General features: G+C 37.3%; 4 protein-coding genes and 1 long non-coding RNA gene across 5 annotated transcripts; 2 read left to right on the top strand and 3 right to left on the bottom strand.

The window, feature by feature from the left end:
* The first annotated feature begins 429 nt into the window (after window positions 1-429).
* On the top strand, window positions 430-954 carry LOC129442172 (epidermal differentiation-specific protein-like). Its single transcript, XM_055202107.2, has one exon. The coding sequence runs from the start codon at window positions 430-432 to the stop codon at window positions 952-954; it is 525 nt and encodes a 174-aa protein (XP_055058082.2).
* A 15,884-nt stretch (window positions 955-16,838) lies between these two features.
* LOC129419758 (E3 ubiquitin-protein ligase TRIM39) lies at window positions 16,839-28,424 on the bottom strand. The gene is made up of 7 exons (XM_073859811.1): window positions 28,131-28,424; window positions 26,211-27,066; window positions 26,012-26,107; window positions 25,683-25,916; window positions 18,064-18,241; window positions 17,525-17,551; window positions 16,839-17,395 (listed from the first exon to the last, which is right to left on the bottom strand). Exons 2-7 carry the CDS (start codon window positions 26,841-26,843, stop codon window positions 16,848-16,850), a joined length of 1,716 nt encoding a protein of 571 aa, XP_073715912.1. The 5' UTR covers window positions 26,844-27,066; window positions 28,131-28,424; the 3' UTR covers window positions 16,839-16,847.
* A 2,772-nt stretch (window positions 28,425-31,196) lies between these two features.
* On the bottom strand, window positions 31,197-38,755 carry LOC141353127 (E3 ubiquitin-protein ligase TRIM39-like). The gene is made up of 8 exons (XM_073859612.1): window positions 38,649-38,755; window positions 38,169-38,252; window positions 37,532-38,055; window positions 37,342-37,437; window positions 37,013-37,246; window positions 36,053-36,194; window positions 35,469-35,495; window positions 31,197-35,335 (listed from the first exon to the last, which is right to left on the bottom strand). Exons 2-8 carry the CDS (start codon window positions 38,230-38,232, stop codon window positions 34,785-34,787), a joined length of 1,638 nt encoding a protein of 545 aa, XP_073715713.1. The 5' UTR covers window positions 38,233-38,252; window positions 38,649-38,755; the 3' UTR covers window positions 31,197-34,784.
* Window positions 38,756-46,900: 8,145 nt separating this feature from the next.
* LOC129436537 (uncharacterized) lies at window positions 46,901-50,822 on the top strand. Its single transcript, XR_012360418.1, has 4 exons — window positions 46,901-47,263; window positions 48,001-48,040; window positions 48,170-48,315; window positions 49,951-50,822. It is a non-coding gene; the product is annotated as an uncharacterized lncRNA (long non-coding RNA).
* A 2,386-nt stretch (window positions 50,823-53,208) lies between these two features.
* LOC129419032 (E3 ubiquitin-protein ligase TRIM39-like) lies at window positions 53,209-57,932 on the bottom strand. The gene is made up of 7 exons (XM_073859902.1): window positions 57,869-57,932; window positions 57,177-57,730; window positions 56,978-57,073; window positions 56,655-56,888; window positions 56,444-56,585; window positions 53,945-53,971; window positions 53,209-53,811 (listed from the first exon to the last, which is right to left on the bottom strand). Exons 1-7 carry the CDS (start codon window positions 57,930-57,932, stop codon window positions 53,264-53,266), a joined length of 1,665 nt encoding a protein of 554 aa, XP_073716003.1. The 3' UTR covers window positions 53,209-53,263.
* Between the last annotated feature and the right edge of the window lie 2,862 nt (window positions 57,933-60,794).

The following is a 60,794-nucleotide window of genomic DNA, read 5'->3' as shown; positions in this document are numbered from 1 at the left end:
AAATGCTTGCACCACCCTGTCACCCATTGAGAGCAGTTTGCTAGCTGGAGCCACCCACCTCCAGTCTTTGTGCCAAGCCAAGCCAGCGGGGGGCTGCGTCAGACAGAATTACAGCATGCACGGAGATGAGAAGGTATGTATGGACTTATCTAACTCTGGGGGATACGGTGAATAAGCTAAATTCCCAAAATGTGGGCATGTTCCTTTAAGGCTTCTAAAGCCGATTGAGCCATAAATCAAATTACAAACGATTTATTTGGTTGCATGCAAATGTATTAAACTTACAAAGTGCACACGCTAACATTTTGCCTATAGGACAAAAAATTGTTAGGGCTGGCTCTTTTGGATGCTTTAAAAAGGCAAGTCTGCACACCAACGAACAACCACAGTTTGCAGCTGAATCAAGCCTTGAAATCGTAAACAGAAACAATGAGTGCGAACAAGATCCTTGTTTATACAGGCGAAGGATTTACTGGAGTATGCGGTGAATTCAGTCAAGATGTCGCGGTTTTAAAAGATCATGGCTTAGACAAAGTCATCTCATCTTTGAAAGTCATCGGTGCTCCATGGGTCGGATGTTACTTGCCTAATTTTGAGGGAAAAACACGGTTGTTTGAGGAAGGAGAGTACCCTACCCTTGAAGACAAAAAGCAATTTTCTTCCCTCAGAAAGATCACACAAAACCTTGAGAATCCTGAAATCCAGCTGTTCGAGGATACATATTGGCAAGGAAGAAGCGTGACTCTAAAGGAGGAAACAAATCTTCAGAATATTGATTTTAATGACACGGCCTCCTCCCACAAAGTCAAAAGCGGTGTCTGGGTGCTGTACCAGCATTGTGATCGTGGTGGAAACCAGATGGTTTGCTTCCCTGGAGAACAAATTGATGATTACATCGTCCATGGCTTCAATGACGTCATGAGCCATGCACGCCCCTTGCTACCAAAGAAATAAAAGGTCTCATTCAAAATGCTCTTGCAATGGCTTAATATGAACCTGAACCCTTTTGGAAAGCTTTAGACTGGTGGTGGGGAATGACATGGTAACAAATAAAGGAAAAAGCAATTAACATGTCTGCCAAAACTGCAATCAGACTGCCATTAAAGAATATCTGTCTAAAACATACAAATTGTCGGCCATCGCCCAAAGGTGTGCCCTTCCTGTGGCCCGAAATGCCATATAGACAACCCAACACCCTGCAGAGGATAAGCATGTTTGAAGATTCAATGGATGGATGGACATATATCTTAATTTTGCAAATGTTATATGAAATTTTGTTTTGATGGCAGCAGTCATTTTTCCAGTTTTCACAGATATGTACACACTCAAGGGATCATGTTATTTCCTTTACTCGTCTTTGTATTCAAAGGGTTTTGGGCATTATATTATGCTTTGTGCTAAAGACAAACTTAAAAAGTAAAACATACAGTATGTGAAAACGCATTGTCTCTATTATTGTCATTAATATTACTCTGGCATTTTTTGTGCCCGAATCTTGGTCTTGTTTTACAGAAATCACTCTGAAGGATGTGAAAATAATAATTTAAAAATTGTTATTAAGGCAAAGTGCACAATATATGCAAAACGCTTTGGAAAAGAGAGCCGGGCCGATTACCAAAACACACTTGTAGCCGATCAGCAGTAAGGGGAGTGTCTACTAACCGATATCATTGCCTGGGTTGCGTATGTGTGGGGCGGGTCTATTAAAAGAAGGTCTATTAAGGGGAAGGGGCGTGTTTGTTTAGATGATTTTAAATATCAACATTGGCTTTGAGAGATCATGGACCCTGCCTTTAACATTTATTTTAATAAATAAAAATAATGCAATGAAGTATAAATTGTATACATATAATAAAAAAATTTGGTTTGTGTCACACATTTAGTGGTTTTACCAACAACAAACACTAGGTGTTGAAGGTTTGCTGCATACTTTTGTCACAAATTAATAACTCAAATTAATTACTCTTACTCTATTATTATTATAACAATCTGGAGAGTCGAGACTTTTCCCGGTGGGCCGGTAGCGTTTTGAGGCTGCGAGGGCCGGTCTGATATTTATACATTGTGAGTTATACTGTAGCAACCCCGTCTGGCGGCCTGATGTGCGGCCGCTTCCTACCTCCCGCTTGTCAAACTGTGCAGCCTCTCTGCTCAACACAGTATATAAAAGTGTGTTCGGCAGGTCCAACCATGTCTAGGTTTTTTAAAAATATAGGGGGATCAAATGGAATCGGCCTTTGATGTAAATAGTCGCCGAATGCCTGTTTATTACAGAACGTATCCGTTCGGATCCGTCACACAAATAGACTATTCGATAGACTGGTAAGTGTGGATTAAGGATGTTTAAAATCTCTAGCCTAGTGGTCAGGACATGAAGGGATCAAATCAGAATATTTGCAAAGGTTTTTTTTATCTCTACATAGGCTATTTCATAAATAAAAATTAGGTAGGGTAACTTTGCAGTATCACATTATATATTTCTTAATATGTGATTTCCATATCAGAGTTTTCAATGGCAATATGGCAATAAATAGACAACATTATTATTTCTCAAAACTTTGACAAAAATGAGTTTCATAGGAACTGTATTCTTACAGTTATTCAAAGATGCACACATTATTCCGCATATGATTTGAATATAAGAGTATTCATATAATGGCAATGAACATCTCATATAGCAATAAATATCCACACATAACTTAACATAACAGCATAACGAAATTAATAAACAGAGAAGGAAGCAGGATTGACATGTAAATTGTATTATTATTACTGGAAAAACAGCAATATTACTGAAATAAACTCTGAGGTAAATGCGTCAAACACGCTGTTAACCATACTAACAAGGCTAAATAGGCAATAACAGTGGAAAACATTATTATCTTTCAAAACTTAATCACAAAAATTATATTTAAAGGAAATATTCTTACAGTTATTCAAAGATGCACAAATTATTCCATATATTATTTCATCTCTGGCCTCGCTCTGTTATGTAATAGCTGATTGACAGGTGCACATCCTCGTCTTTCAAATAGGTCTAATTTTTTATAGTTACTCATTTAGGAAAATTAGCCAAAATTTTATGATTTTATTATTATTATGAAAAGTTTTTTTTTGGCAGATTGATTACGGTATGTATTACCCTAGTTTTACTACAAATACGAGACCTTAGTATTTTTTTATTTTTTTGACCACGGAGGGCCAGTGGTCTACGAAATTTACCGGTAGATTTTTTTTGGTCCCACTCCGCCCCTGATAACTGCTACCCTTACGAAAATGAACCATGGTTTTACTACAGATAAAAGCATGTAGTAAAAGCATGGTAACCACAAAATAACCATGGTTTTGACAAAAAAAAGTTAAACCATGGTTATGTAGGGAAAAATAAAATGTATCCATCCGTTTGGCCCAATGGCGGAAACCAATCGGCATGGCAGAAGGATTCTCACACGGTCAGTCTTTTCTGGTGCATAGAGATGACGTTTTAGTGTTATGCAATTTAGGTATTTTTTTCTGACTCCAAAAGATAACATGTAAAAAATATGTTATTCGTAATTATGAATCAAATTGGTGTAGTAGTGGAATTTGGATAAATGTTTTATCATTCTATTTAATCATGTTTATATTGAACTCATTCATTCGATAACCAATGTCGTATCAGTCCAAACCAGCCGTTGTGTGGATTCTGAAACATAAACTCGACCACACCAGAGGTCTGGCAACATCGGCCACTGTAATCATCTATACACAACTTGATACAAAGACCATACAATGATCAGAGGTCCAAACCAGCGCTGTTTAGCGCTATACCGAATCAAATACTATACAACAACTTGATTATAGTAGGGACGATGACCAGAGGTCCTGGCTTATCACCTTATAGCCCACATATAGTAATCACGATTACATACGACTTAGACTAATTATTTAACTCTAACTATCTGTGTAACCAGAGGAAATGGTTGAAGCAACTGCCCCATTCTGACGTGACCTTATTAAAAATACTTACACATCCCCAGCCAACTACCTATATACAACTTAATACAGAACTCAAACTATAACCAGAGGTCCAAGTTGGCGCCATCCAACCCGATATAGGAAACCATAAGACTATATAATAACGAAATTATAGTAGAAATAATGATCAGAGGTCCTGACTTATCACCTCATAGTCCACTTATAGTAATGTAATTGCTGGACATCTTAGTTCAGCGGTATAGACAATTAGCATGAATTTATATCCCAGTCGTAGATTTATGGTGACATATCGTAATACTTTATAGTAATTTAAAAGAGTCAATAATACAGAGCAAATTAGAATGAATCCAAACGTAACAATTTATTAACCAGGTAGGAAAAACATAGTTCAGAAGCCAATTTACAATTCAAATCAAATTCGAAACAATCAAACAAAGAACCATTGCATACCTGGTAAGAACGAAGATCTGGTTACAGATTCCTCAAAAAGAAATAAAGATACATGATGCTGTGCCAGGACAGCATCATGGGGGTTCCTTTCTGCATATAGAAAATCCCACCTGAATCTTTTACAATTTTCCTTAAATATCCAGAGAACAAAGCATTGTGATAATGGTATACTGATTGGTTCCTGTGAGTTCAGGGGTGTTGCGTAATATACATACAGTGGGTGATTGGTCAACATGTCTAAGGTAGGAGGTGTCTCCCAACATTGGGAGAAGTTTGCTTACTTTAATGTTACACTTTAACATTGATTTCTGTTGTCATATTAATAAACCCATTGAAACATTTTATATGATATCAAACAAGACCAGATTTAGATTCTTTGTGCATGTAGAATGTAGTATTCCATTTACAGTTTGCACTGAGAGAATGTGAAAAGGGGGAGATGGGCAGGAAGTGAGGTAGGGTGTGACCTCACACCATGGAGTGGTTTTCTCGGGTGTAGATGTGAATTCTTACAGAGGGTCTTCAGATGTTAATTCAACAGGAATTAGAAAACAGTTCCCTGTGGATTCAGCCATTTGGTGCTGGTCTTACAAATATCTTTTGTCAGGGTTTGGTACACCTTACAGTTAAGCCCTTTTCACACAGACATTCCGGAAAATACACAGAAAATGCATCCTGGATTTTTCCGGGATTGTCTGATTTTTTTGTTCATTCACACTGCCATGGTTTGCCGGCATCTGCAAGTTCCCGGAAAGACACATGACCTGTTGAAAGTCCTGCCCTATCTTTTACGCAGCGTCTTAAATTTGCATATGATTTATTATTTCTCTCTCCGCGTGACGCGCCGTTCTATGCTGGTGAATGATCTCAGCTTCTGAATGGATATTTGACGAGCTCCCTGATCTCTGCTTTAATACAGTTTTCAGACATTTCTCATCGTGATTGTTAATATGCAGTTAAAATTCCCGTTTTGAGGAGCTGAACGATATATCTTGTTGGGATGAGCGCGGGCATTTTTGTTTATTATAGCTCAAATGAGCACGTGACGCGATATTCTTTAATGCTGCTGAATGATGTCCGCTTCTGCCCAGTAAGTGACGAGCTAACTTACCTGATATCTGCTTCAGTCCAGTTTGCTGACATTTCTCGTCGTGAATGTTGTATTGCATTTTTCATGCGGTTCGGCCGTTCGTCCACACAAAACCGCAGTATCAGGGCACTGAAACCGAGCCTATTTGAAAACCCCGGCCAGGGTGAGCTTTTTAAGAAACCCGGTTACAGTGGTGTCGTGTAGAGAGTAAAACCGGGGGGTTTACCTTGCGACTTCAGAGTGTGCGCCGTTATCCACTGTGTTTGACGTCAAGATTGTGCGCTGCGACTGCTTTGTTGATGATTCTGTGCAATGGCGGACGTATCTTGCTAATAATAACTGTGCTAACAGGGCTTCTAACATGTATACAGATAGATGCTCAGTTATCTCACTATATTGCAGAACACGATTTGGGTTATATCCCCGCCTGCTTGTGTGACATGCTCTTGGCAGCGTGCTTTATCGTGTGGATGGATATTTAATTTAAACCGAGCATGTGTGGACGGGATTTTTTTTTAGGGAAAACTCCGGTTATAAATACACTTACGAAAATTAACCATGGTTTTACTACAGTTAAAACCAAAAAACCATGGTTACTTAGTGTAGTAAAACCTTGGTTTTGCTGATAGTAATCAATTCACCAAAAACCATGGATACTACACTTTTACCACAATAAAACCATGGTTCATTTTTGTAAGGGTATACCCGTGTCCGTGTGGACTAGGCCTCAGTGCTCATGCAGCAATGGACACCACTTAAAAATATCATCATTTTCTTAATCGTCAACAGATTTTTACAATCCAGGGGCCTCATTTATCAAGCGTGCGTACGCACAGAAGTGTGCGTAAAGTGTGCGTAGGAACAGTTTTACGCAAAGTGTGGAATTTATCAAATTGCACTTATTCTTAGAAATGTGTGTAAATATACGCACACCTCTGAGTATGCGTACGCAGAGCATCTAGTGGTAGAATAGCGATACTACACAGGACCCTGTTCCAGTGAGTATAAAGAAGTGTCTATTTATTATCCACAAGCAGGTGTTAAAAATGATTAATGTCAGTATGGTAACAGCAAATAAGTATAATTGTAGCAGCCCCTTGGCATCGACAAACGAGACAGAGAGTTTCGACGGGTGCTTAATCCTTTTTATTTTCGCTCGCTTTGAGCGCCATTAACCGTGCCTTCGAGAAACGTTGCGTTGTTGCACCGTGAAACTAAATAAAGACACAATATACTCATAAATACAAAACTTATGTACAAATGACACATTATTTAAACAAATACACATTTACAGATACCCAAAAAGCAATTACATTATAACATACATGAGAAATTAACCAAAGGAGCTTGACAAATAACACGTGACATACGAAATTATATATTACTTTAAAATACAACATGCAAAACACACAATAAAGACACATACCTCGCTCCGCTTGCCAAAGGGTACTAAATGAACCAAAACATAAAGTGCATCCACCTTTTCAATATATATTTCCAAACTTTAATAAACAGCATGTGGGAACCACCATGTGCTCCTCGTCTGCGCCTTTCTCTTCTACCTGCGTTACAGCTTGCGCTACGTAGAGAGCGTGCGTGCGCGCACACAACTCATTTAAAGTGACACACACACATACATATTTGCGGTCATTTACAATAATGATTTATTTGTGATATGTATCTGTATCTGTGAAAGCACATGTGATTTGTATTAATGAAGTCAAAGAATCCATTCCGCCGGTAGCGCGTTTTCAAAGATCGCGCCAATGATGCTGGTTATATATGCTGCTGTCCAAGGTGGAAAGTTGTCTGTCCTCCTCCAGTTGCACTCGTTTCACGTCGGTGTGCTGTGACGCGTTTTTTTTTTGGCTGATAATTTAATGTCAAACGACTTTTTTATAACGGGAGGTGTTGTCACCATATATGGTTCATTGGAGGCGTTTCAAAATGCAAATGACTATGAACGTGCACGAGCATGGTGCTTAAGAACAAGTGGGATTTATCATCAAGGATTACTTACTGATGTGCGTATGAACCACGTGCGCACGTTTGATAAATCCCGATTTTTTTTGTACTTAGGCACATTCTAAATTTCATTCGTAGGTACAAATATAGAAAATTTTCTACGCAATGTTGATAAATGAGGCCCCAGGTATCTTTGTAAATGGAAATGTCTGCTCTGTCTAGTCATGAGACAAATTTTGTCATCATAGTTTGTAGGCTTTTGTAGATCTGTTTCTTACGAATTAATGAAAATAAATAAATGAATGAATCCATATATTAAATACATGACAACAATCTATTACATACTCATAGTAACACAAAACAATAAAGATTTTGTATTCTGGATTTTTTTCCTGTCTCCCTTCACAGTGGGCAATGTCGAGGAGGACGCCTCGCCTAAACAGTTTTACACCAGGCTCCACAGGCTGCATGCTGCGACAATAAAATACAGCCGAGGAGAGAAGTAGATAACCACATGACAAATGGCGCATTTGTCATGTGGTTATCAACATCTCTCCTCTGCGTTGGTCCATTGGTTATCGCCTCTCTCCCAGGATAAACCCTGTGGTTTTCCTTCGCTCCCGGGCATAGCTCTGTGGTTTATTTTCAATTATAAAACGGGCAGTTCTGGTTCTTCATTCTGATTGGTTGAAACGCGTTCTAAGCCGTGATAAAATACACCGGTAACCTCACGGTTCAGACCACATTACATAAGTACCACTGAGCCACTGTTGCTGCGTACTGATTTATGAAAATAAACACAACAGTCTTTAATCATATTTTTAATTTGTCTACAATTGCACAATTAATGGCGATATCCAGATAAATGTCAATAAATATTGTTGAGTCATCTCGTCGATAAAGAGAAAACGTTGTCTGAGGATTTTATAACTCAAGTTCATACGTCCGCTATTATCCACTGGGGGGCGATCTTACCCAACTTAAACACTGACGCATTCACTGAAAACACCGTGTAGTACTGTTCATGGATGTGAATTTGATCTCTTACTAAAGTTCTTCACAAAAATGGAATTATCTCCGCTTTTTAAAAAAAATTGAGAGGTGATAAGAGAACAAATTAAGGTAGGATGAAACGTTTTGTTTGTTTGTTTTTGTTTGTTTTTGTTTGAAAGCGGATGGTCTGTTCTTTCATTTGATATTTTATGTTTATATAAAGAAGAACATTTTTCTGCAAGGCATTAAACTAAAACTGGGTGGCAACTTAAAAAAAAAAAACGCTGACGGGGAAAGAGTTCAGCATGCTTCCAAGCATATTTGATCATCACTTCAACAGTTGCATCTAATTTATACATTAATATAAATGTTAATGTATAAATTAGATGAATGGTGATTTATAACATAAACACCACAGTCTTAAATCATATTTTCATTGTGTCTTTGCTGCGTCTGTGTTGGTTGGGAACTGCGCTCTGTTTCAGTCACACTTGATTCTGAGGAACTACTTTGTTTGGCGGAAGAGCAATATTTGTACTAATATAATTACAACTTATTTGTGTTTTATTTTATAAAATCCCGCTAACGTTATGCATATGAAGTAACCGTTTTATAAACGCAATAAACCACTCGAAGCGTTGGGTTACCAGTGCATTTTATAACAGCTAAGGGGGTTTTAGGCACTCCGCTCCGCGTCGTGCCTAACAACGCCCATTAGCTGTTATAAAATGCACTGGTAACCCACTGCTTCTCGGGGTTTATTGCTATATAAAATAATCTGTTACCTGCATCTGAATCACTGACTTTGTCTTTCTTGACAAATAGACTCCAGGGTCAGCAGCTCCGGTGCGTATCTGGTGCAAATCTAACCAGGAGTATATTGATTTTAGGGAACTGATCGCATCTCATTTGAGTTACTCAATTAACAATGAACTCAACTACAGTAAGCAGACAATAAACAGAGTTCAGGTTTAGAAGATTAAGAGACACCTTTAACAATTTCATGAACCTCACAGTCTGGACCTCAAAAGAAGATAGTAAATACTTGCGCATTTCATTGTGTTTTTACACTCTCAGAAAAAAGGTACATGAAGGCAAAAAAGTTTGTCACTTGGGCGGTACCTTTTCAAAAAGTACACTTACCTATTTAAAAGTTACCGTCCCAGTGACAGCATTTGTACCTTTATTTCTGAGAGTGTTGTAAGGGAGCCAACCAGTTGGAGTAGAAAAAAGGAAATGACGTGCTGTACTAAAAAGTTAAATGCAGGATCCAAATGGTGTTTTATTTTAAGGTGCAAAAATATTTACAGTGTATGAGAAAACAAAAATAAATAAAAACTGTACAAAAACGAAAATAAAGAGCAACAATGTGCTATTTTGGCTAAACCGAATGGCCCAAGTTTGCAACACTGCTTAGTTAGTTTCCAAAGAGTTCACAATGAAAAACATAACTGAATGTATTCTAACAAGCAAGCCTATTTATAGGCTGAAGCCCCACCTACAGGGCAAACCATATTGTCATGGAAAATTAAAAAGTTTGTATCAGTCATATTAAATAATATAACAATCAACATAACAAAATTTAATCTTCTAAACAGTTAGTAAAAAAAACTACCATTAACAGAAACAGAGTTAACACCAAATTAAATGTCAAAAACCAAGTGTTTCTAAATTCTCCCCTTCTGGTCACCCAAAATGGTATCTTCCACAGGAAGTGATGTGGCTGTTTGCTTTAAAAAACAGTTTTACCCAGACTATGGGTTTGGTTGTAAGGAGTGTGGTCCGGGAAGTGTAACTGCAATAAGGTTGGTGAAAAATGATTGTAAAAATAAAGGGAAGTAATACATGAATTATTGTGTGTTCTGTCATTTTGTTATATTAGAAAAATAGTGTCAATAAACTATAAGACTTGAAAACTAGAACAAACACTACAGTAACAAACTTAGACTTAACCAAACAAAAACTCCATAACACTTTCCTGATGTGTACACAGATGTTAAGTTGCCGGCAATGCACAGTACAAGTGATATGGTGGTATGTTTTTAAGTCCAGTTTAAACAGTCAACAGGTTAACCTGTGACATTTCTCCCCCCTTCCTCAGACACCTGAGGTGTCCTAGAGAGGTAATCAGCTGTACAATTTTGTGACCCAGTTTTGTATAAGACATCAAAGTCAAATGGCTGGATGGCTAAAAACCATCTGGTTATACGGGCATTTGTGTCCCTCATACGACCCAACCAGGCCAATGCCCGGTGATCAGTCTCAAGTTTAAATTTGCGGCCCACCAAGTAGTATCTCAAAGAGTCCAATGCCCATTTAATTGCCAGACACTCCTTTTCAATTGTGGAATACCTAGATTCCCGTGGAAGGAGCTTTCTGTTGATGTAGGCAATGGCTTGGAGCTGCCCTTGACATTCTTGAAGTAGTACAGCCCCAATACCATGCTCAGAAGCATCAGTCTGTATGGTGAAAGTTTTTTCAAAGTCTAGACTCTGTAAAACAGGCTCTGTGCATAAGGAGTCCTTTAGATCCTGGAAAGCACTCTCACAGTCCTGAGTCGAGTTAACTAAATTTGGCTTGTCTTTTTTAGTTAAATCTGTTAGGGCAAATGCTCGTTCAGAAAAGTTGGGGATAAAACGCCTGTACCACCCTACAAGTCCTAGAAAAGAACGGACCTGTACTTGGTCACTGGTCGTTCTGCATTTTTGAAGGCCTCCACTTTCCCCACCTGTGGATGTATTACTCCATGACCCAGCACATACCCTAGGAACTGTCTCTCAGTCCCAGCTAGGGTGCATTTGTCTGGACGAATGGTTAGACCAGCATTCTTTATTCTTTGTAGTACATCCTTCAGATGATTTAGGTGCTCCTGCCAAGTTTGACTGTAGATGATAATGTCATCCAAGTATGCAGAAGCAAACTTCTCAGTCCCCTGAAGGATCTGGTCCATCATCCTTTGGAAAGTAGCTGGAGCTCCGTGAAGCCCAAAGGGAAGGACACAGAACTGAAAATGGCCAAAGGGTGTCTTAAACGCAGTCATCTCCTTACTCTCTGGACTTAGAGGAACTTGCCAATAACCCTTGCAGAGGTCAAGTGTGGTCAGATACTTTGCTCTTCCAAGACTCTCCACTAATTCATCCACTCTTGGCATGGGATACGGGTCAAATTTGCTCACACTATTGAGTTTGCGGAAATCCAGACAGAATCGGAGACTGCCATCCTTCTTTGGCACTAGAACAATGGGATTGCTCCATTCACTGCTTGAAGGTTCGATCACACCAAGACTCTGCATGGTTTCCAACTCTTCCTTCATAACTGGTAGAAGCCTCTCAGGGACCCGGTATACTTGCTGACGAATAGGTTTAGGGTCTTTGAGAGTGATGTGATGGTAGATCACGCCCGTTCTGCCAGGTGTCTCCATAAAGAGTTGATCTGGGAGGCACTGTAGAAGTTCCTTCATTTGTCCATCTTCCAGATGCTCAAGGTTCAGCTGACTGTTGCCCTGACGGCCAGGTAGGTATTGTTCTTCTGTCTCCTCCTCTTCCTCCACAGATCTCACAAACAAGGCTGTTGCTGTCTCTGCTATTCCCTCAGATGTTGTGTTTGGTAGTGTGGAACGAGCATGCCACTTTTTCAACATGTTGACATGAAAGATCTGCAAGGGCTGGGTCCTGGATGGAATCTCTATCTCATATGTCACAGGACCTACTTTCCGTTTTATTTGGTAGGGCCCCTGCCACTTAGCCAACAGTCTATGGTCACTTGTCGGCAACAACAGTAAAACTTCCTCACCTGGCTCAAATGTACGAGATCTGGCAGTTCGGTCGTACCACTCTTTCTGGCGTGCTTGGGACTGCAGGAGGTTTTCTCGTGCAAGAGCTGTTGTCTTCTGCAAATGTTCTCTCATCTTAAGCACGTAGGAAATAATGTTTTTCTTGCCTGGTTTAGCATTGGCCTCCCAACTCTCCCTCAGAACATCCAGAGGCCCTCTGACTGGATGGGCATACAGCAGTTCAAATGGCGAAAACCCAGTAGATGCCTGGGGCACCTCCCTATATGCAAATAGGAGGAATGGAAGCCACTTGTCCCAGTCTTTGCCCGTGTCGGAAACATACTTCCTCAGCATAGTTTTCAAGGTCTGGTTGAAACGTTCAACCAGGCCATCAGTCTGAGGATGGTAAGGGGTGGTTCGCACTCTCTTTATGCCCAGTAATTGGTATACTTTCTGGAGGGTATGACTCATAAAGTTTGGGCCCTGATCTGTGAGCACTTCCCGGGGTATGCCAACCTGCGAGAAAAATCGTAGCAGTACAGTGGCAATTTGCTTAGCTGTGACCTCTCGTAGTGGATATGCCTCAGGGTACCTGGTAGCATAATCGCAAATAACCAAAATAAATCTGTTCCCTCTCTGACTCTTTTCCACAGGCCCAACTATGTCAACTCCTATTCTGTCAAAAGGAGTGTCAACTACCGGAAGTGGTATAAGGGGTGCAAAGGCAGGGGTACGGCCAGTAGTGAGCTGGCATGCTGGACATGATTTACAGAACTCTTTAACCTCACTGTACATCTTTGGCCAGTAAAATCTTTTGACAATTCGCATTAATGTCTTCATAAAAGCCAAGTGACCTGCCCAGGGGATAGAATGCCCAAGTTCTAATACCTCCTTCCTGTATGCCTTAGGTACTACAAGTTGCATTCCATCTTCTTTACTCTGTCTGTACAAAAAGCCATTTTGCATCAAAAAAGTTTCACCTAACAAAGAGACAGCACCCTCGTTTTTCTCAGCCTGTTTAAAACATTCATTTAGTGTTGAGTCCTCACACTGAAGCTGGGCTAGGTTACCAGGGACAACTCTGTCTGCTTCAGTTAGTTTGGGTTCTTCTATCCCTTCCTCAGTTTGCTCAGAAGTTTCCAACAATTCCTAAACCCACTCCCTACGTCTCTGCAGCCTCTCCTGCTCTGTTGGCCTTGACTCACCTAAACTAGTCTCAGAGTGGAAGGGCATTTCTTGCAGTGTGCCGGGGTTTGTTTCTTGGGGCTGTGGGACCTGAGTAAGCTGCTTTGATTGGGCTCTTGTGACAACACCACACCATACAGTCTCTTGCACCAATTCAGCTAGTGCAGGAAAGTCAGTACCTAACAGAACAGGATAGGGCAACTTGGTGGCAATGCCAACATTCATAAGATACGACTGATTACAGACCTCAATATAAACCTCAGCTGTAGGCAACTCAGTGCTATCTCCATGCACACAACAAACTGTTACTCCATCTCCTTCACTCCAGGAATCTCTGGGTATATATTTGGCCTGTACCAGCGTATGGGAACAACCCGTGTCCACCAAAGCTGAAAGGGGTTTACCATTTAACAGTACAGTGATGACTGGCTCCTGATTGTGCTGTGTTCTTAACTGTTCTGGACGGGGAACATAACAAAGGCCAGTTGTCTTTGACTTTTTAAGTGGGCAAAGGGGCCTAGTATGACCTGGCTCACCACAATTATAACATACAACACTCTCTCCCTTAACTGTTGACTGGGGCATTGTGGAAGATGTTGGGGGTTTAACATTAATTGGCTTAAAAATCTTAGGACCACCTTGAGAGTTTGAACCCACCCCCAACCCTTCAGGCTTACCCTTCGGAGAGTGTAGAATGCCAGCATATCGAGTAGATCCGGGTCCCTTTCGTGCAGCAATGTAGGCCTCAACCAGTTTTGCAGCATCTGCAGCAGTGTCAGGATCCCTTTCCTTGACCCACGTTCTCACCTCCGGGTACAATACTCGTAAGTACTGTTCCAGCACAAGAGTCTCCATAATGTCCCTCTTATTACTTTGCTCATAGTGCACCCATTTGGAGAACAAGTCCCTCAGTCGGATGTAAAGTTCAGTAGGGGTCTCCTCTGCAGGGGTATTAAGGGACCGGAATCTCAACCGGTAGGTCTCTGCGCCGATTTCATATTTTTTTAGAATTGCATCTTTAACTTGGTCATAGTCTCTGGTTTGTGAGGGGTTCATAGCCACAAAAGCACTTCGGGCCTTGCCTGTTAACAAGGGAATAAGGCGGACGGCCCAGTCTTCCTTTGGCCACTGATACACCTCTGCAAGTCTTTCAAAAGTGGTTAGGTAGTGTTCAATATCATCACTCTCCTCCAGCTTGGCTATTCGAGGTTCATGGTCTACTACCCGCATTGCAGCTCTTCCTGCAGCTCCAAGTCTTGCCCGCTCCATATCTAGCTGCATTTGTATGACCTGGTGGCTGAGGACCTTGTAATTTTGCTCGTGACGAGCAGCCTCTTTCTCCTGCCTCTCATCACGGTCCCTTTGATACTGCATGAATGACTGGAACATCTGTGCCAACGCTGTGACAGCAGCTTCTCCCCCAGGGGTTGGGACTTCCATAGGCAAAGATGGTTGCTCGGCATTTGCACCTCCAACAGCACCTTGGTCCACCTCTGCATCTATGCCCTCCACATGCTGACTCCTAGTTTTGGGTGGCATGTCAGCAGGGCAGTAATTGATACAGACACGTCACTCACTGGTGAGAGGATCCCACTTCTGACACCATATGTAAGGGAGCCAACCAGTTGGAGTATAAAAAAGGAAATGACGTGCTGTACTAAAAGTTAATGCAGGATCCAAATGGTGGTTTATTTTAAGGTGCAAAAATATTTACAGTGTATGAGAAAACAAAAATAAATAAAAACTGTACAAAAACGAAAATAAAGAGCAACAATGTGCTATTTTGGCTAAACCGAATGGCCCAAGTTTGCAACACTGCTTAGTTAGTTTCCAAAGAGTTCACAATGAAAAACATAACTGAATGTATTCTAACAAGCAAGCCTATTTATAGGCTGAAGCCCCACCTACAGGGCAAACCATATTGTCATGGAAAATTAAAAAGTTTGTATCAGTCATATTAAATAATATAACAATCAACATAACAAAATTTAATCTTCTAAACAGTTAGTAAAAAAAAACTACCATTAACAGAAACAGAGTTAACACCAAATTAAATGTCAAAAACCAAGTGTTTCTAAATTCTCCCCTTCTGGTCACCCAAAATGGTATCTTCCACAGGAAGTGATGTGGCTGTTTGCTTTAAAAAACAGTTTTACCCAGACTATGGGTTTGGTTGTAAGGAGTGTGGTCCGGGAAGTGTAACTGCAATAAGGTTGGTGAAAAATGATTGTAAAAATAAAGGGAAGTAATACATGAATTATTGTGTGTTCTGTCATTTTGTTATATTAGAAAAATAGTGTCAATAAACTATAAGACTTGAAAACTAGAACAAACACTACAGTAACAAACTTAGACTTAACCAAACAAAAACTCCATAACACTTTCCTGATGTGTACACAGATGTTAAGTTGCCGGCAATGCACAGTACAAGTGATATGGTGGTATGTTTTTAAGTCCAGTTTAAACAGTCAACAGGTTAACCTGTGACAGTGTACACTTCATCATCACAAATTACAACAGACAGAAGTAAAGAATATGAAGAGAAAAATCACCAGAAAGTTCAACAAGAATCATTGAAAGATGAATGATGCTAAACTGATTCAAAACTTTTTAAAGGACACCAAAATTCGGAAGGATCCCATCAAAGTCCAGATCTCAGTCCATCTGAGAGTCTTTGGCGAGAGCTCAAGATTCATGATTGAAAACTGTAAATTATAACTTGGATGAACGAAAACAATTAATCATAAAGAAATGAGCTAAGATCCCTCAAGAGACATTATGAGCCAACCTAAGAGCTACAGTAAGAGATTACTGTCAGTCAAACAATCACATACATTACTCACTATTAATTATCAGAGGACTAAAAATGTAAGCCTGGTCATTTATGCATTATATTATATTTATGCATTTGGCAGACACTTTATCGACTTGCAGTGCATTATAAGCTATACATTTTTACAAGTATTTGTGTTTGCTGTGTTCAAACAACAAAAGGTATGCTCTACCACAGAGCTTTAGAAACACATTTACGTTTTTCTGGTTTCATATCATGTCTTCATCAAACCTCATCTAGATTTCATTTTTGTTCTTTTGGAAGTAATCTGATAATAAAGTAAGTTTTGGTACAGAACATTTCATTGGAAAATAATTTGTCCAATTTCATAATTGTAATTGTAAGTTAATATTAATGTGCCATAAAAGTTAATAGTTAACTTAAATAAAAGAACCACAATTGCACCTAACAAATTTACCAAACTAAATGACTTTTTATGTCATTTTTAACTCTTTATTCTGATTCTGCACATTACAAAAGAATGTGTTATTAATTATTATTACAGATGTGTAAAGATAATTACTATTTATTATTCATATTTCTATAAAGCTTTAGTTTAATTTGGTATTTTGGACGTGAATTTATTTGTTGTAATGAACAGGTGAGATGATCAGAGGAGCTGAATTTTTACCTTTATCATTAACACATGGACTGAAGTAAGGAAAGAGTTTCTCAGTGAAAGTTTGAGCAGTATAAGAGTAGATATGAGACCTGGACTCTACATCATAAAAACAAACCAAACCCTCCTCATAATCCACAAACACCCCGACCTTCTGTGGTTTCACTTTCAGACACAGAGAGACAACAGGATCATCACAGGCCGAATATTCATTCTCATTCCTCAGCCACACATTCCAGAATCCATTCTGAGGAGACAGCAGGATCTTTCCCTTTCTGTTAATAGATTCTCTGGCCACTCCGAAATCCCAGTCAGTTTTGTCCTTCACCTGAACCTCAAAATAAAATCTCCCTGAGGTGAATCCCTTTTTTCCCAGGACACTGACACACTTCTCAAATCTCTCTGGATTAGCTGGGAGTTCATGCCAAATGTCTCCAAGTCTCACTTGTTTTCTATCTTCAGACAGGATGAGTTTAGGATTTGCTGTATCAGGATCCAGAGTCACATCCACTGAGAGAGAGATGAGAGAATATGAATGACAATAAAGATGTTGATGTGTTTAATAGTAGAGATGAGTTTGTGTATGTAAAGTTTTATTGTAAGTGAATGTGAGAGAAGAGTGTAGATCACACATTGTACCTGCATACTGCTGCATCTTCATCCACACTGTCAAGACAAATCACAGTAAAACATCAGTAAGAGTTTAGAGAAGAAACTTAAAAACACTGACAGATATCAAGAATCAGTAACTATATTTCTATAGCGGATAATATTTAGGTTTTTCCTTCAACTATCATCACTTTTATACATGAACTTAAAACACTTTCTCTCTCTGTATATGCATTTTTTTAAATACTCTTTTTTTCTTAATTTTTCTGAAACATTTCTACAAAGCATAATGTCGAGAATTAATTGAGAGAAAAAGTTTCTTGACTTTTATTCATAACTCATTTTCCTAACAATGTCCCTCTATGCATTAAAGCATTATTTTCATAAAATAGACTTTTAAATTCTAAAAGTAAAAATAAAAAAAAAATTAAAATTAAATGAACTTTCATAGAATTGAAGCTGGTGTCTAGAAAAAAGCAAAACAATAAAACCCTTCAATAAAAACACCTGAGAAAACAAAGTTAATGTTATTGAAGAAACACCCATGTGTTTGATGGCAGACACTTAACAACACAAATAATTATTTGTAACTAATATTGACCCACCAGTCTGAGTGAGTTTCTCATTGAGAGTCTCCTGTAGTTGAGTCAGAGCTCTCCTCAGAGTCTCCACACTCACATGAGTCTTCATACTGATCTCAGACCAGTTCTTCATGTCTGGAGCTCTGTACAGTGATGATGGGTCAATCTACAACAGCAGAGAGAGAGAGATGAGAAATACATACCAGTATAAGGGAGAGAGAGAGAGAGAGAGAGAGAGAGAGAGAGAGAGAGAGAGAGAGAGAGAGAGTTTTAATCACTTTATTTATGACCAAGGGAAAAAAAGGATTCTTTCCTTTATTTTTTTTCCTTATTTTACATATCACATAAGAATTTTAACCCACACAAAAACATAAAAATAAATTAACAACAACAGACAATTACAAATATTATAAAATAGATAATATCCAGTAGTCACATTAAGCACCAATTAAAAATGTAAAATTAGGTTATCCTCATGATCTAAAATACACAACACTTCACTTAAACACCATAATTCCTTAAACCAATCCAGATTATTAGTCAATTTAAAATAAACAAATTCTGCTTTGATCCTAGAAGTCACAAAGCCACACAACATTCTCTCTGGATCCACCAAAGCTTCTTCATTTATCTTTTTATTTCCTCGTTACCCATATGGCCATTTTGGTTTCTGCTATTAAAAATTTAATTAGACCAATTCTTCTCTTTTCTGAAGCCTTACAATTTGGTCCATAAATGTATATATTCTCAGTGAACTCTTCACCTAGTTGTTCAAGCCAATTTTTTAATATCTGAAAAACACCTCTTAATCTAAAACAAAATAAAAAAAGATGATAAATTGATTAATCTGAATTACAAAATGGACATTTATTTTCAACAGTGGGATCCATGTGTGCAACATGTCTATTTGTCGCTATCGCCCAATGTATTATTCTCCACTGTAAGTCAGCAGTTCGTTTTTCAATAGGGGTTTTATATAAAGACCTCCAGCACCTTCTAGGAGAAGAGTTTTGCCCCAACACGTCTGACCATTTTGTTTCTTTACAGTTCTTCAAAACAAATTGGTAAGTGACTTTGACACACGTCACATACAACGCTTTCTTTGAAATTTCTTTAAAGCTGTGTAATTCTGGAGTTTTAAAAGTGAGAATAGAATTCTCATGAGGTTCTTCATCCACCAAAGGTGAAACATCAAGTTCTAGAAAACAGTCCTCTTCTATGCCCATCTCTGCTTCAGCCAGGTGCTCTTCTCTTGATTTTTGACGATAAGCAGATGGAAGAAAAGTCAAAATCTCATCCATTACATGTTTCATAAATCTGACGGACTTAATCCCAGTCAGATTACCCATTTCTTCTGGGCTTTTCCATTCATCATGATTTTTTAAGTCCATTATTCTTGTACATCCAGCTCTTGCCATTGCATTCTGGAGACTTTTGGAGTTCAGCACCTTTGCTTGAATTAAAAGATTATTAAAAAGAGGCTCTTGATTAATCCAGGACTCAGACTGGGACAACTCTCTGTTCACTTGAAAAATTGAAGTCCATGTTCTCAACATTGTTCTATAAAAAGTAGATGTATCTCTCAAGTACATTTCTGTCAATTTGATTAAAAACAACTGTAAATCATATTTAAAAATATCCACTTTGTGTAACAGAGTTTTTGCAGTGTCAGTCCAGCAATTATTTGAGTACATTAACTTTTGTGCTGCCTGCATCCTGAAAGTCTTAACTCTTGCAGTAGATGCATTTCCATATATCTTTAGAGATTCTTTTAAAACAGACACATCTCTCTCATCCTTAATAAAAATTGTTACATCGTCAGCATATGCAACAAACTTAATAGGTCTTTCAACAAGGAAACCCTGTAGTGTTTCTTTAAATTACAAAGTAAGGGTTCAATGGCCAAAGTATACAACATCCCTGATAAAGGGCATCCCTGTATAATTCCTCTCAACATTGGAATAGGCCGACTAAGACCACCCCCCACTTTCAGCATTGCAGAAGCATCCTTGTACAACATTTGTATCCATGAAATAAAATTTTGACCAAACCCAAAAGCTTCAAGCGTTTTAAATAGATAAAGATGGCCAATCAAACGCTTTTTCCAGGTCAATCGCAAAAATGCCACCATTTTCACCATTCAAATTTGCAATGTCAATTATATCTCTTATCAGGAACAGATTGTCCATTATTGTTCTGTTAGGGATACAATATGTTTGATATTCATTGACAATACTTTCTAATACTGGTGTTAGTCTATTAGAAAGACACTTTGCCATAATTTTATAGTCTGTGCATAAAACCGCTACGGGCCTCCAATTTTTCAACATACCCAGATCACCTTTTTTGGTAATAAGGATAAAACAGCTCTTTTACAACTAGTTGGTAATTCCTTCTTTTGATAACAATACTTAAACACTTCATAAAAATCTTCTTTCAATAATGTCCAGAATTGTTTATAAAATTCATATGGGAGTCCATCTAGACCAGGTGCTTTTCCCATTGAAAGACTTTTAACAGCTTCAGACAGTTCATTTGGTTGGAGACCAGAGTCGAGCTGTTTACTCTGTTCATTAGACAGTCTCACTAAGTCTTTATGTATCTCCTCCATACATTCAACATCACAATGTCCTTCTCCAAATAAGTCCATATAAAAGTCCAAAGCAATTTTTCTCATTTCATTGGGATTTGAAATCACATTTCCATTTACAGCCTTCAAATGCAGCATCATCTTTTTTTCCTTTTGTTTCTGCTCTAGATTAAAGAAGAATGAACTTGGTGCATCCATATCTTTAAAAAAGTATAACGAGCTCTAATTAACGCTCTTTTTGCTTTCTCAAGAAACAACGAGGCTAAAGCTTTCTTCCAGCTTCCCAACTGTTACATCATCTCCAACCCTTACCTCTCGTTCAATTAGTTTGATCTCTTTCTCCAATTCAAACACAGTTTTTTTTTATCTTACTTTTTGTATTATATTTATAATTTTGACAGAAAATTCTAATTTGTGCTTTTCCTATATCCCACCACTGAACAATATCCTCATAATTATTTTTTTGTTTTTTCCACTCAATCCAAAATAATTTTTCACAAAAAGCACATCCTGTAGCAAATTCACATTAAAATGCCAATAATAACTGTGACTTTGTGACTTCTTTACATTCATTTCAATTATACATAAATGATGATCAGAGAACCCATTTGGACAAATTGTAGATTTTAAAATTCTATTACTTTTGATCTTATTAATATAAAATCTGTCTAACCTTGCAGAACTAATATGATCATGAGAACACTTTACCCATGTGTACTGTTTAACTGTAGGGTGTTGTAGTCTCCATACATCAACTAAATTAGAAGTATTAATAACATTATTTAAAAACCTTGCAGATGAGGGATGGGGTTCCTCTCCATTTCTATCTTAAATGAAATTATCTGTACAATTCCAATCCCCCCCTACAACCAACCAAACATCTCCATCACAATTTTGTTTTAAAAACTCATTTAACTTTTTAAAAATTTGTATCCTCTCTGGTCCAGTATTTGGTGCATACATATTAATAAAAAGAAACACAAAACCGATTATAGTTGCTTTTAGAGCTAAAGTCCTTCCTTTTTCTATTTCATTAACAGACACATCAGTTATATTATTTGACTTTGAAAATAAAATGGCAACTCCTCCACTAACATTTGTACCATGACTCATAAATAAATCACTTCTCCACCCCATTCTCCATTCTATTTCATTTTTCATATCACTATGTGTTTCTTGTACAAATGTTACATCAATTTTTTTATTTTGTATGTATTCATTTAGACTTGCTCTTTTCCTGCCATCTCTTCCCCCATTGATGTTAATGGATCCTATTATAAAGCTCTCCATGAAGAAAAAGGACAGAAAGGAAAGAGAAAGGAAAGATAAGACAAAAAGAGACAGATAGTTCACCCCTCGTGGTTCCTTCATTAATCTATATAGGTTTCTCACACATTTCTTCTTTCCTCAGATTTGTAACCATTTTTTTCAATCGAAATCTTTTTCTTCTACTTAACTCCTCATAACTAACAGTCCTTTGTATCTTAATCACAGAAGCCAAAAACTTTTTAACATCAGGAAAAAATTCCTTAACTTCAACTTTTCTCCCAAAGGTTACATCAAGGAAATCATTAATCTCTTTTACCGTATATAGCTGTTCCTCATCATAATTAGAGGGAATGTCTGACATTTCAGAAAGACAATCATCATCAGCCTCAGTCATATCTGTACTTTCAGAAATTTGAGAGAGAGATATATTATCGACTTGGTTTTCATCAATATCTACCTCAGCATCAGCTTCCTCAGAACCCTCAAAATGACATTTCTTCACTTCACTAGTTCCTGCCTCTTCGCTGTTCCTCTTTTTATTCTCTCCATCACGATTTTGTTCCCTTTCCATTTCACTCAATCCCTTCTGTTTTAAATCTTCAGTAGGATCACTTTGTTCCTGATTATTCGATTTATTGTTTGCACCAAGCTCCACGTCACTTTCATTGTCTGAATCTGTCTCTTTACTTTTATCTTCCTTGTCCACTTCACTTTCGGCAACCACCTGTTCAACTTCATTTGCTGCTGTTTTTGTTTTAAGTGGGCATTGCAGCTTTTTATGGCCAATATTACCACATTCAAAACATTTCAAATGATTGGTGCTTGCATAAATCATGTATGATTTGTTTTCGTGTTTTACCCGAAACGAAATATCGAGCGTCGGCGATTCTAAAACCATAAACACTTGTCGCCTAAAAGACAACACATGTTTCAATGCCTCATTTTTACATCCGAGTGGAATTAAGGTGATTCCACTTACGATTTTCCCGAACCTCTGTAGTTCATTTTTAATGTATATATTGGGTATATACGGTGGACAATTTGAAATGTTCACTCTTATCGACTGCGATACTAAAGGTGAAACAATAACAAAAGCTCCACTTACCCAAACGCCGCTCACAACAAGTTTACTCACGAAAGTTTGATCCATAACAGGGGTGGGGAACGTCCGGCCTCCGGGCCGTATGCGGCCCGCGAGACTGTTTTATCCGGCCCACAAGTCAATCGTGGGGCAATGAAAAAAATGGGGGGAATAAAAAAAAATGGAAATAGAAAAAAAAACTATAGACAGCAATTACTTTATCTGTGATGGAAAATAATATAAAATAATCATTATTAAAAAAATTATAAAATAACATATTAGGGACAGGTGTGCATGTCCGGGTCAGCGGTCAGAATCCGGGTGAACGCAACGCAGCGGGAACGTTGTCATTGCTGATATATGCATCATGGCGAGTGTCAAAAAAAGAAAAGTGGATGCCGAATGTCGCGCATTTCAGGAAAAATGGACAAAGGATTATTTCTTTGTTGAAGTGAAAGGCAAGCCAGTCTGCCTAGTTTGTGGGGATGCGCTTGCAGTGATGAAAAAGTCTAATCTCGAGCGCCATTACAGCTCGAAACACCCGAAATTGAGTGAGTTGCAAGGACAACTGCGCTTGGATAAACTTAACACTCTTCGGCAGAATTTGTGTGGTCAACAAGCTGCTTTTACAAGACCGCAATCTGACAGAGACAATATTATTCATGCGAGTTTTGTGGTAAGCGAGCTTATAGCTAAGAAACTGAAACCTCATTCAGAAGGAGAGTTTGTGAAAGAGTGTCTTGTTGCCGCTGCGGAGTTGCTTGCACCAGAGAAAGTAAAACTATTCCAAAATGTCAGCTTATCTCGAAGAACCGTCGCAGATCGAATTACCGATATTGCGCAAGACATTGAAGCAACACTGAAGGACACCTTGGCAAAATTCCAATTTTTCTCTCTGGCATGTGATGAAACAACAGACATAACAAATACCGCCCAACTAGCAATTTTTGTGCGTGGGATTACGGCGGAGTTTGACACACGCAAGGAATTGCTGTCTTTGCAAGCCATGCACGGCACTACCAAAGGTGAGGATTTGTTTGAGCAAGTTATTTTGGCGATGAACAAATTTGAACTACCGTTTGAAAAGTTAAGTGGCCTCGCCACAGATGGAGCTCCGGCTATGCTTGGCCAGCAAAAGGGATTAACTGCGTTTGTCAAAAAAGAAATGAGTCGTCTCGGTCTCGATCCAAGTGATTTAGTTGTATGCCACTGTATCATACATCAAGAAAGTCTGTGTGCACATTCCCTGAAGCTCAACAGTGTCATGACAACTGTTGTTTCCACAGTAAATTTCATCAAAAGCAGAGGACTAAACTGCCGCCAGTTCAAAGAGTTACTGAGTGATCTTGAGTCCGAGTATGGAGATCTGATTTACCATTGTGAGGTACGATGGCTGAGTCGCTCTGATATGCTCAATCGGTTTTACAAACTGAGGGAAGAAGTAAAACAATTCATGGAAAATAAGGGAAAACCTGTTGTGGAACTGAGTGACAGCAAGTGGCTGTGTGATTTGGCTTTCATGGTTGACATAACCACTTATCTTTCAGAGCTGAACGTCAAGCTCCAAGGTCCAAACCAGCTTCTCAGCTCTCTGCTTTCGAACGTAAAATCATTTGAAGCAAAATTAAAGCTGTGGCAAATGCAACTGGAAAAGGGAAACACTGTGCATTTTCCTACTCTTCAAGAACAAAAACCTGCAATGACAGCTGAATATGCTGGTGAGTGTGCAAAACTGCTTCAGGCGTTTGGCGAGAGGTTTCAGGACGTAAAAAGTAAACACAAAGAACTGAAGATATTTTCTACGCCATTTAATGTGGAGCCATCTAATGTACCTGACACCTACAACACGAAATAATTGAGCTGCAAAGCAATGATGAACTCAAAGCTAAGTACAACAACCTTCCTTTGCTTGACTTTTATAAACTTTATGTACGTTCTGAGGATTTTCCCATTCTGAGGAAACATGCGCTGAAGTTTGCATCTCTCTTTGGGACAACCTACTGCTGTGAGCAGTTCTTTTCAAAACTGACTCTTGCAAAAACTCGATTCCGCTCCAGACTGACTGACCCACACTTGGAAAACCAGCTGCGAGTAGCATCATCATCACTGCCATCTGACATCAAACGCCTAGCCAAAGAAAAGCAGTTCCAACCATCACATTAGAGAGGTTAGTGAAAAATGTGTTCTATAATTTAGTATGGCCCTTAAAGTATGTTACAAAAATCTAAATGGCCCTTGATAGGAAAAAGGTTCCCCACCCCTGCATTAGAAAAACCACCACGGCTTTGTTCATTCTTGATGCGGACACAATATTTCCAAATCCTATCTGTTCTCCAATCGCTAATAGCACGTCTTCGACCGTCGCTCCGGTATCAGGTACGCAACTGACTCCATGGCGGAGCGACAGAGAGGAAACTTCCATCTCAGCCCTCCGCCACGAGATCAAAAAAATCACCTAGCGATTGTTCTTCCCAAAACTCTAAAAGAATTTAATTAAACCTATATACATTAACTCAAAAAATAAATAAATAAATAAACGGAAAGTAGAGAAACTACCCCCAGAAAACACGCTCCTCTCACCCGTGAGACGCTCACCTTCCCCAAACTCCCAGCATGCACCGAGAAAGAGAGAGAGAGAGAGAGAGAGAGAGAGAGAGAGACATTGACCTGTATGAGATGAAGATGATCTTCACTGTGTGTGATCTTCTCCAGCTCACTGTCTCTCATCTTCAGCTCAGTGATCTCCTGCTCCAGATCTTTAATGAGATCTTCATCCTGTTTCTCTTCTGCTTTCTGTTCCTCCTCCATCATCTCCAGCAGCTCAGTCTGACATCTCTCAATGGATCTGATCAGATCACTGAAGACCTCAACACTCGCTGCTTTCTCCTGCTCTCTGCTTCTCTGAGAAATCAGTTTTTCTTTTCAATTCATCACCTTTATTTATAAGACAAATCAAAACATTATCATCCATCAAATATTTCACATCTTCAACTCACTTTTCTGAGTTCTGCTGATTGTTTGATGTCTTGAATCTTCTTGATTCTCTTCTGGATCATCTGCTGAATGTCTGTCTTTGTCTTCATCAGTTGAGTCTATAGACAGACACATTTGATCATCTTCTGACAAAAGATCATGTTGTTTGAATATGTATAACAGATGAATAAAGCATGTATTAATGTTGTTATGAACTCGTACCTTCTTCTCTTTACTCTCCTCCTCTAGAGGAACAGTGTTGTGATTCTTGTGATCTCCATCAGTACAAAACACACAAACACATGTCTGATCATCTCTACAGAAGAGCTCCAGAGGTCTCTCATGTTTCTCACATATATAGTCCTTTATATTCTCCACAGGATCCAGCAGTTTGTGTTTCTTTAAGTTCAGGACTCTCTGGTGAGGCTCCAGGTGAGTTTCACAGTAAGACATCTGACACATCAGGCAGGACTTCAGGGCTTTCAGTTTTCTTTCATCACAGATGTCACAGAAGACTTCAGATCTTCTCAAACTGAACTTTTCTTTAAAGATCAGCGTGACCTCTCTAAGTGCTGTGTTGATGTTGAGCTCTGGTCTTTTACTGAATGTTTCTTTACAGTATGGACAGCTGTAGATCTGACTGTTGTCCCAGTACTGTTTCAGACAGATCCTGCAGAAGTTGTGTCCACATGGAGTGCTGACTGGATCACTGAACACATCCAGACACACACAACACTGAAGCTCTTCAGACAGAGAAACACTGGAGGATGACAGAGATGAAAAACACAGAGAGAAATTATATTTTTCTTTAACTGACAGGTTGTACATTACTGAGTAAAACATTTTATTACACATACATATGCATTTTAGATATTAAAATTATTATTTATTAAATTGTATCGTTCCCTTACATGAAGGTCCATCCATACTCTTTCTTCTTGTCTGTCTTGGTTTTGGTGATGTTGCTGAAGATTCTGCCATTGGTCGGTTTTTTAAAGATTTTCAGGAAACAATCACAACACAAATCACATCTGTCACCCACTTTATCACCTGTGTTAAATATGTTTAGTTTAATGACCTGTAAAAAAATGTCATTAAAAAACAAATTAAAAACACAATCCATTTAAACTGCCATTTTTAAAGACAAATTTAAATGTCTACATGTCTGATGTCTTGTTATAAAATCATCATTCTTCTTGTTCAATATGATTTTCATCTGCTGTTTTTTATTATGTCTAGAGTTTACGAACTGTACTTCTTGTTATGATGTTAATTGGAAAAACGTCTGACTTTTGCCTAATCATTATTTTGTCACAAACAAGATTAAAGGGGTGACATTTAAACTTATTCATAGAATATACCCTGTTAAATGTTTTCTTAAATGTCAGATTTAAGAGGGATATAGATGTCAATTGTAGCCTTTGCTATTCTTCTGAAGAGACGGACATTCATTTGTTTAGGTATTGTAATGTAGTTCCAGTTTTCTGGCAATATATGCTTGACTTCATTGTTGAAAATATATTTTTTTACTTTGGAAACATGTATTATTAGGTCTATTTGTAAGTCAGAAGGGCAAACAAATTCACACATACATGACTAATTTTATTATCTTAATGGCAAAATTCCATATACGTAGATGTAAATTCTCTGGCTGAAAACCATGCTTTACAGCTTTTAAAGAAGAAATTATACACTATGCTGGTTTAATATTACCCTCAAAAAATCAGAAAGCTTGTCAGATTCTTAAGGCATGTAATTATTTTCAGATTTTTATATAATATATTGCCCCCCCCCCCCCAGCATATTATATTTGGATACACTGCTGTAATATTTATATTACTGTCAATTGTTAAAAAAAAGTTAATAGTAAAAGTTAAAAAACTGTACTTCCTGTTTCTTAAGTGTTAAGTCATTAAGTCGTGTGACACAATAAAAACACTAAACTTTGACTTATAATATAATAAATAACATAGTCTACAGTTATTAACAGTCTCTAAACATTTAAATGTAGATTCAATTTAACTCATGTATTAACCAGACTTTGTCTAATGTGTTTCTAGTTAGACATAAACTCTACTGAACCAGAACACTAACATTAGAAACTTGTTCAGAGAAATTTCTCATATATTTCAATCATGTTACCTGCGAATGAGTATCAGATGTTTTCATGTACAGCTTTAAAAGTCTCAAATATTTTCTTTCTTCAAGAGATGAAGAGTTTAAAATCTTGCAGATTGTTGATCGTCAGTTTAGTTTCATTTTCACTGAAAGCTCTGGTTCACATTCACCTGTGATGTCATAGCTCCTCCCACATTTCCTCTTACACATGGAGCTGATGTAAGGTAAATGTGAATCTGTATGAGATGTATTTTGTGTGTAAAGTTTATATACATTTAGATTATATAAAATGTTAATATATTTGCATTAGAAGATTAATTCCTGACATCATTACTTGAAATAAGATGAAAATTATATTAAAACATAGACACTGAGCAGATTTCTTTATTGCTTGTAAAATAACAGATTCATATATCAATCCTACTTTTTTTTAAAAACAGAATTAAATTCTGTGTGATAGATTTGTATAGTGTATTTTTAGAGACACAAAATGCATCACAGTGAGGACATTAAAACAAACTCTAGCTTATATAAACATTATTACATTCTCCTCATGTGTATATAAATGTATATTTGACAAGTGAAATACAAGAAAGATGATTGGTTACCGTAGATACAAATAAAAAGAGTACAACTTGTATTTTTGTGCTGTGATCTCACAGCATTGAATGTTTGTATTGTGTGTTACAAATAAACTTGTGTTTAAATCCAGTTGTATAGATTTTGTTTATCTGTCAGGTGTAGTGGTCTCATGCTCCACCAGAGGTCACTGCACTCCCTCTTAGACATCCCATCTCATCCTCATTACATTTCTTCTGTGATGGATGTGGACAGAGGCAGTGGATCCATACGCAGTGGTTTTATTTACATATAAAACAAAGTAATCCAAACAAATAAAACAAACAAAGTATCCACAGATTCCAAAGAAAATCCCCATACAACGACTGACAAAAGACAACTGGAACACTGCCGGATATATACACATGAGAAACAATCAACATGAGGACCAATGAAACATTGAACTACACAGAACTACAAACATGGCAAACAGAACACAGAACTTCAAAATAAGAGTACATGACCGGGAATACAGAACAGGAACTCAGTGCAAACTAAAAGTCCATAAAATAGAACAAAAACACGACAGTCTATGTGATCTATGAATCTGGACATTTCAGTTTGATATCAATTTACAGTAAACATTTACTTCACTCCATGGCAGTGATGTTTATATATAAGATGGTTTTGTGTTTCCCATAAAATCTAACAGATTAATAAATAGTACAATTATAGGTTTAAGGATTTGATGGGAATACATGTGAATGTGTAACTCAGAAAGAGAAAAGAAACAGTTCATTGTGTAAAAGTTGTTTTGAGTTCATAGAGTCAGATGGTGGCAGTGTTTTGTTTTCTGGATCTCTGAAACACCTGCAGTTCATTCATTCATTATTAACGAGTTTTATGATAAAATGATGTATTTACATATTTACATTTGTTTTTAAGTCCAGGTTTGCAATACAACCCCAAATAAGCACAACCTCTTAAGTCTGTCACTGCATTTTATAGATTTGTCTTCTGACTTTTGCTGCTTTGCTGATAAACCTGCTGCAAAACTAACTTGTGCATTTGTAAAAGTCTACGGTTACTACAGTATCATAACCTCAGTTCTCTGAGAAACGGGAACAAGACATTGCATCAGCTGACGCTATGGGGAACTCCTCCCTCTTCTGGTTTCTCTGAAGCTTTATTGAAAAACACTAGTGTACTGGCCAATGCCAACCATGAGCTTGTCTGAGTGGCAAAATATTCAGATTTCTTTAACTGAACAAACAGTAAAGCTGATCTGAGCAGTGAACCGGCAGCTTACGCAATGTCTCGTTCCCATTTCTCAGGGAACCAAGGTTACGATAGTAACCGTAGATGTTCCCTTTTGAGAACAGTCTCTCGACATTGCGTCAGCTGATGCTATGGGAGATTGTATCAAATTACGTCGTGAGATCAGCGAAGGGCAGTCACACTGGAGCTTACTCAAGTCTGTCCACCGCAATGCTTAGCTGTAGCACATTCCACAATCCTCGCCCTGTCGGTGTAAGCCAACATGGAAAAGATTGGATGCCTGAGTCGCTAGGGACTCAATCAGAAGCTCATCCAGAAAAGAATGCATAGAGTCAGTTCCTGCATATACTGTAGGTATATAGCGAACTTACACTGTAAACACACATTTAATGCGAAAACAAATCCATTGAGCAAAATACTGGAGTGAACATGGCTGTGAACGACTTTTGTAGATTATAGAGACAGAGCGCAGCGCGTCATAACCTGAAAAGCAATCCAACCGTCTCCATTGACTTTGTATTGCGAGAAGCCGCCTCCTTGTCATTTCTGGCTTATTACAAAAAACTGAATAATGCCTAAAAGCTGCTGTGTGACAATACGTACAGCTAACAAGCCAAAGAACCCAGAAATATGTTTTTATAAGCTGTCAAGCCGTAAAACCCAGTCTTTAAGGAGAAAAAAGTGGATCGCCGACTACGTTTCCTCCTAGTGGACGCAGATCTACTAATATGAGTACTATGAAAAGTTGCCTGTTTCCATTTCTGTGTCTTTAAACGCTAGTTTTTTGAAGTCGACAGCTTATAAAAACGTATTTGTTTTTTTGGCGTGTTAGATGTACACCTTGTCACACAGCAGCTTTTAGGTATTATTCTGTTTTTAAGTTTAATCTGTAAATAAGTTTTTATAAGCTGTCAACCCCAAAAAACGAGCATTTAAAGACACAAAAATGGATACAGGCAACTTTTCATATTAGTACTCATATTAGTAGAACTGCGTCCACTAGGCGAAATGAAGTCGGCGATCCACTTTATTCTCCTTAAAGACTGGGTTTTACTGTACATATTTTGTTAGCTGTACATATTGTCACGCAACCCATTCTCACCCCATGGCGTCAATATTTGACGCACTTGACCATGCGTCAATATGTGACGCGGAGGGTATACCTTTCGCATCATTTTTTGATGAACTGGGGACTTCAATACTATTACGTCCGTTGCATTCTCTTTCCTATTTTCTTAACATTTTCGCGTCGGTTTAGAGTTAGATTACGCGAAATTAAACAGTTGTCACCTGGCGTTGGGGTTAGAGTTAGGTATGACAGTTGTCACCTGGCGTTGGGGTTAGAGTTAGGTTTGGGTAGGGATGTCATTATGTAAATCTAACCCCAAACCGACGCGAAAATGGTAAGAAAATAGGAAAGAGAATGCAATGGACCCAATAGTATTGAAGTCCCCAGCTCGTCAAAAAACGACGCGAAAGGTACACCCCCCGCGTCACATATTGACGCATTGTCAAGTGCGTCAAATATTGACGCCATGGGGTGAGAATGCAAAACCGGAAAGAGAATGCAACGGACGTAATAGTATTGAAGTCCCCAGTTCGTCAAAAAATGACGCGAAAGGTATACCCTCCGCGTCACATATTGACGCATGGTCAAGTGCATCAAATATTGACGCCATGGGGTGAGAATGGGTTGCGTCACACAGCAGCTTTTAGGCATTGTTCAGTTTTTTGTTATAAGCCAGAAATGACAGGGAGGCGGCTTCTCGCAATACAAAGTCAATGGAGATGGTTGGATTGCGTTCCCCCCCGGTGGGCGTGGTTTTTAAATTTGCATAACTGCGCTCTGTCTCTATGGAATGTAAATCAGGCCAGATCTAGTTCAACACTATCCTTACGGTGTCTTTCCTCTCACGTCTAAGTGGAGGAACCCCCTGACTCCTCCCAAACTCAAAAACTTTTCCACCAGACAGCCCTAACCATAATGTAAATTTAATTTAATCTTCCTACCTTATTTTCTGGTTAATCAGGAACATCACCAAAGAATGTTTGCCCACGCGTCCTTCACCATTAACTGTGAACAATGAAATTCTTCTCCATAATTTCTCGATCATTGGGCATGCCAAGCTGTGCAGCACACAGACCAAGTTTTGCTGCCTCCTTAACCTGATCCTACATGAGAGCAACCAAGGGGGACACAATCACAACTATCGCCTTGCCTGCCATTGGCCTCCCGAGTTTCTCTGTGTCGATCAGTAATAGTTGACAAATTAAACTTTTCCCAAAACTTGTTGGGAGTAGGACAACAACATCCTCTCCATTCAAAATGTTTAACAAACACTCTTCTTGCTTGGGCTTCAGTTGGCAAATTCTGGGAATATTCTTCACAACAGAGCGTATAGCTTTATGTGCCTCCATATCCGCTGTTAACTACAATTTTAGGGGTGGAACAATACATGTATTCGTTTCGAACCGAATCGGTACGGGGGTCACGGTTCGGTGCATGAATTTAAACGGAGAATACACGGTATGAAAATAAAAAAACTTGCGTGCAAAATAATTAATGTAATGCGGAACTACTGTTAGATCCGCGGGTTCTTTATGGACAGCTATTCTGTTGCCCCGCTTTAGCTATGAAGCTCTGATTGGGGCCGATGCATCCGAGCTCCGCCTATGTATGCGCTCTATCAGAGCCCGTCTACATTCTCTGGCACTCTGCAGTTTTTTGTCACGTCGACACCGGTCCAGTCAGTTAGTGAGCAGAGATAGCGAGGATGGCAAGTGGTGGTGTTCCACAAGAGTTAGACGCTCCGCCAGCCATCGCAAGTTTGGCAAAACTTCAGTTTTCCAGTCAGTTACAATAGTACAGGCGAGAGAGTGGTGGAAAAGACGAGGACTTTGCATCGGCGTTGTTCAGCAATTGTTAGGTATGTCAGTGGAAATACAACTAATCAGGGCTCTCAAGTCTCACGCATTCACGTTGACAAACACGCATTTCAGTCAGTTCAAACGCCAAACTTTGTATTTCTCACGCTGAGAAGTAGGAGATAAATTGTCCTGCTATATACAACAGGCATACGCAGGGCAGTTCTGTCGAGTTCAGCTGCTTTCAGTTTTTTAAGCGTGCTCAACTTTACGCAGCACCATCAGCGTCAGAGTACCGCAAGAAATCTTGCGGAGGAGGCTGATTTCAAATCGCTCTCGCGTTACTCTGACGTCATCCACTTGTCGTTTCTTGCAGCGCCTCGTGAAGTCGTACACACCTATTAATTCATCCTAAGAGCCTTTTTTTTGTTCTTTAGTACATTAATATGGAATAAGGCCAAAATGTAATTTTAAAATGTATTTAGGTAACACTTGTAATACATTTGAACCCATATTTGTATGAAAGATGAGTACAAGATTACTTAAAGTGGTATACATTTTTGAAATACGAGATAGTATGTTAAATGCATTTCAGTTCATATTCATGACATCTCAAAATAACACTGATAAGGACACCTATGTTTTTAAGATTAGGTTAAGTACTAAAAAAAATCTTTAATTTTTGTTTTGCTTTTCCCTCCATTGTACCGAAAGTGAATCGAACCGTGGCGCCTGAACCGAGGTACGAACCGAACCGGGACTTCTGTGTACCGTTCCACCCCTAAATTTTGCATTCGGCCATTAGCATTTACGTCACTGCTCTCAGCCCGCTCTCTGTCTGTTGATTGGCCTGGTTGTTTTGAGGCCGGAGGAAAACGGTTATAATTGGAGATATCTCAGACTTTGTACAGAAGCGTAATAAAATTTAGTGAAAATACAAAGTCTGACATAGTCAGGCTAGTCTAGTTGTGCTAGCTTAGTGTTTGTTGTTTTAATTTTTATAACCTTTTCTTCTTTTTCCCGTCTCTGCTGTAAGGCTCCAGTTCTCAGTTCGCTCTCCCCACGGGTGGCTCACTATCAGCGGCTGTACTAGGCTGCCGCCGGCTTCGGTTTCTCCATCTGATTTGCTCCGTGGTTTATTTTCAATAAAATAATCTGTTTCCTGCACCTAAATCATTGACTTTGTCTTCCTTGCCAAATAGCAGCTCTGGTGCGTATCCGGTGCAAATCTAACCTGGAGTATATTGATTTTTGGGAACTGATCACATCTGATTTGAGTGACTTAGTCAACATTGAACTCAACTAAGCAGATAATAAACAGAGTTCAGGTTTAGATTAAGAGACACCTTTAACAATTTCATGGACCTCACAGTCTGGACCTCAGAAAGAAGGTAGTTAATGTCAATTTTAGAGATATGCTTGCGCATTTCATTGTGTTTAGATCACTTGTACACTCTCAGAAAAAAAGGTACATGAAGGCAAAAAAGTTGGCACTGGGATGGTACCTTTTCACTTTTGTACCTAAAAGGTGCATACTGGTACCTCAAATGTACATATCTGTACCAAAATGGTACATATTAGGACCTATTTAAAAGGTACTGTCCCAGGAACAGCAATTGTACCTTTATTTCTCAAAGTGTACACTACATCCTCACAAATTACAAGAGACAGAAGTAAATAATATGAAGCGAAAAATCACCAGAAAGTTTAACAAGAATCATTGAAAGATGAATGATGCTAAACTGATCCAAAACTTTTAAAGGACACCAGATCTCAATCCATCTGAGAGTCTTTGGCGAGAGCTCAAGATTCATGATTGAAAACTGTAAATCATAACTTGGATGAACGAAAACAATGAACCATAAAGAAATAAGATGAGACCCTCAAGAGACAAAATGAGCCAACCTATGAGCAACAGTAAAAGATTACTGTCAGTCAGTCACATTACTCACTATTACTTATCAGAGGACCCTAACCCTAACCTAACCCTAACCTAACAGGTGAGATGATCAGAGGAGCTGAATTTTTACCGCCATCATTAACACATGGACTGAAGTAAGGAAAGAGTTTCTCAGTGAAAGTTTGAGCAGTGAAAGAGTAGATATGAGACCTGGACTCTACATCATAAAAACAAACCAAACCCTCCTCATAATCCACAAACACCCCGACCTTCTGTGGTTTCACTTTCAGACACAGAGAGACATCAGGATCAGCACAGGCCGAATATTCATTCTCATTCCTCAGCCACACAGTCCAGAATCCATTCTGAGGAGACAGTGTGATCTGTCCCTTTCTGTTAACAGATTCTCTGGCCACTCCTAAAGTCCATTTAGTTTTGTCCTTCACCTGAACCTCAAAATAAAATCTCCCTGAGGTGAATCCCTCTTTTCCCAGGACACAGGGACACAGATCAAATCTCTCTGGATTATCTGGGAGTTTATGTTTAATGTCTCCATGTTTCACTTGTTTTCTATCTTCAGACAGGATGAGATATGAATGAGCTGTATCAGGATCCAGAGTCACATCCACTGAGAGAGAGATGAGAGAATATGAATGACAATATAAAGATGTTGATGTGTTTATAATAGTAGAGATGAGTTTGTGTATGTAAAGTATTATTGTTAGTGAATGTGAGAGAAGAGTTTAGATCACACATTGTACCTGCATACTGCTGCATCTTCATCAACACTGTCAACACAAATCACAATAAAACATCAACAAGAGTTTACAGAAGAAACTTAAAAACACTGACAGATAACAAGAATCAGTAACTATATTTCTATAGCGGATAATATTTGGGACTTTCATCAACTATAATCACTTTTATTCATGGACTTAAAACACTTTTGTCTAATTTGTTTACTCTGTGCATTTTTTAAATACACTGTGGTCTTTTTTTCATTTTTCTGAAACATAATGCACTACGAAGTTTAATGTTGAGAATTAATTGAGAGAAAAAGTTGAGTTTCTTGACTCTTATTCATAACTCATTTTCCTAACAATGTCTCTTTTTATATTTAAAGCATTAATTTCATAAAATAAACTTTTAAATGCTAAAAGTAAAAAAAATAAATGGACTTTCATATTTAAGGCTTGAAGCTGGTGTCTAGGAGAAAAGGAAAACAATAAAACCTCTCAATAAAACACCTAAGAAAACAAAGTTAATGTTATTGAAGAAACACCCATGTGTTTGATGACAGACACTTAACAACACAAATAATAATTTGTAACTAATATTCACCTACCAGTTTGAGTCAGTTTTTCATTGAGAGTCTCCTGTAGTTGAGTCAGAGCTCTCCTCAGAGTCTCCACACTCACACGATTCTTCATACTGATCTCAGACCAGTTCTTCATGTCTGGAGCTCTGTACAGGGATGATGGGTCAATCTACAGCAGGAGAGAGAGAGAGAGAGAGAGAGAGAGAGAGTAGCCTCTTTCACACAGTAATTCTGGTAAATTACCATGAATTTACCAGAATTAATTTACCAGTAAATTCAAAAATGTGCTGTTCACACATGCAGCAACGTTCCGTCTTTTTACCAGTAAGACATCATTCACACATCAGTATCAAAATACCGGTAAACTCAAAGAGAATGCGGAAGTTACCTGTGGCGCACGGCCGACGAGCTCAGTGTTGTATTTGTAAACAATGGCGAGTTATGACTTAATATCCACGGTCCGTATTTTGTTGTTTTCACATCTGTGGCAAACGCGGACGGTCACGAAGTTGCTCGTGACCAAACCACATTGCATTAGGCGACGTCAAACGGAACCTGCGTTTGCACATTAGGCTTCACAGAGGGTGTGCTAAGGACGTCGGCAATTCGGCAAGAAATAGATGGTAAGCTGTTTTAAACAACTTTGGTAAAGAAATGAGGATGTTAACTTCAGGTGTGCTCGACTTGCGTGGGTGTGGAAACGTCCGTAAACAGTGCGGGGGTAAACGTGTCATCTGTATAAAAACGTAATGATTGGCCTGAAGCTGTCAGCGCGGTCTGATGTCGTCCGTTCTAAATGCCGGTAATCCTATATTTTTCATTCACACATAGCCCTTACCGGTAAATTACTGGTAATCGTACAACCTCTCTTACTGGTAAATTGGCAGCACTGACTTACCGGAAAGGTTCTGTTCACACATGACCTGTTAACTGCAATTTACCAGTAAATTACCAGTAAAGACTGTATGTGTGAAAGGGACTATTGACCTGTATGAGATGAAGATGATCTTCACTGTGTGTGATCTTCTCCAGCTCACTGTCTCTCAGCTTCAGCTCAGTGATCTCCTGCTCCAGATCTTTAATGAGATCTTCATCCTGTTTCTCTTCTGCTTTCTGTTCCTCCTCCATCATCTCCAGCAGCTCAGTCTGACATCTCTCAATGGATCTGATCAGATCACTGAAGACCTCAACACTCGCTGCTTTCTCCTGCTCTCTGCTTCTCTGAGAAATCAGTTTTTCATTACAATTCATCACCTTTATTTATAAGACAAATCAAAACATTATCATCCATCAAATATTTCACATCTTTAACTTACTTTTCTGAGTTCTGCTGAGTGTTTGATGTCTTGAATCTTCTTGATTCTCTTCTGGATCATCTGCTGAATGTCTGTCTGTGTCTTCATCAGTTGAGTCTATAGACAGACACATTTGATCATCTTCTGACAAAAGATCATGTTGTTTGAATATGTATAACAGATGAATAAAGCATGAATTATGAACTCGTACCTTACTCTCCTCCTCTAGAGGAACAGTGTTGTGATTCTTGTGATCTCCATCAGTACAAAACACACAAACACGTGTCTGATCATCTCTACAGAAGAGCTCCAGAGGTCTCTCATGTTTCTCACATATATAGTTCTTTATATTCTCCACAGGATCCAGCAGTTTGTGTTTCTTTAATTTTAAGACTCTCTGGTGAGGCTCCAGATGAGTTTGACAGTAAGATGTCTGACACATCAGGCAGGACTTCAGGGCTTTCAGTTTTCTTTCATCACAGACGTCACAGAGGACTTCAGATCTTCTCAGACTGAACTTTTCTTTAAAGATCAGCGTGATCTCTCTAAGTGTTGTGTTGATGTTGAGTTCTGGTCTTTTACTGAATGTTTCTTTACAGTATGGACAGCTGTAGATCTGACTGTTGTCCCAGCACTGTTTCAGACAGATCCTGCAGAAGTTGTGTCCACATGGAGTGCTGACTGGATCACTGAACACATCCAGACAAATACAACACTGAAGCTCTTCAGACAAAGCTGAAAAACGTAGACATCATCGACATTTATCACTTACACACTATTTACTGTATGTCTTAAATTAATGGAAAGATTTCATATAATAAATAATGTGCTTTGGATTGTTTGCTTACATGGAGGTGGACTCATACTCCTTCTTCTGGTCCGTCTTGGTGATGTTGGTGAAGATTCTGCCATTGTTCGTCTTCTCTTTAAATCTTTTGGGGAAACAAACACAACTCACAACATCACATTTGACACAGCCCAGGCTTTTTAGGGTTAGATTTACATAAAATGACATTCATACCCAAACTCAACACTTACTCTAACAGCAGGCGACAATGGTTTAAAAATCAAAAAATAGAAAAAATAAATAAGAAAAAAATATATATAAACCAATACTTAAAATGACATTCTTTGAGTTAGAATAACAAATAACAAAGTCTATATTTATTAACAATCTCTTAACATTTTAGTGTAGATCAACTAGTTCAACTCATGCATTAACCAGACTTTGTCTAATGTTTTCTAGTTAAACAAAAACCCTACTGAACCAGAACACTAACATTAGAAAAATTTTCAGAGAAATTTCTCATATATTTCCATTATGTTACCTGTGATCGAGTATCAGATGTGCTCATGTACGACTTTAAAAGTCTCAAATATCTTCTTTCTTGAATAGATGAAGAGTTTAAAAGCTTGCAGCTTGTAGATTGTCAGTTTAGTTTCATTTTTAATCACAGCTGTTACTTACTGATAATGTCATAGCCCCTCCCACATTTTCTCTTACATATGAAGCTGATATAGTAAATGTGGATCTGTTTGAGGTGTGTTTGACGTGTAGAGTTTATATACAGATTCAATTTAGATGATACAAAATTTTAACATATTTCTAACTTACACACATAGACATACTCACCTGCCACTTTTTGGGTACATTTACTTGTACCAGGTTGGACCAATTTTGCCTTCAGAACTGCTTTAATTCTTCATGGCATAAATTCATCAATGTGTTGGAAACATTTCTCAGAGATTTTCTGAGATCTATATTAATATGATAGCATCATACAGTTGCTGCAGATTTATCAGCTACACATCCATGTTGCAATTTCCCGTTTAACCACATCCCAAAGGTGCTCTGTTGGACTGAGATCTGGTAACTGTGGAGACCATTGGAGTATAGTGAACTCGTTATCATGTTCAAAAATCCAGTTTGAGCTGATACTGTATGAGCATTGTGCATTATCCTGCTGGAAGTAACCATCAGAAGATACACTGTGGTCATAAAGGCATGGACATGGTCAGTAAAAAGACTCCTCGTCTGACCTCAGACAGCTATCAGATTGGCCCCGAAATAATCAGACCAGCCCCTTACGTTAAATGTCACTTAAATTTCTCCATTATGATGCTCAGTTTACACTTAAGTAAGTCGTCTTTACCACGTCTAGATACCTAAATGCATTGAGTTACTTTTAGCCTTGTTTGTTTGATTTGTTCTTTTAAATTATGATTCACCGCATAATCATTTGTGGAACTGTTTGTAAGGACAAGTAAACACCTGTTGCCGAATTGTTTTGTGTTACATCCATTTTAATTAGCAACCGGCAGGCACGTGCACACATAGACATCAAAGGGTCCTTGAGCACCTGACCCTTTTCTTCCTCGAGAGAAAGTGCCCTTTTTTCCAGGGTGCTTCTTAAATAAATTAAAATGTATATTACTGTTTGTGCACAGCTTCCTTTTTAAAATAAATATATCTGATGAATACAAATGTATTATTTTAATTTTTATGAATAGGAATACCACATACAAATTTGTACGTCTATAAAGCTGTTAATACGTAAATAATTAACGTATTAGTCCTGTCAAAGCGTCGATAATATATGTTTCAGTGCCAACTAAATGTATCAGGTACAACCACACTTTACGTAGCCTAAAAATCCACATATATTCTCATGTGATCACGTTGAGAACACTGATGAGTTATGTAATGATGAGATAACGTGAAATGCATGAATATACACATACAATTTGAAGCCTTTACATGCAATGTTCTGTGGACACAATTAAATATATATTTTCAAGTAGTATAACCCTACCAAGAGATAGTAGAAAATAAATACAAATAAATAAATAAAAGGTCAAGACAGGATTTTAAGTAACATACTTTTTATAAATGATTGGGTGACTTGAATACTTTAATGAAAATATCATGATCATACTTAATAATTCATGCTTCATGATGATATACCCATTTTAGTTAATGTCTTAATTAATTAGTTGTTCTTCTGTTAAGTCATGAATAAAATACTTTGAACTCATGTTACTTCCTGATAATTCATGAGGTATTAATGCGTCAAGTAATGATTAGTCCGTGCATGTATGTATGCATTAATTCATTATAATTTATGTACCCTTACTGTAAAGTGTTACCAATTTTAGGATATTTGTCGAGTTCTGATGCCCTTCCTTCCCCCCCTCGTCTCCATGCCTCCGCTCATGAACAGTGTTAGGGGTAACGCATTACAAGTAACGCGCATTACGTAATAATATTACTTTTCTGAAGTAACGAGTAAAGTAACGCATTACTTTATAAATGTACACATTAATAATTGAGTTACTTTTATAAAAAAGTAATGCGAGTTACTTTTCAGTTTAATTTATTTAATTTAAAAATAAAATAATATACTGAATTAAACCAAACATATTAACATAGAATTACGTAGAATTAGCGGGAACAGTTTAGTCAGAAACGGAGATGACAGGCCAGAGCTTAACATTTTTGCGATCAGAAAAGTTGTTGCTCAAATGACGCCCTGGTTTCTAGACATTCTCGCGATATTTTGATGTCATACACTGATTGGTCTGAGCATGGCTGCTAAAGTTAAACACTACAGGTCAGGAGCGCTGCAACAAGACGCCTGTCTAAGGTAAAGATACAAAATCTAATGACAAGAGTCTGCATTAATCTGCCTTCATGCGTTTATTACATAAGATGGTTTCAGATGAGTTTAGTTCAATTCAGATTTTTACATGTTTATTGATATTTTAATCGCAGTAGTATTTTGTTATTTGATTTGTTCATATTTGCCTGTTCAGCATAAAGCTCCGTGTTTTATTGCCTCCGCTGTCACTGTGAGAAAAAAATAATTAATTCATCTGCTTCGTGTGATGGTAAAGTGATGCACGGTCTCCGTTTATCTGTTCTCTAAACAAATGAATAAACACATTTGACTTGTATGCTCGTCTTGTAAGTTTATGATTAGAAATGGACATGTGAACGAAAATGAAAATAATTAAAACATGAAATGACGGATTATAAATGACTGCGAAGGACTCTTTACAACGCTGTTTTTCAAAAAAAATGACGGAGATTGAAAATGTCTATCGCAACCTCTCTCTCTCTCTCTCTCTCTCTCTCTCTCTCTCTCTCTCTCGTTGCTCTGTGTGTGTGTGTGTGTGTGTGTGTGTGTGTGTGTGTGTGTGTGTGTGTGTGTGTGTGTGTGTGTGTGTGTGTGTGTGTGCGTGCGTGCGTGCGTGCGTGTGAATGATTACCTTGATATTAGTTAATTACAGATTCATAGTCCATTTATTTCGTGCGTTTGATTTCAACTGTAACATTTTCAGCATTAAATGCTAATGATACTCATCACCTGATAAATGGCTATTAAGAGTACTGCATTACTACAGTAAAAGTTTGATTTTTAGTGTGTTTGCGCCCCCAAAAATTTTTTTAGCACCAGCCGCCACTGGTCAGATGAGCACAGAGATATTGAAAAAGATTTGTACACTGTAGAAGAGATTAACTCTTTTCTTGTCACGACTAAAGGAAAAACAGGGGTGGGTTAAGTGATTATTTCCCTGATATTGAAAAGTTTGTTCTTTCTGTGATGCGTGTAAGAAAAAGCAGTAGCTATGATGAGTTGTCACAACAAAAGAGGTTTCGTCTAAAAAAGCATTTAACTACTATTAGACAGAATAAGAAAATAGGAAGGGAAAGACTACCGAGGGGAAAAACTAAAGCTTTATAATGACTCTCTCTTGCTTTCTTCTGTTTTTTCTTTCTCCCTCTCTACCTTATGGCTTTTTTACGGGTGGGCTCCCTTAATATTAATGGTATGAGGGATGGGAGGAAGAATGGGTTATTGTTAGAAATGATTCATTTGAAAGATCTAGGTGTTATTTTTTTGCAAGAGACCCATAGTACTGAAAGTAATGAAAGTGAATGGGGCTTATGGTGGAAAGGAGAACATGTTTTGAGTCATGGAACAAATCTAAGTGCTGGTGTAGCCATTCTTTTTTCCTCTACTATTAAAGCTAAAGTTTTAACAGTTAATGAAGTTGTCACAGGAAGACTTTTATTTGTGAAAGCTGAAATTAATAATTTCATTTTTTTATTTGTGAATGTTTATGCACCTAATGTTGGAGCAGAAAGAGTTACTTTTTTAAAAAAGTTAGAAAATCTAATTCAAGAACAAATGGATGATGTTTTTATTGTTGTGGGAGGAGATTTCAACTGTAGGGGGTCTCACGGGTTGGTTGTCACACTGCTTATTCCAGACATACTACATGGCACTGTGGTACAATTTTGATATCAATTTGTTAGCCTTTAATAGCTTACTCATTTGCACTGGAAATTTTGCTGAGCAGACAGAAAACATTGAGGTTAGGAGACAATTTTTTATTTTTATGGGTCAGAGTAAATTTTCATGTTGGTGTTGTTTTTGTGTTGAGATCTTGTAGGATATTAGTCATTCAAAAACAAAACACTGAAAGCTGAAAGTAGTAGCTTTATTTTGAGTCATCTTTTAGCTATCAAGTTAAAGCCGTGTGGCAGCTAGCTTATCATGTTTGTCAAGTAGTCAGTTGGGGATGGTTGTCACATAGCTTGTGGGGTTGGTTGTCACATAAGAATATTGGACATGTAGACCTTTTAAGACTGTTTGTCTGTTTGTTTGTTCTTGTTTGCTGTTAAAATAAAATAAAGCATTAAATAAAGAGGTTTTAACAAAAAAAAAATTCATTTTATTTCTCAACACAGTAGACAATAGGCTTTATGCCCAGCTGCACTACTTCCTGAACTTCGGCCAGCTTCTTGTTTCCTGTCTGCCATTGTTGGACGAACTGATTAATCCAGGTGTGCCTGACCTCAGTAGTCACAACAACAATAACCAGACACACCTGGATTGGTCAGTTTGTCCGGTGATGGCGGACGGGAAGCAAGGAGCTGGCTGGAGTTCATAGTGCAGCTGGGCATGAAGCCTATTCAAGTAACTGATCACCCACTTTAATTCCATTGTTTAAACATAAGGGGCATTAATAACAACTATCATAGTGGTGAATTCATATTAAAACTTATTTGCCGTTAAAAAACTAAAAAGTTACACATTATCTTTTCAGATCCCAATTTATCACTGAAATCCTATTGAATCACTATAGGGACAACCAACCCCATACCCTGTGACAACCAACCCCGTGATGGGGTTGGTTGTCACATTGTGTCAGAGTGTCTTTGATGGTTAATTACTTCCTGTTACAATACATTCGAAAAGTAGAAAGTATACACATTTAAAGCCAAGACTCCAAAGTTTCATTTCATGTAGGAATTACTGCTGAAAGATTTTTTGAAGATGAGCAATTCATGCATGAGTAAAAATTGTGACAACCAACCCCGGTCTCCCCTACTCTTGATTTTACTTTGGATAGAAATGGGGAGGAACCTCATGCTTTGTCTGCCACTTGTTTAGCAGGAGTTGTTAAAAAATTTAATTTTATTGATGTGTGGAGAGAACATAATCCCTCAATAAAGCAACATACATGGGTGAAAATTTACAATGAAAGAATTTCTGCTGCACGTTTAGACCGTTTGTATATATCTAACAACCTAAGAAATAGGGTTGTTAATACAAGTATTATTCCTACTTCTTTTTCTGATCATAAGTTTGTTGTGTTTGGTATTACTTTGGCTAAAAGTACATATAAGAGTTGCTATTGGCATTTTAATACTAAACTTTTAGGAGATAAACATTTTTGTGATGCTTTTAAATTGTTTTGGGAGACTTGGAAAAAAGAAAAAAGTTTTTTGAAAACATTATACAGTGGTGGGAAGTTGGGAAAGTTCATATAAGAGGTTTTTGTCAAAAATATACGTCCCATTCTTCTTTATGTTTGAAAAAGACATTAGAATGGCTAGAAAAAGAGATTGTTGATATTGAGAAGAATATGATATCCAGTGATGATGCCAATTTAAAGGAACTGTGGACTGAGAAAAAAAATAAATTAAGCTCAATTTTAAATGAAAGAGTTAAAGGGGCAATTATAAGAAGTCGTTTTTTAACTGTTCAAGACATGGATACTCCAACTACTTACTTTTTTAATTTGGGGCGTAAAGCGGGTCAACAGAAACAGATGCATTCTCTGAAGGACATTATATGGACAAGCTACTTCAGATCCAACAGAGATGCGCAGACTTGCTGTAGATTTTTATTCTGCTTTGTATGCCTCTGAAAACTCAGATGAAAATTGTAGAGACTTGCTGTTAAAGGATCTCCCTGTTTTACCTGAAGAACATAAACAATTTTTAGAGTCTGAGATTACTTTTGCGGAAGTTACTTCAGCAGTAATGAGTCTCTTTGTAGGTCGTGCTCCAGGATTGGATGGACTGCCCACTGAATTTTATAAGAGTTTTTGGTCTATTATAGGAGATGATTATTTTAAAATACTTAAAGAATGTTTTAGTGAAGGAACTCTCTCTACAAGTTGTCAGCGTGCAGTTTTATCTTTGCTCCCTAAGAAGGGTGATTTAACTTTATTAAAGAATTGGAGACCGGTTGCGGTTTTATGTACAGAATATAAAATCTTTTCAAAGTGTCTGGCCAAAAGATTAAATAATGTATTAAAAGAAATTATACATGAAGACCAGTCATACTGTATAAAAAAATCGCTTAATTACAGATAATCTTCATTTAGTGCGGGATGTTTTTGATTTTGCCTATTGTAATAATGTTAATATGGGTTTGTTATCTTTAGACCAGGAAAAGGCTTTTGATAGGGTTGATCATGTTTTTCTTTTTGACACGTTGAAAGCTTTTGGTTTTGGGGATATTTTTATCTCCAAGGTTAAACTTCTGTATACTGAGGCAACTTGCATGATAAAAATGGCTGGTGGGTTAAGTTTACCCATAAAAATTAAAAGAGGCATTAGACAGGGTTGTCCTTTGTCAGGTCAGCTATACAGTATAGTGATAGAGCCTTTGCTGTGTAGATTAAGGAATAAGCTAATGGGTCTACAGATTAGCAATATAGATTCTCACATTAAACTTTCTGCCTATTCTGATGACATTACAGTAATAATAAAAGACCAAAATGATATTAAATCACTAAAGGAGGCTTTAGAATGTTACGGAAAAGCCTCCTTAGCCATAGTAAATTGGAGTAAAAGTGATGCACTGTGGTGTGGTAGAGTTTTTAGAGATTTGACACTCCCAGGTGGCTTACAGTGGGGTAGATGTGGTTTTAAATATTTAGGGGTGTATATAGGTACAGAAGAGTACAGAAAGAATAACTGGGAGGGCCTTGTGGAAAAGGTGTGTGCTCGGTTGTCTTGCTGGCGTTGGTTGCTACCCCAACTATCCTACAGGGGGAGAGTCCTGATTTGTAATAATCTGATTGCATCTTCTTTGTGGCATAAGATGACCATACTTGAGCCTCCTGAAGATCTGGTTAAAGCAATCCAACAAAGACTAGTGGAGTTCTTTTGGTCAGGACAACACTGGTTGAAGGCGGCTGTACTGTATCTCCCCGTGCAGGAAGGAGGCCAGGGGCTGATTGATGTTAAATCAAGAATAAAAGCCTTTAGACTTCAGACTGTACAGAGACTGCTGTATGGAGAAGATGTGAGCTGGGCTGGAGTAGCCTGTGCTCTCCTGAGAAAAGCAGGAAATATGGAATTAGTTCGTCACCTGTTCCTTATGGATATTAATAAACTGAACTTGTCTGGACTGAGCTCTTTTTACAGATCCATTTTCAGTTCATGGGCATCTTTTAAGTTTTCACGGAGCATAGACTGTTTACAGAGGTTATAGTTAAAAGAAGAACCTCTATTTTTTAATTCTGCACTGGATTTGGACCTTTTAAAATTAGATGTTATCAGAAAGTCCATGTGGGCAGCAAAAATAACAAAAGTTGGACATTTAATAGAAAACAGAAAATGGATTACTGCTGAGAATCTGGCTATGAAACTGGGTATGAAATCGGTCAGAGTGGCACAAAATTTGTTGAATCGAATAGTGGAGCTTCTACCTCATGATCACGGAATGGTGCTAGAAACTTCTGATGAAGAAAACTGTGTTTTCCCAGAGCTGATTTTTTCAGCAGAGACTGTAACATGGCAAGAAAAAGAAGGTAGCCTTCTATCTTTTAAGACACCCCAGCTAGAACTTTTAAGTGATGCTGGAAAGAAAAATATCTATGTACTGTGTGTTAAAGTGGGGCACCTTAATGCATTGGAGACTGTTAAGGAGTCCAAATGGCAGGAGATGTTTGGGCCAGGTGCTTCCCCTAAAGGGAGTTGGAGGTCCCTGTACAAACCACCCATTGAAAAAAGGTCTGGAGACCTTCAGTGGAGAATTGTACATGGTATTATAGCTACAAACAGATACAGAGCACACATTGATCCACAGGTAGGGGTGGGTTGTCCTTTCTGTGGTGAAGATGAAACAGTTTTTCATCTGTTTTTAAAGTGTGCAAGGCTTCAACCAATGTTTGAAGTTTTAGAAGAGTGGTGTCAGTCTCTTGGGGAAGTTTTTACTCCTGTGTTTTACATATATGGTCCAAAATACAATAGAAGTAGGAGGGAAGCACACTGAAAAAAATGGACTTAGTGGGTCTTTGAATTTAAATAAAATAAACATGTATATGCAACACAAAATATTTATATTCCTTGTGTAAACATAATTTAATTGATTAGGATTAAAATGTTTTGTTTGAATGTAAAATGAACACATTATTCTCACATTGATTCAAATTGATTGAATTGAATACTTAAAGCAATAAAATTGGGTTTGCACAAAAAACGGCACCTCCTGAGCAGCAGGGGCAGTATAGCTCAATGAGAAGGACATCGATTGCCATAAAAGAAGAATAAAGATCGTTTGTTTTGGGCGCCAAAAAGAAGACTCAGCAGCAGTCAGTCAGAAGAACTCTCTCAGACGGACACCACGTTATTAAAGTAAGTTCTATTATTTATTTTTGTTCGCTTCATACGTGATATATCTTCACTAGATAGACTATTTTTGTTTACAATATGTAGCCATTGCAATGACTTGTAGTAAATATTAGTTTGGAGGAGGTTGGTGGAGTAAGTTAACAGTCAGTCAAGCTCATAAAGAAAAACACAGCGTTTTAAAAATGTCAGCTGTTTAACGTTATTTCACGTTTGGTAGTTTTATCCGAGTTGAAAACTGTCAGCTTTGAGTTGACTTTTGAGGCACTTTTTACTCAGCTGTTCTATGGAAACGTATCAGGACAAATAAAACGCTAACCAAAAGTTATTCTGTCCAGAGTAACGTTATCCATGTAAGTAATTTACCAGAAGATATCAATTGACTACATTAATAATGACATTGCGTATGAAACAAACGGTCTGCTTAATCAGTTGAACAGACCCGCGTCAGTAATTCGTGACTTCGCTACGCCACGAGCAACACTTGATTCTATTAGAAAAAGCTTTTTTTCAATGTCTCGCGTGACGTCTGGTTATATTAACTGAAAAAAAAAAATCGCTTTGAAGTGACCACACCTTAAAGCTGACGTTTTCAGAAGAGAACCGTGTTTTAAGATCTCATTTTGTCCAACATTGCGTCCTATGACAGATATAATACTTATTTCATTATTGTTCTGTGTATGTGTGACCTTCATCATTTGAGGTTATGTGTTGATTTCACCTCTGAATATTTCCTCTTATAGGTCCATCATCCTTTCATGCGCTACACACTCAAAAGCATTGGTAAGTCATTTCTTTCATTTTTGTACTGCTGTTAGGAGCTATATCTTATTTTTGTAACTAATATACAATTATTATTCTTTTACTTGCATTACTCAAATATACAATGGTTGGTTAATTTGTTTATTTCAGATAAATGCTGAATTTAAAAGAATCACTACTGTCTTATGTTCCTGTGTCACCTGGACCTCCAATCCAAAAACCTGATGAAACTCTTCTATCAGAAAGGATGACAGCTAGCAAAAAGACTTCAAACAATTAATGATCAAATGACAGAAGTAAGTAATATAGATTCATAGACATAAAAATGTGTAAACATTGTTGGAAGTACAGAACGTTTAGTATGTTTTAGTTACAACATCTTTTGGCACACGGGTCATTAAAACACCTGGGAAGATTTAAAGGGGTAGTTCACCCAAAAATAAAAATTCTCATCACTTACTCCCTATCATGTTGTTACAAACCTTTATAAATGTCTTTGTTCTGATGAACACTAAGGAAGATATTTTGAGGAATGTTTGTAACCAAACCAATCATAAGCCCCATTCACTTCCATAGTGGGGAAAAATAATACTATTGAAGTGAACAGTTTGGTTGCAAACATTTCTCAAAATAAATATCTTCCTTCATGTTCATCAGAACAAAGACATTTATACAGGTCTGTAACAACATGAGAGTGAGAAAATGAGAGAATTCACTTTTGATCTGATTGTCAGGTATGGTAGCACACACTCGAAACGTGGCCTCTTTATTTAACTCATTCCAGTGTAGTAAACACTAGGGATGCTCTGATCAGGATTTTTGCAGCCGATACGATCACCGATTTGTAATCTTCGTGATCGGCCGATACCGATTCTGATTTTTTTAAAGCTGATATGCAAGCTCTTTGATGACTGTAACTGTTACATTTTCTTCTAGATAAAATAATACCACGGATGTTGCCTTTGTTATATTACTTGCAGTAATTAGGTATATTATTGTTTTAATAGTGACTCAAATAAATAAGCACAACAAATATTGATTCTGCATAGAGAAATTTAATATGGCTTTAAAAAGGCTTATGTCTCCTAAAAGTACTGAAAATAAAACACTTCACAGTCTTTACTGTATTAATTAAATATACACGCATTCATATGAAGTATAAAAGTTCTTTAGTCAAGAGCAGAGAGTGATTTTATTGAGAGATGAATTAGGTTACTGCAGCTTTAAGACGTGAGAGAGAGATCGCTCTCTTCACGTGCACTGATGACAGGCTGCTGTGTGTGGGTGGCGGCTGAACGCAGACAAGCAGCTGTGAGGAAAATAAAAGTTTAAACGCTCAAAACTTTAAAACGCATGCAAATAAGAAACGTTTGGCATGAGGATGCAATTGTCCGTGATAGATATGTGTTGTATACGCTGTTTGATGGGGATGTGAAGACGCCTCGCGCTGTTGACCGGAGCACGTCCTCATAGAAAATACGCATATCTCTTTAAAGGCAAAGAGAGACATACAAATCTGCACGCCGCACATGAGCAAAGGGTTGTAAAAATGCTCGTGCTACGTAAAAAATGTCTTTAATTGCAGCCACATTCAGGATCCTTTTGATGACAAAAGTAAACAGAAAGATCGGTTTATGAGATCGGCAGATTTAGCGAGCACCGATCGAGTCATTTAATGCCATTATCGGCCGATCGATCGGAGCATCCCTAGTGAACACACACACACACACACACCCAGAGCAGTGGACAGTGCACCTGCCTTGCTTTGTAACCCATGTATTTGTAACCAATTGTAACATGCTGTGGCAATGCACATGGGTCTGTATACTTACATTTATATTTGTTTGCATTGTACTAATTTCCAATGACACTTTTATTGTAACAGTAACCTTTTTTCTGTTTCTTTAACTACATTTGTTTGTTTTGTACAGGGCATGGATGAAGTCAGCATCAGTGAGGTCATTTGAAGACACCAATGTTGGGATTTGTGCTCTCAAACAACATGCTTCTTGTGATGAAGAAGATGATCTTTGTATAGTCCTGGAAGCCATGAAGGTGTTGCAACATCGTGTTTGAGCTGATGTATGCCTTAAACCTGAGCTATCCTGATCTCCGCTTTATTTTTGAGGAAATCCAAACTGCATTGAGAGTAACTTTAACGAACAGTTTCTTTCAGTGAAAGGATCAGAAAGACTGTGCTGCTCATTTTTGAATTTTTTATCTGTTTTAAGTGTTTTCTCTTATTAATACATTAACAGTTTGCTGCTCAGAGTTGATTTTGGAAATGGTTGTTGTATTTTGTTTTTGTTGAATCTTTGATTTAACAGTTTATAAATGCTGTAGCTCTGACTTTCTGAAGGAGTGATATTTTCCAGTTTGTAAATCCATTTTATAAATAATAGTACTTACTGTTTTGCATGTCTCTTTGGAATGCAGTGTTTGTGCTTTAGCACTTCTAAATCTACTGTGATAGTAACTATTTTAAACATTTGGGTAAGTTTCACAGATGGGGCTTTTCCTAGTCCCAGACTTTTGCAATGCCATATATCAGTGCCATTGTTTTGTCTAAAGATGTACTCCAGTGTTGTTTTTGTAAGGTAGGTTTGTTTGTAAACTTTATTTTTGTAAAAATATCCTAACATAACTAGGGCCTAGTCATGGATTAATCTACAACCTGTTTGGGAAATTGCCCCTTTATGTATGTACTGCATGTGCTGATTGTTGTAATAGTTATTGATTGTTATTGAATTAATGTGTAGTGATTTAAATGAATTGATGATCTGAAAGCAGTGGTTTGCCTCAATATCACTAAACATTTGTACAAAACTATTTGCTTTTTATGCCAATGCAAATGTATTTTGTATTTTTAAAAAAAATAAATAACATTTGGATAATTATGGGTGATTATTCTGGTGCCAGAGACATAATGAAATTACTTTAGAGTTACATAATCCCATAATATAAGCATTAAAAAAGCATGTTGGAATTACAGATGAAAATCTAGTCCCCTTACATAATAAAATTACTTAAACATTACAAAATAAATGTGTTATAGTAAAGAGAAATAGCACTTTGAGTCAACATATTTATATTAGACTACTTAAAGTAATTAAAATGTTTTGGTCTGATACATAAAAATTAATTTGAGAAAATTATTTTGGTTTTAAACAATCGGATCATGTGGGACCGATGTACACATTAAAATTACGTAAATTGAAAGGATTTTTTTTTCAGTGCACATGTTTTGATCAATTTTATTCTTGGGCAAGCAAAAATGGCTGTATGGCTCTCACGGAAAAAACAAATGAATGGTCTTGGGTCAACTGATGTTGTGTCAATTTTAAAGGGATTATTAAAATCTCGTATTAAAATTGAGTTTGTATATTACAAATTGGTCAATGATATTGAAATGTTTAAATGCAAATGGGGAGTAAATCAATGTGTTTGTGAAGTTGATTATGATGGCTCCTTGCAAGTATATGTGTAGCTGATTGTATGTTTTTGGAAAAAAATTTTGTATTTTAATTTTTTTTTCTCCTCCTAATGTTTTTTAATCATTTGTAAATAAATAGACCTTTAAAGTCAAAGTCTCTCTCTCTCTCTCTCTCTCTCTCTGCAATGTTTAATGACCTGCGCATTCCTGAGGACGTTCTTAAGTTATTTTTGACTTGACGCGAAGCTGCTAGACCTCGAAGGATAATGCGCATGTATTAAAAACGCGTTGTGCAAATTAGCGCTAAAAACCCGGTCGGCAATTCAAGAGCTTGAATGAAACAATCGTTTCGCGTCAATGGCCAGGAGTTTCTTTCATAAGAATTGAATTGAGGGTCTGCATTAGCGCGCGCCTGTCTCGTCCCTCTCCATGGTTCTTTTTGCGCGTTCCCCCGCCCATCAACCAATCATCCGTGGCGCTTCTTTATCACTTTGCTTTTTTGTTTTATTTTTACTCAGTAACGGATATGATTTAAAATGTAGCGAAGTAGCCTACAATACTTTAAACAAAACATACTTAAGTAAAAGTAAAAGTACAGATTTTAAAAACTACTCAAAAAAGTAAAAGAACACACAAAAAAAACCCAATTACAGCAACATGAGTAAATGTAATTGGTTACTTTCAGCTCTGCCTCACCTCTGCATGAATGCATACAAATGTTTTCTTGTTCGTTTATCTGCTTCTGTTCTCATAAAATGAAATATGTTCATGTTTATATGTCCAAATAGACCAGTTTTAAAACACATGAGGATAAACTGATAAGTGGTGGGAAATGTTTGTTTGTAGGTATTAAGCTGATAACGCGTCGGCTCCGTACACTTCTCAACCACCCGACTGTGTGGCGCTGAGGCGCTGGCAGTGGACCAAACCACTGTGAGGCAAGGGAGGGGGGAATCCAAATGTTTACAGCGTTTTTTGTTGTTTCTCCGTTTGCATTTGTATTGTTTTACTTCTTACACAACTATTTTAAGTATTATAAATCATTAAATTATTTTCAATACACATATTTTAATGATATTTTAGGGGGGACAACCCTCAGATGGGGGGGTCCTGTCCCCCCCGACCACCCCGGGATTTCCGCCTATGATTTAAGCTAAACAATAGCGCAGTTGGCAACTTTTCACCTATAAAACAGAAACTTGCTGATTTTTACTAGATAAAACCAACACAACAGTACATATGCATAGATTATTTTACCTGATATGAATTGTGCATTGCAAACACAAACATTATTTATGATCGTCTTCGTCTAGTCTGTACGCCGTATTGCATTCAACCACAATTGTCTTCTTGATTTCTGTGAAGAAATGTCTGGGATCCGGTAAAACCAGTTTTGAACCAAAAGTGCTGTTTCTTCTAATCTGGCAGCCAAAAACACAACAAGATGACATTTTAAAGTCAAAAACTTAAACTTTTAGCGTGCCGGCTATGAGTTCCTACTTATTTTTTGCCTCCAGCAAGAGCGGTGACGTCACAGTGACGTGGGCGATTAAGGGGTCTATATTAATTTGTCATAAAAGTTAATAGTTAACTTAAATAAAAGAACCACAATTGCACCTAACAAATTTACCAAACTAAATGACTTTGTCATTTTTAATTCTTTATTCTGATTCTGCATATAACAAAAGAATGTGTTATTAATTATTATTACAGATGTGTAAAGATAATTACTATTATTTATTAATATTAATATTATTCATAATTCTATAAAGCTTTAGTTTAATTTGGTATTTTATATTCTGAATGTAAATTCATTTGTTGTAATGAACAGGTGAGATGATCAGAGGAGCTGAATTTTTACCGCCATCATGAAGAGATGGGCTGAAGAAAGGAAAGAGTTTCTCAGTGAAAGTTTGATCAGTGAAAGAGTAGATATGAGACCTGGACTCTACATCATAAAAACAAACCAAACCCTCCTCATAATCCACAAACACCCCGACCTTCTGTGGTTTCACTTTCAGACACAGAGAGACAGAGGGACCAGCACAGGCTTTATATTCATTCTCATTCCTCAGACACACAGTCCAGAATCCATTCTGAGGAGTCAGTGTGATCTTTCCCTTTCTGTTAATAGATTCTCTGGCCACTCCTAAATCCCATTCAGTTTTGTCCTTCACCTGAACCTCAAAATAAAATCTCCCTGAGGTGAATCCCTCTTTTCCCAGGACATTGGGACACCTATCAAATCTCTCTGGATTATCTGGGAGTTTATGTTTAATGTCTCCATGTTTCACTTGTTTTCTATCTTCAGACAGGATGAGATTTGGATGAGCTGTATCAGGATCCAGAGTCACATCCACTGAGAGAGAGATAAGAGAATATGAATGACAATATAAAGATGTTGATGTGTTTATAATAGTAGAGATGAGTTTGCGTATGTAAAGTATTATTGTTAGTGAATGTGAGAGAAGAGGGTAGATCACACATTGTACCTGCATACTGCTGCATCTTCATCAACACTGTCAAGACAAATCACAATAAAACATCAGTAAGAGTTTAGAGAAGAAACTTAAAAACATTGACAGATAACAAGAATCAGTAACTTTATCTCTATAGCAGATAATATTTAGGTTTTTCCTTCAACTATCATCACTTTTATATAGACCACTTCAAAAGATATAAACAACACTGGTCCAGAAGCACTTCTTGTTTCAGTTTTTTAACACTAGATAAATGTTGGGATAAAATACAACCAACAGAACATATAGAACCAGGGCCGGAGTGGGACTCATTTTCAGCCCTGGAGTTTCATGCCTTAGACCGGCCCACTTTAGTTCACGACTGACTATTAAAATAATATCTTTAAACCCTCAGTAGAATAAGTCTGCAGTAGTGCACTGTTCTCTGCAGCCTTGCAATTCACTGTATTTTTCAAATATATAATTTCATATTCCGTGCAAATGCAGTAAACAATTATAATTTTTGCCATAATCATGCAGCCCTACCATAAGACCATAATATTACTAAAGTAAACTTATTCAAAAACTAAAGGAAACAAATGTGTTTGTATTTTCCTCTATATTTCTATTTCTAAAAAATGGTGAGTCTTGAGATTAACTGTTGGGTTGATAACGTTTGGAAACCCCTGATATACAATACACAAGATTTATCAAGTATGCATTGGAAACAAATGGAAATAATCTGTATCTTTTTTTAGTACTTAGATCATGTCTATTGCTAAATAACGTAGGCCTACATATATTTAAAAAAAAAAAAACATCATGGATATACTTTTGAAACTAATGAGTTTTGCATCAAATAGATTTTTGTTCCTCTTGCAATAAACGATGAATAATGACTATTCATAGAGAATTCATCTATGACTTGGATAAAAAAATACGTTTAGAGGCCAGCCCGTTTGTATTAAGATGCGCTCAAGTTTATTTAAAATATAATAGACGCGCGGCCGGCAAGCGCACTCAAAAGACGCGCTCAAGTTTATTTAAAATATAGACGCGCGGCCGGCAAGCGCACTCAAAAGACGCGCTTGAGTTTATTTAAAATATAATAGACGCGCGGCCGGTGTTGTGTCGAAGTCTGTTCCCCCTATGTTCCCCCTATTTTTCCCTTCAGTGTAGTGTTTTTATGGCGTTTTTATCACGTTATAGGTTTTGTTATTTATATATTTTAAGTTTTAATGGCTACTGAGATGTATATGTGTGCATTTCTGTAATGTATCTGTATTGTTCTTAATGGTAAGTCAATTATTTTTACAGTATGAATCATATTAAATGTATAATATTTATTTAATTATCTATGCAAACATTACATTTTTAAAACGACCAGTAAAGGAAAAAAAAAGAAAAAGACAGGCTATATTTTAAAAGAAATACCCTAATAGAAAACTGTCAAATGTATGAAATATTTAATAAATTGTATTATAAAATACATGATATTATGCCTTTTTAGTATAACCAATTCAAATCTTTAATCTTTCTAAATGTAACGTGATGAAAACGTTATAAAAGCACTACACCAAAGGGAAACATAGGGGGAACTGAGTTCGACACAACACCGGCAAGCGCACTCAAAAGACGCGCTCAAGTTTATTTTAAATATAGACGCGCGGCCGGCAAGCGCACTCAATATAGACACGTCTGAAACAAAACTCGTGTTCAAGTAAGCGCTTTGAAAACCAGAAGACAGCAGCACGTCCTGCGTTTCCCATGCGTTTTAGTTTAGATGTCAATGAACCCTAATGCAAGAATTCTTCCAATAAGGGGTCGGGACTCGGGACACAATCAACTTGTGCATAAAGCGGCAGGGACATCTCTCACCCGCAAATACGCGTCATCCCGGTGGCATGACAACACCGGCCCTCGTGGCCAAAAAAAACAGACCGGCCCACCGGGAATCCTCCCGGTTCTCCCTATGGCCAATCCGGGCCTGTATAGAACTGAATCAAAAAGTTAAACAAACATCTTAAAGATATTGATATATGTGAAATAAAAAAAGAAAATACTGTCACAAACTGTAACAGGAAGTGTTTCTGGACCAGTGTTGTTTATATCTTTTGAAATGGTCTATATGGACTTAAAACACTTTTTGTCTAATTTGTTTACTCTGTATATACATTTTTTAAATACTCTTTTTTCCATTTTTCTGAAAAATTTCTACAAAGCATAATGTTGAGTATTAATTGAAAGAAAAAGTTTCTTGACTTTTATTCATAAATCATTTTACCAACAATGTCCCTCTTTGCATAAAAGAACTATTTTCTTAAAATAGACTTTTAAATGCTTAAAGTAAAAAAAATAATAAACTTTCATATTTTAGAATTGAAGCTGGTGTCTAAGAAAAAAGCAAAACAATAAAACCCTTCAATAAAAACACCAGAGAAAACAAAGTTAATGTTATTGAAGAAACATCCATGTGTTTGATGGCAGACACTTAACAACACAAATAATCATTTGTAACTAATATTGACCTACCAGTTTGTGTGAGTTTCTCATTGAGAGTCTCCTGTAGTTGAGTCAGAGCTCTCCTCAGAGTCTCCACACTCACATGAGTCTTCATACTGATCTCAGACCAGTTCTTCATGTCTGGAGCTCTGCACAGTGATGATGAGTCAATCTACAGCAGGAGAGAGAGAGAGAAATACATATCAGTATAAGAGAGAGAGAGAGAGAGAGAGACATTGACCTGTATAAGATGAAGATGATCTTCACTGTGTTTGATCTTCTCCAGTTCACTGTCTCTCCACTTCAGTTCAGTGATCTCCTGCTCCAGATCTTTAATGAGATCTTCATCCTGTTTCTCTTCTGCTTTCTGTTCCTCCTCCATCATCTCCAGCAGCTCAGTCTGACATCTCTCAATGGATCTGATAAGATCACTAAAGACCTCAACACTCGCTGCTTTCTCCTGCTCTCTGCTTCTCTGAGAAATCAGTTTTTCATTACAATTCATCACCTTTATTTATAAGACAAATCAAAACATTATATTCCATCAAATATTTTCATACTCACTTTTCTGAGTTCTGCTGAGTGTTTGATGTCTTGAATCTTCTTGATTCTCTTCTGGATCATCTGCTGAATGTCTGTCTGTGTCTTCATCAGTTGAGTCTATAGACAGACACATTTGATCATCTTCTGACAAAATATCATGTTGTTTGAATATGTGTAACAGATGAATAAAGCATGTATTCATGTTGTTATGTACTCGTACCTTCTTCTCTTTACTCTCCTCCTCTAGAGGAACAGTGTTGTGATTCTTGTGATCTCCATCAGTACAAAACACACAAACACATGTCTGATCATCTCTACAGAAGAGCTCCAGAGGTCTCTCATGTTTCTCACATATATAGTCCTTTATATTCTCCACAGGATCCATCAGTTTGTGTTTCTTTAAGTTCAGGACTCTCTGGTGAGGCTCCAGGTGAGTTTCACAGTAAGATGTCTGACACATCAGGCAGGACTTCAGGGCTTTCAGTTTTCTTTCATCACAGATGTCACAGAGGACTTCAGATCTTCTCAGACTGAACTTTTCTTTAAAGATCAGCGTGATCTCTTTAAGTGTTGTGTTGATCTTGAGTTCTGGTCTTTTACTGAATGTTTCTTTACAGTATGGACAGCTGTAGATCTGACTGTTGTCCCAGCACTGTTTCAGACAGATCCTGCAGAAGTTGTGTCCACATGGAGTGCTGACTGGATCATTGAACACATCCAGACACACACAACACTGAAGCTCTTCAGACAGAGAAACACTGGAGGATGACAGATCTGAAAAACACAGAGAGAAATTATATTTTTCTTTTACTGACAGGTTGTACATTACTGAGTAAAAACATTTAATTACACATACATATGCATTTTACTTATTAAAATTAATATTTATAAAAATTTGTATTGTTGACTTACTTGGATGTTCCTCCGTACTCTTTCTTCTGGTCCGTCTTGGTGATGTTGGTGAAGATTCTGCCATTGGTCGGTTTTTTTAAACTTTTGAGGAAACAATCACATCACAAATCACATCTGACACACACTTTATCATCTGTGTTAACTGTGTTTAGTTTAATGACCTGTAACATTTTTCCCTTTCATTAAAAAACAAATTAAAAACACAAGAAATTTTAACCGCAATTTTTAAAAACAAATTTAAATGTCTACCTGTCTGATGTCTTGTTATAAAATCATCATTCTTATTGTTTAATGTGATTTTCATCTGCTGTTTTTCATTCTGTCTAAAGTGCACAAATTGTACTTCCTGTTTCTAAAGTGTTAAGTCTTTAAATAAAAACACTAAACTTTGACTTATAATAGCTATAATAAATAACAAAGTCTACATTTATTAACAGTCTCTTAACATTTTGGTGTATAGATCAACTAGTTTAACTCATGCATTAACCAGATTTGTCTATATGTGTTCTAGTTAGACATAAACCCTACTGAACCAGAACACTAACATTAGAAACTTTATTCCATATTTCCATCATGTTACCTGTGAAAGAGTATCAGATGTGTTCATGAACGGCTATAAAAGTCTCAAATATCTTCTTTCTTGAAGAGATTAAGAGTTTTAAAGCTTGCAGATTGTAGATCGTCAGTTTAGTTTCATTTTCACTCAAAGCTGTCACTCACTGATGATGTAATAGCTCCTCCCACATTTCCTCTTACATATGGGCATGACGTAAATGTGGATTTGCATGAGATGTGTTTTGTGTGTAAAGTTTATATACAGATTCAATTTAGATTATCTGAAATGTTAATATATTTGTATTAGAAGATTTATAAAATCATTCCTCGATCAGGATCAAGAGGCATCAGATTTATATGTTCAAACACTACAGTGATCAGATTTAAAATAACATCATGACTTGAAATAAGATGAATATTACATTAAAACATAGACACTGAGCAGTAAAATATTTTCTCATTGTTGAAACATTTTATTAAAAACAGAATTAAATTCTATGTGAAAGATTTGTAAAATGCATTTTTTTTAGAGACAGTGGCCCTCATTTATCAAAAATGCGTACACCAAATTTCCAGCGTACACCTGGCGTACACCCAAAACCACGGTGACTTTGAGATTTATCAATATGGACGTTGGCGTACGGCACGCTCAAATCCTACGCCAACCCAGGAGGTGGTGTACGCACATTTTGAGTTAGTGCAGAAATGCGCAAACACTTCCTAACACCATAAAACGCACAGACAAACTAAAATATATGATATATTATGACCCACTGTAAAAAAATTAATAAAAACATAGTAATTATAAACTTCAGTGTTTATTTTTATGCAACATGGACATCAATGTTTAAATTGTGAGACTTTACCAAAGCATTTGATTCGTAGTCATATGTGGTCCTTCGGTTGAGAGCATGTGCGCTTTAACTGACGTTTCAGAGCGAGCATGTGAACGGAGCTTAGTGGGAGCGGAGTTGAACCCAGAACGCCCTTTGATAATTTGCTAGTTTGAGAATCTGTAAAAACGTCTAGCAATAAGTTATGGAATTCAAGCCTTATACATAAATGTAAAGTAAAAATCCAAGTTAAGATTGAGCAGGAAGAAAACATTGAAAGGGACTGCGGAGAGACTGTAAGAGTTAGCAAATATTAAGCGGCAGATTGCAAGAAAGCACAAGGATGTGCTACGAAAACATGGTAATGCATTAAAAGGTAAGCTAGTTACATACCATTCGATGATAAATAAATAGCTACACATGAATAGGTAAGGTAAAATGTTTGTGTTGAATGTAGCCGTAAATCCGATCATGATGACATGCGGACAAAATTATGGCCACAAATTATCTTTTATGCTACATTATGGACACTTCTTTTTCTTATTTAGTCTAAAGTACGGCCATAAATTTAGAATTTGTTCCCAGTATTCAACAGTTTGTTCCTTGGAATTAATTATTATACTATTTCATAATTACTATTACAATTATTATTACTTCAAATTATGAATTAGCTTATAAAACATGGATGTCGTGGAAACAAATTGTTAATTTGAATTATATCCGGAGCTCCATATCAATCTAAGATACAGCTAACAAACAACTGTATGTAAATACAGAACAAAAGTTACTTCATCATTTTAAAATATTATTTAAAAAAAAACTTAACTGAACCATTAAGCAGACATAGAATCTAGATGTAGGCAACAGTAAATAAAAATAATAATAATAAATAATTATTCTTCTAAATATCAATAAGCAGCATTAATAATAAAAATAATAATAATAATATTACAAATTGTAATGCAATTATTAATGTGTCTTTAATCCCACTCTTTAAACTCCCAAATAAAACAATTTTGTTTCTTTCCACTTCCCCGGCTTCTCTTCTTTGCCTTCTTCCGTGTGTCAATGGCATAAAATGAGGGCGTGGGGGAGGCGGAGACTTAAATATATATGGGCGTGTTATTCTAATGACGATCGTTTTCAGCCGCGGCATTTATGAAGGGCAGATATTGCGTACACCTGAATATCAAAGGTACGCACAGTTTCATAAATCAGACGGTGAGAGGAGTGTAAGCATAATCTTACGCCAACATATACGCCCGTTTCTACACAAGAATGATAAATGAGGGCCAAATGTGTAAAAAATTTTTTGGTTTATGTAAATTACAATTATTTTGAATAGGAAAACGTTTATAATACACAACATGCATCACAGTGAGGGCATGAAAACAAACTCTAGCTTATATACACATTATTACAGCTTATATACATATTATTACAGTTTCCTCATGTGTATATAAGTGTGTATACTGTATATATATATATATATATATATATATATATATATATATATATATATATATATATATATATAT

Source organism: Misgurnus anguillicaudatus, chromosome 21 (assembly GCF_027580225.2).
Source record: "Misgurnus anguillicaudatus chromosome 21, ASM2758022v2, whole genome shotgun sequence".
Taxonomy (NCBI): domain Eukaryota; kingdom Metazoa; phylum Chordata; class Actinopteri; order Cypriniformes; family Cobitidae; genus Misgurnus; species Misgurnus anguillicaudatus.
The sequence above is the reverse complement of the archived record's forward strand: the minus strand, read 5'-3'. Positions and strand labels throughout refer to the sequence as shown.

What these genes read in the sequence shown, in the direction of transcription:
- LOC129419758 (XM_073859811.1), bottom strand. Translation starts at nt 26,843, where the DNA reads ATGTGTAATAAAATGTTTTACTCAGTAATGTACAACCTGTCAGTTAAA. An exon ending in AATCAGCAGAACTCAGAAAA is followed by an intron (nt 25,917 to 26,011) that starts GTGAGTTGAAGA and finishes CTGATTTCTCAG; the next exon opens with AGAAGCAGAGAGCAGGAGAA. An exon ending in ATCATCTTCATCTCATACAG is followed by an intron (nt 18,242 to 25,682) that starts GTCAATGTCTCT and finishes CTGCTGTTGTAG; the next exon opens with ATTGACCCATCATCACTGTA.
- LOC129442172 (XM_055202107.2), top strand. Translation starts at nt 430, where the DNA reads ATGAGTGCGAACAAGATCCTTGTTTATACAGGCGAAGGATTTACTGGA.
- LOC129419032 (XM_073859902.1), bottom strand. Translation starts at nt 57,932, where the DNA reads ATGGCAGAATCTTCACCAACATCACCAAGACGGACCAGAAGAAAGAGT. An exon ending in AGGAGAGTAAAGAGAAGAAG is followed by an intron (nt 57,074 to 57,176) that starts GTACGAGTACAT and finishes GTCTGTCTATAG; the next exon opens with ACTCAACTGATGAAGACACA. An exon ending in TGAGAAACTCACACAAACTG is followed by an intron (nt 53,972 to 56,443) that starts GTAGGTCAATAT and finishes TTGTCTTGACAG; the next exon opens with TGTTGATGAAGATGCAGCAG.
- LOC141353127 (XM_073859612.1), bottom strand. Translation starts at nt 38,232, where the DNA reads ATGGCAGAATCTTCACCAACATCACCAAGACGGACCAGAAGAAGGAGT. An exon ending in TGAAAAACTGACTCAAACTG is followed by an intron (nt 35,496 to 36,052) that starts GTAGGTGAATAT and finishes TTGTGTTGACAG; the next exon opens with TGTTGATGAAGATGCAGCAG. An exon ending in GAAGATGCAGCAGTATGCAG is followed by an intron (nt 35,336 to 35,468) that starts GTACAATGTGTG and finishes TCTCTCTCTCAG; the next exon opens with TGGATGTGACTCTGGATCCT.